The 72,089-nt window shown below is 44.7% G+C and overlaps 1 protein-coding gene across 1 annotated transcript; it reads right to left on the bottom strand.

Moving 5' to 3' along the window:
- Nucleotides 1-35,706: 35,706 nt before the first annotated feature.
- Nucleotides 35,707-71,731, bottom strand: manba (mannosidase, beta A, lysosomal). The gene is made up of 17 exons (XM_042330379.1): nt 71,283-71,731; nt 68,330-68,424; nt 67,922-68,027; nt 67,410-67,583; nt 65,215-65,338; nt 64,378-64,547; nt 62,442-62,555; nt 59,667-59,818; nt 58,653-58,770; nt 58,467-58,553; nt 57,543-57,710; nt 49,151-49,369; nt 48,895-49,059; nt 46,939-47,083; nt 42,156-42,298; nt 38,321-38,584; nt 35,707-37,050 (listed from the first exon to the last, which is right to left on the bottom strand). Exons 1-17 carry the CDS (start codon nt 71,496-71,498, stop codon nt 36,823-36,825), a joined length of 2,688 nt encoding a protein of 895 aa, XP_042186313.1. The 5' UTR covers nt 71,499-71,731; the 3' UTR covers nt 35,707-36,822.
- Nucleotides 71,732-72,089: the final 358 nt, after the last annotated feature.

Raw genomic sequence — 72,089 nt, 5'->3', positions numbered from 1 at the left:
TGACAGACCAGCTAGATCTACTGTCTCTATTATATTATGAGAGACCAGCTAGATCTACTGTCTCTACTATAATATGACAGACCAGCTAGATATACAGTCTCTATTATATTATGACAGACCAGCTAGATCTACTATCTCTCGTACATTATGACAGACCAGCTAGAACTACTGTCTCTATTATATTATGACAGACCAGCTACATCTACTGTCTCTATTATATTATGACAGACCAGCTAGATCTACTGTCTCTGTTATATTATGACAGACCAGCTAGATCTACTGTCTCTATTATATTAATGCAGACCAGCTAGATCTACTGTCTCTATTATGACAGACCAGCTAGATCTACTGTCTCTTTTATATTATGACAGACCAGCTAGATATACTGTCTCTATCATATAATGACAGACCAGCTAGATCTACTGTCTCTATTATATTATGACAGACCAGCTACATCTACTGTCTCTATTATATTATGATATACCAGCTAGATCTACTGTCTCTATCATGACAGACCAGCTAGATCTACTGTCTCTATTATATTATGACAGACCAGCTAGATCTACTGTCTCTATTATGACAGACCAGCTAGATCTACTGTCTCTATTATATTATGACAGACCAGCTAGATCTACTGTCTCTATTATGACAGACCAGCTAGATCTACTGTCTCTATTATATTATGACAGACCAGCTAGATCTACTGTCTCTTTTATATTATGACAGACCAGCTAGATCTACTGTCTCTATATAATATGACAGACCAGCTAGATCTACTGTCTCTATTATATTATGACAGACCAGCTAGATCTACTGTCTCTATTATATTATGACAGACCAGCTAGATCTACTGTCTCTATTATATTATGACAGACCAGCTAGATCTACTGTCTCTATTATATTATGACAGACCAGCTAGATCTACTGTCTCTATTATATTATGACAGACCAGCTAGATCTACTGTCTCTATTATATTATGACAGACCAGTTAGATCTACGGTCTCTGTTATATTATGACAGACCAGCTAGATCTACTGTCTCTATTATATTATGACAGACCAGCTAGATACACTGTCTCTATTATATTATGACAGATCAGCTAGATCTACTGTCTCTATTATATTATATTATGACAGACCAGCTAGATCTACTGTCTCTATTATGACAGACCAGCTAGATCTACTGTCTCTATTATATTATGACAGACCAGCTAGATCTACTGTCTCTACTATAATATGACAGACCAGCTAGATCTACTGTCTCTATTATATTATGAGAGACCAGCTAGATCTACTGTCTCTACTATAATATGACAGACCAGCTAGATATACAGTCTCTATTATATTATGACAGACCAGCTAGATCTACTATCTCTCGTACATTATGACAGACCAGCTAGAACTACTGTCTCTATTATATTATGACAGACCAGCTAGATCTACTGTCTCTGTTATATTATGACAGACCAGCTAGATCTACTGTCTCTATTATATTAGTGCAGACCAGCTAGATCTACTGTCTCTATTATGACAGACCAGCTAGATCTACTGTCTCTATTATATTATGACAGACCAGCTAGATCTACTGTCTCTACTATAATATGACAGACCAGCTAGATCTACTGTCTCTATTATGTTATGACAGACCAGCTAGATCTACTGTCTCTATTATATTATGACAGACCAGCTAGATCTACTGTCTCTATTATAATATGACAGACCAGCTAGATCTACTGTCTCTATTATGTTATATTATGACAGACCAGCTAGATCTACTGTCTCTCTATGACAGACCAGCTAGATCTACTGTCTCTATTATATTATGACAGACCAGCTAGATCTACTGTCTCTATTATATTATGACAGACCAGCTAGATCTACTGTCTCTATTATATTATGACAGACCAGCTAGATCTATGATGTACCAGCTAGATCTACTGTCTCTATTATATTATGACAGACCAGCTAGATCTACTGTCTCTATTATATTATGACAGACCAGCTAGATCTACTGTCTCTATTATATTATGACAGACCAGCTAGATCTACTGTCTCTATTATATTATGACAGACCAGCTAGATCTACTGTCTCTATTATATTATGACAGACCAGCTAGATCTACTGTCTCTATTATATTATGACAGACCAGCTAGATCTACTGTCTCTATTATATTATGACAGACCAGCTAGATCTACTGTCTCTATTATATTATGACAGACCAGCTAGATCTACTGTCTCTATTATATTATGACAGACCAGCTAGATCTACTGTCTCTATTATATTATGACAGACCAGCTAGATCTACTGTCTCTATTATATTATATTATGACAGACCAGCTAGATCTACTGTCTCTATTATATTATGACAGACCAGCTAGATCTACTGTCTCTATTATATTATGACAGACCAGCTAGATCTACTGTCTCTACTATAATATGACAGACCAGCTAGATCTACTGTCTCTATTATATTATGACAGACCAGCTAGATCTACTGTCTCTATTATATTATGACAGACCAGCTAGATATACAGTCTCTATTATATTATGACAGACCAGCTAGATCTACTGTCTCTATTATATTATGACAGACCAGCTAGATCTACTGTCTCTATTATATTATATTATGACAGACCAGCTAGATCTACTGTCTCTATTATATTATGAGAGACCAGCTAGATCTACTGTCTCTACTATAATATGACAGACCAGCTAGATATACAGTCTCTATTATATTATGACAGACCAGCTAGATCTACTATCTCTCGCATTATGACAGACCAGCTAGAACTACTGTCTCTATTATATTATGACAGACCAGCTACATCTACTGTCTCTATTATATTATGACAGACCAGCTAGATCTACTGTCTCTATTATATTATGACAGACCAGCTAGATCTACTGTCTCTATTATATTAATGACAGACCAGCTAGATCTACTGTCTCTATTATATTATGACAGACCAGCTAGATCTACTGTCTCTTTTATATTATGACAGACCAGCTAGATATACTGTCTCTATCATATAATGACAGACCAGCTAGATCTACTGTCTCTATTATATTATGACAGACCAGCTAGATCTACTGTCTCTCATTATATTATGATATACCAGCTAGATCTACTGTCTCTATCATGACAGACCAGCTAGATCTACTGTCTCTATTATATTATGACAGACCAGCTAGATCTACTGTCTCTATTATGACAGACCAGCTAGATCTACTGTCTCTATTATATTATGACAGACCAGCTAGATCTACTGTCTCTATTATATTATGACAGACCAGCTAGATCTACTGTCTCTATTATATTATGACAGACCAGCTAGATCTACTGTCTCTATTATATTATGACAGACCAGCTAGATCTACTGTCTCTATTATATTATGACAGACCAGCTAGATCTACTGTCTCTATTATAATATGACAGACCAGCTAGATCTACTGTCTCTATTATATTATGACAGACCAGCTAGATCTACTGTCTCTATTATATTATGACAGACCAGCTAGATCTACTGTCTCTATTATATTATGACAGACCAGCTAGATCTACTGTCTCTATTATATTATGACAGACCAGCTAGATCTACTGTCTCTATTATATTATGACAGACCAGCTAGATCTACTGTCTCTATTATATTATGACAGACCAGCTAGATCTACTGTCTCTATTATATTATGACAGACCAGCTAGATCTACTGTCTCTGTTATATTATGACAGACCAGCTAGATCTACTGTCTCTATTATATTATGACAGACCAGCTAGATCTACTGTCTCTATTATATTATGACAGACCAGCTAGATCTACTGTCTCTATTATATTATGTTATGACAGACCAGCTAGATCTACTGTCTCTATTATGACAGACCAGCTAGATCTACTGTCTCTATTATATTATGACAGACCAGCTAGATCTACTGTCTCTATTATATATGACAGACCAGCTAGATCTACTGTCTCTATTATATTATGACAGACCAGCTAGATCTACTGTCTCTATTATATTATGACAGACCAGCTAGATCTACTGTCTCTATTATATTATGACAGACCAGCTAGATCTACTGTCTCTATTATATTATGACAGACCAGCTAGATCTACTGTCTCTATTATATTATGACAGACCAGCTAGATCTACTGTCTCTATTATATTATGATAGACCAGCTAGATCTACTGTCTCTATTATATTATGACAGACCAGCTAGATCTACTGTCTCTATTATATTATGACAGACCAGCTAGATCTACTGTCTCTATTATATTATGACAGACCAGCTAGATCTACTGTCTCTATTATATTATGACAGACCAGCTAGATCTACTGTCTCTATTATGACAGACCAGCTAGATCTACTGTCTCTATTATATTATGACAGACCAGCTAGATCTACTGTCTCTATTATATATGACAGACCAGCTAGATCTACTGTCTCTATTATATTATGACAGACCTAGCTACATCTACTGTCTCTATTATATTATGACAGACCAGCTAGATCTACTGTCTCTATTATGACAGACCAGCTAGATCTACTGTCTCTATTATATTATGACAGACCAGCTAGATCTACTGTCTCTATTATGTTATATTATGACAGACCAGCTAGATCTACTGTCTCTATTATGACAGACCAGCTAGATCTACTGTCTCTATTGTATTATGACAGACCAGCTAGATCTACTGTCTCTACTATAATATGACAGACCAGCTAGATCTACTGTCTCTATTATATTATGACAGACCAGCTAGATCTACTGTCTCTATTATATTATGACAGACCAGCTAGATCTACTGTCTCTATTATATTATGACAGACCAGCTAGATCTACTGTCTCTATTATATTATGACAGACCAGCTAGATCTACTGTCTCTATTATATTATGACAGACCAGCTAGATCTACTGTCTCTATTATATTATGACAGACCAGCTAGATCTACTGTCTCTATTATATTATGACAGACCAGCTAGATCTACTGTCTCTATTATGACAGACCAGCTAGATCTACTGTCTCTTTTATATTATGACAGACCAGCTAGATCTACTGTCTCTATTATAATATGACAGACCAGCTAGATCTACTGTCTCTATTATATTATGACAGACCAGCTATACTAGCTTATGACAGACCAGCTAGATCTACTGTCTCTATTATGACAGACCAGCTAGATCTACTGTCTCTATTATATTATGACAGACCAGCTAGATCTACTGTCTCTATTATGACAGACCAGCTAGATCTACTGTCTCTATTATATTATGACAGACCAGCTAGATCTACTGTCTCTATTATTATGACAGACCAGCTAGATCTACCAGTCTCTATTATATTATGACAGACCAGCTAGATCTACTGTCTCTATTATATATGACAGACCAGCTAGATCTACTGTCTCTATTATATTATGACAGACCAGCTAGATCTACTGTCTCTATTATATTATGACAGACCAGCTAGATCTACTGTCTCTATTATGACAGACCAGCTAGATCTACTGTCTCTATTATATTATGACAGACCAGCTAGATCTACTGTCTCTATTATATTATGACAGACCAGCTAGATCTACTGTCTCTATTATATTATGACAGACCAGCTAGATCTACTGTCTCTATTATATTATGACAGACCAGCTAGATCTACTCTCTCTATTATATGACAGACCAGCTAGATCTATTGTCTCTATTATATTATGACAGACCAGCTAGATATACTGTCTCTATTATATTATGACAGACCAGCTAGATTTACTGTCTCTATTATATTATATTATGACAGACCAGCTAGATCTACTGTCTATATTATAGTATTACAGACTAGCTAGATATACTGTCTCTATTATATTATGACAGACCAGCTAGATCTACTGTCTCTACTATATTATGACAGACCAGCTAGATCTACTGTCTCTATTATATGATGACAGACCAGCTAGATCTACTGTCTCTATTATATTATGACAGACCAGCTAGATCTACTGTCTCTATTATAATATGACAGACCAGCTAGATACACTGTCTCTATTATATTATGACAGATCAGCTAGATCTACTGTCTCTATTATATTATATTATGACAGACCAGCTAGATCTACTGTCTCTATTATATATGACAGACCAGCTAGATCTACTGTCTCTATTATATTATGAGAGACCAGCTAGATCTACTGTCTCTACTATAATATGACAGACCAGCTAGATATACAGTCTCTATTATATTATGACAGACCAGCTAGATCTACTATCTCTCGTACATTATGACAGACCAGCTAGAACTACTGTCTCTATTATATTATGACAGACCAGCTACATCTACTGTCTCTATTATATTATGACAGACCAGCTAGATCTACTGTCTCTGTTATATTATGACAGACCAGCTAGATCTACTGTCTCTATTATATTAATGCAGACCAGCTAGATCTACTGTCTCTATTATGACAGACCAGCTAGATCTACTGTCTCTTTTATATTATGACAGACCAGCTAGATATACTGTCTCTATTATATTATGACAGACCAGCTAGATCTCCTGTCTCTATTATATTATGACAGACCAGCTAGATCTACTGTCTCTATTATATTATGATATACCAGCTAGATCTACTGTCTCTATCATGACAGACCAGCTAGATCTACTGTCTCTATTATATTATGACAGACCAGCTAGATCTACTGTCCTATTATATTATGACAGACCAGCTATTATGACAGACCAGCTAGATCTACTGTCTCTATTATATTATGACAGACCAGCTAGATCTACTGTCTCTATTATATTATGACAGACCAGCTAGATCTACTGTCTCTATTATATTATGACAGACCAGCTAGATCTACTGTCTCTATTATATTATGACAGACCAGCTAGATCTACTGTCTCTATTATATTATGACAGACCAGCTAGATCTACTGTCTCTATTATATTATGACAGACCAGCTAGATCTACTGTCTCTATTATATTATGACAGACCAGCTAGATCTACTGTCTCTATTATATTATGACAGACCAGCTAGATCTACTGTCTCTATTATATTATGACAGACCAGCTAGATCTACTGTCTCTATTATATTATGACAGACCAGCTAGATCTACTGTCTCTATTATATTATGACAGACCAGTTAGATCTACGGTCTCTGTTATATTATGACAGACCAGCTAGATCTACTGTCTCTATTATATTATGACAGACCAGCTAGATACACTGTCTCTATTATATTATGACAGATCAGCTAGATCTACTGTCTCTATTATATTATATTATGACAGACCAGCTAGATCTACTGTCTCTATTATATTATGACAGACCAGCTAGATCTACTGTCTCTATTATATTATGACAGACCAGCTAGATCTACTGTCTCTACTATAATATGACAGACCAGCTAGATCTACTGTCTCTATTATATTATGACAGACCAGCTAGATCTACTGTCTCTACTATAATATGACAGACCAGCTAGATCTACTGTCTCTATTATATTATGACAGACCAGCTAGATCTACTGTCTCTACTATATTATGACAGACCAGCTAGATCTACTGTCTCTATTATATTATGACAGACCAGCTAGATCTACTGACTCTATTATACTATGACAGACCAACTAGATCTACTGTCTCTATTATATTATGACAGACCAGCTAGATCTAATGTTGCTATTATATGACAGACCAGCTAGATCCACTGTCTCTATTATGTTATGACAGACCAGCTAGATCTCCTGTCTCTATTATAATATGACAGACCAGCTAGATATACTGTCTCTATTATATTATGACAGACCAGCTAGATCTACTGTCTCTATTATATTATGACAGACCAGCTAGATCTACTGTCTCTATTATATATATGACAGACCAGCTAGATCTACTGTCTCTATTATATTATGACAGACCAGCTAGATCTACTGTCTCTATATATATGACAGACCAGCTAGATCTACTGTCTCTATTATATTATGACAGACCAGCTAGATCTACTGTCTCTATTATATTATGACAGACCAGCTAGATCTACTGTCTCTATTATATTATGACAGACCAGCTAGATCTACTGTCTCTATTATATTATGACAGACCAGCTAGATCTACTGTCTCTATTATATTATGACAGACCAGCTAGATCTACTGTCTCTATTATATTATGACAGACCAGCTAGATCTACTGTCTCTATTATATTATGACAGACCAGCTAGATCTACTGTCTCTATTATATTATGACAGACCAGCTAGATCTACTGTCTCTATTATATTATGACAGACCAGCTAGATCTACTGTCTCTATTATATTATGACAGACCAGCTAGATATACTGTCTCTATTATATTATGACAGACCAGCTAGATCTACTGTCTCTATTATATTATGACAGACCAGCTAGATATACTGTCTCTATTATATTATGACAGACCAGCTAGATCTACTGTCTCTATTATATTATGACAGACCAGCTAGATCTACTGTCTCTATTATAATATGACAGACCAGCTAGATCTACTGTCTCTATTATATTATGACAGACCAGCTAGATCTACTGTCTCTATTATAATATGACAGACCAGCTAGATCTACTGTCTCTATTATATTATGACAGACCAGCTAGATCTACTGTCTCTATTATATTATGACAGACCAGCTAGATATACTGTCTCTATTATATTATGACAGACCAGCTAGATCTACTGTCTCTATTATAATATGACAGACCAGCTAGATCTACTGTCTCTATTATATTATGACAGACCAGCTAGATCTACTGTCTCTATTATATTATGACAGACCAGCTAGATCTACTGTCTCTATTATATTATGACAGACCAGCTAGATCTACTGTCTCTAATATAGTATTACAGGCCAGCTAGATCTACTGTCTCTATTATATTAAGAGAGACCAGCTAGATCTAATCTCTCTATTATAATATGACAGACCAGCTAGATCTACTGTCTCTATTATATTATGACAGACCAGCTAGATCTACTGTCTCTATTATATTATGACAGACCAGCTAGATCTACTGTCTCTATTATATTATGACAGACCAGCTAGATCTACTGTCTCTATTATATTATGACAGACCAGCTAGATCTACTGTCTCTATTATATTATGACAGACCAGCTAGATCTACTGTCTCTATTATATTATGACAGACCAGCTAGATCTACTGTCTCTATTATATTATGACAGACCAGCTAGATCTACTGTCTCTATTATATTATGACAGACCAGCTAGATCTACTGTCTCTATTATATTATGACAGACCAGCTAGATCTACTGTCTCTATTATATTATGACAGAGACCCAGCTAGATCTACTGTCTCTATTATATTATGACAGACCAGCTAGATCTACTGTCTCTATTATATTATGACAGACCAGCTAGATCTACTGTCTCTATTATATTATGACAGACCAGCTAGATCTACTGTCTCTATTATATTATGACAGACCAGCTAGATCTACTGTCTCTATTATAATATGACAGACCAGCTAGATCTACTGTCTCTATTATATTATGACAGACCAGCTAGATCTACTGTCTCTATTATATTATGACAGACCAGCTAGATCTACTGTCTCTATTATATTATGACAGACCAGCTAGATCTACTGTCTCTATTATATTATGACAGACCAGCTAGATCTACTGTCTCTATTATATTATGACAGACCAGCTAGATCTACTGTCTCTATTATATTATGACAGACCAGCTAGATCTACTGTCTCTATTATATTATGACAGACCAGCTAGATCTACTGTCTCTATTATATTATGACAGACCAGCTAGATCTACTGTCTCTATTATATTATGACAGACCAGCTAGATCTACTGTCTCTATTATATTATGACAGACCAGCTAGATCTACTGTCTCTATTATATTATGACAGACCAGCTAGATCTACTGTCTCTATTATATTATGACAGACCAGCTAGATCTACTGTCTCTATTATATTATGACAGACCAGCTAGATCTACTGTCTCTATTATATTATGACAGACCAGCTAGATCTACTGTCTCTGTTATATTATGACAGACCAGCTAGATCTACTGTCTCTATTATATTATATGACAGACCAGCTAGATCTACTGTCTCTATTATATTATGACAGACCAGCTAGATCTACTGTCTCTATTATATTATGACAGACCAGCTAGATCTACTGTCTCTATTATATTATGACAGACCAGCTAGATCTACTGTCTCTATTATATTATGACAGACCAGCTAGATCTACTGTCTCTATTATATTATGACAGACCAGCTAGATCTACTGTCTCTATTATATTATGACAGACCAGCTAGATCTACTGTCTCTATTATATTATGACAGACCAGCTAGATCTACTGTCTCTATTATATTATGACAGACCAGCTAGATCTACTGTCTCTATTATATTATGACAGACCAGCTAGATCTACTGTCTCTATTATATTATGACAGACCAGCTAGATCTACTGTCTCTATTATATTATGACAGACCAGCTAGATCTACTGTCTCTATTATATTATGACAGACCAGCTAGATCTACTGTCTCTATTATATTATGACAGACCAGCTAGATCTACTGTCTCTATTATATTATGACAGACCAGCTAGATCTACTGTCTCTATTATATTATGACAGACCAGCTAGATCTACTGTCTCTATTATATTATGACAGACCAGCTAGATCTACTGTCTCTATTATATTATGACAGACCAGCTAGATCTACTGTCTCTATTATATTATGACAGACCAGCTAGATCTACTGTCTCTATTATATTATGACAGACCAGCTAGATCTACTGTCTCTATTATATTATGACAGACCAGCTAGATCTACTGTCTCTATTATATTATGACAGACCAGCTAGATCTACTGTCTCTATTATATTATGACAGACCAGCTAGATCTACTGTCTCTATTATATTATGACATACCAGCTAGATCTACTGTTTCTATTATATTATGACCGACCAGCTAGATCTACTGTCTCTGTTATATTATGACAGACCAGCTAGATCTACTGTCTCTATTACATTATGACAGACCAGCTAGATCTACTGTCTCTATTATATTATGACAGACCAGCTAGATCTACTGTCTCTATTATATTATGACAGACCAGTTAGATCTACGGTCTCTGTTATATTATGACAGACCAGCTAGATCTACTGTCTCTATTATATTATGACAGACCAGCTAGATACACTGTCTCTATTATATTATGACAGATCAGCTAGATCTACTGTCTCTATTATATTATATTATGACAGACCAGCTAGATCTACTGTCTCTATTATGACAGACCAGCTAGATCTACTGTCTCTATTATATTATGAGAGACCAGCTAGATCTACTGTCTCTACTATAATATGACAGACCAGCTAGATATACAGTCTCTATTATATTATGACAGACCAGCTAGATCTACTATCTCTCGTACATTATGACAGACCAGCTAGATCTACTGTCTCTATTATATTAATGCAGACCAGCTAGATCTACTGTCTCTATTATGACAGACCAGCTAGATCTACTGTCTCTTTTATATTATGACAGACCAGCTAGATCTACTGTCTCTACTATAATATGACAGACCAGCTAGATCTACTGTCTCTATTATATTATGAGAGACCAGCTAGATCTACTGTCTCTAATATAATATGACAGACCAGCTAGATATACAGTCTCTATTATATTATGACAGACCAGCTAGATCTACTATCTCTCGTACATTATGACAGACCAGCTAGAACTACTGTCTCTATTATATTATGACAGACCAGCTAGATCTACTGTCTCTGTTATATTATGACAGACCAGTGAGATCAACTGTCTCTATTATAATATGACAGACCAGCTAGATCTACTGTCTCTATTATATTATGAGAGACCAGCTAGATCTACTGTCTCTACTATAATATGACAGACCAGCTAGATATACAGTCTCTATTATATTATGACAGACCAGCTAGATCTACTATCTCTCGTACATTATGACAGACCAGCTAGAACTACTGTCTCTATTATATTATGACAGACCAGCTAGATCTACTGTCTCTGTTATATTATGACAGACCAGCTAGATCTACTGTCTCTATTATATTATGACAGACCAGCTAGATCTACTGTCTCTATTATATTATGACAGACCAGCTAGATCTACTGTCTCTATTATAACATGACAGACCAGCTGGATCTACTGTCTCTATTATAATATGACAGACCAGCTATATCTACTGTCTCTATTATATTATGACAGACCAGCTAGATCTACTGTCTCTATTATATTATGACAGACCAGCTAGATCTACTGTCTCTGTTATGTTATGACAGACCAGCTAGATCTACTGTCTCTATTATAATATGACAGACCAGCTAGATCTACTGTCTCTATTATAATATGACAGACCAGCTAGATCTACTGTCTCTATTATAATATGACAGACCAGCTAGATCTACTGTCTCTATTCTATTATGACAGACCAGCTAGATATTCTGTCTCTATTATATTATGACAGACCAGCTAGATATGTCTCTATTATAATATGACAGACCAGCTAGATCTACTGTCTCTATTATATTAATGCAGACCAGCTAGATCTACTGTCTCTATTATGACAGACCAGCTAGATCTACTGTCTCTATTATATTATGACAGACCAGCTAGATCTACTGTCTCTACTATAATATGACAGACCAGCTCGATCTACTGTCTCTATTATATGATGAGAGACCAGCGAGATCTACTGTCTCTATTATAATATGACAGACCAGCGAGATCAACTGTCTCTATTATAATATGACAGACCAGCTAGATCTACTGTCTCTATTATGTTATGACAGACCAGCTAGATCTACTGTCTCTATTATATTATGACAGACCAGCTAGATCTACTGTCTCTATTATAATATGACAGACCAGCTAGATCTACTGTCTCTATTATATTATGACGGACCAGCTAGATATACTGTCTCTATTATATTATGCCAGACCAGCTAGATCTACTGTCTCTATTATAACAGACCAGCTAGATCTACTGTCTCTATTATATTATGACAGACCAGCTAGATCTACTGTCTCTACTATAATATGACAGACCAGCTCGATCTACTGTCTCTATTATATTATGAGAGACCAGCTAGATCTACTGTCTCTATTATATTATGACAGACCAGCTAGATGTACTGTCTCTATTATATTATGACAGACCAGCTAGATATACTGTCTCAATTATATTATGACAGACCAGCTAGATATACTGTCTCTATTATATTATGCCAGACCAGCTAGATCTACTGTCTCTATTATAACAGACCAGCTAGATCTACTGTCTCTATTATATTATGACAGACCAGCTAGATCTACTGTCTCTACTATAATATGACAGACCAGCTCGATCTACTGTCTCTATTATATTATGAGAGACCAGCTAGATCTACTGTCTCTATTATATTATGACAGACCAGCTAGATATACTGTCTCTATTATATTATGACAGACCAGCTAGATCTACTGTCTCTATTCTATTATGACGGACCAGCTAGATATACTGTCTCAATTATATTATGACAGACCAGCTAGATATACTGTCTCTATTATAATATGACAGACCAGCTAGATCTACTGTCTCTATTATATTATGACAGACCAGCTAGATCCACTGTCTATTTTATATTATGACAGACCAGCTAGATCTACTGTCTCTATTATATTATGACAGACCAGCTAGATCTACTGTCTCTATTATATTATGACAGACCAGCTAGATCTACTGTCTCTATTCTATTATGACAGACCAGCTAGATATTCTGTCTCTATTATATTATGACAGACCAGCTAGATATGTCTCTATTATAATATGACAGACCAGCTAGATCTACTGTCTCTATTATATTAATGCAGACCAGCTAGATCTACTGTCTCTATTATGACAGACCAGCTAGATCTACTGTCTCTATTATATTATGACAGACCAGCTAGATCTACTGTCTCTACTATAATATGACAGACCAGCTCGATCTACTGTCTCTATTATATGATGAGAGACCAGCGAGATCTACTGTCTCTATTATAATATGACAGACCAGCGAGATCAACTGTCTCTATTATAATATGACAGACCAGCTAGATCTACTGTCTCTATTATGTTATGACAGACCAGCTAGATCTACTGTCTCTATTATATTATGACAGACCAGCTAGATCTACTGTCTCTATTATAATATGACAGACCAGCTAGATCTACTGTCTCTATTATATTATGACGGACCAGCTAGATATACTGTCTCTATTATATTATGCCAGACCAGCTAGATCTACTGTCTCTATTATAACAGACCAGCTAGATCTACTGTCTCTATTATATTATGACAGACCAGCTAGATCTACTGTCTCTACTATAATATGACAGACCAGCTAGATCTACTGTCTCTATTATAACAGACCAGCTAGATCTACTGTCTCTATTATATTATGACAGACCAGCTAGATCTACTGTCTCTACTATAACATGACAGACCAGCTAGATCTACTGTCTCTATTCTATTATGACGGACCAGCTAGATATACTGTCTCAATTATATTATGGAAGACCAGCTAGATATACTGTCTCTATTATAATATGACAGACCAGATAGATCTACTGTCTCTATTATAATATGACAGACCAGCGAGATCAACTGTCTCTATTATAATATGACAGACCAGCTAGATCTACTGTCTCTATTATATTATGACAGACCAGCTAGATCTACTGTCTCTATTATAATATGACAGACCAGCTGGATCTACTGTCTCTATTATAATATGACAGACCAGCTAGATCTACTGTCTCTATTATATTATGACAGACCAGCTAGATCTACTGTCTCTGTTATGTTATGACAGACCAGCTAGATCTACTGTCTCTATTATATTATGACAGACCAGCTACATCTACTGTCTCTATTATATTATGACAGACCAGCTAGATCTACTGTCTCTATTATATTATGACAGACCAGCTAGATCTACTGTCTCTGTTATGTTATGACAGACCAGCTAGATCTACTGTCTCTGTTATGTTATGACAGACCAGCTAGATCTACTGTCTCTATTATAATATGACAGACCAGCTATATCTACTGTCTCTTTTATATTATGACAGACCAGCTAGATCTACTGTCTCTGTTATGTTATGACAGACCAGCTAGATCTACTGTCTCTATTATAATATGACAGACCAGCTATATCTACTGTCTCTATTATATTATGACAGACCAGCTAGATATTCTGTCTCTATTATATTATGACAGACCAGCTAGATATGTCTCTATTATAATATGACAGACCAGCTAGATCTACTGTCTCTATTATATTATGACAGACCAGCTAGATCTACTGTCTCTATTATGACAGACCAGCTAGATCTACTGTCTCTATTATATTATGACAGACCAGCTAGATCTACTGTCTCTACTATAATATGACAGACCAGCTCGATCTACTGTCTCTATTATATGATGAGAGACCAGCGAGATCTACTGTCTCTATTATAATATGACAGACCAGCGAGATCAACTGTCTCTATTATAATATGACAGACCAGCTAGATCTACTGTCTCTATTATATTATGACAGACCAGCTAGATCTACTGTCTCTATTATGTTATGACAGACCAGCTAGATCTACTGTCTCTATTATGTTATGACAGACCAGCTAGATCTACTGTCTCTATTATATTATGACAGACCAGCTAGATCTACTGTCTTTATTATAATATGACAGACCAGCTAGATCTACTGTCTCTATTATGTTATGACAGACCAGCTAGATCTACTGTCTCTATTATAATATGACAGACCAGCTAGATCTACTGTCTCTATTATATTATGACAGACCAGCTAGATCTACTGTCTCTATTATATAATGACAGACCAGCTAAATCTACTGTCTCTATTATATTATGACAGACCAGCTAGGTCTACTGTCTCTATTCTATTATGACGGACCAGCTAGATACAGTCTCTATTGTATTATGACTGACCAGCTAGATCTACTGTCTCTATTATAATATGACAGACCAGCTAGATCTACTGTCTCTATTATATTATGACAGACCAGCTAGATCTACTGTCTCTATTATATTATGACAGACCAGCTAGATCTACTGTCTCTATTATATTATGACAGACCAGCTAGATCCACTGTCTATTTTATATTATGACAGACCAGCTAGATCTACTGTCTCTATTATACAATGACAGACCAGCTAGATCTACTGTCTCTATTATATTATGACAGACCAGCTAGATCTACTGTCTATTTTATATTATGACAGACCAGCTAGGTATACTGTCTCTATTATACTATGACAGACCAGCTAGATCTACTGTCTCTGCTATTTGATGACATACCAGCTAGATCTACTGTCTCTATTATATTATGACAGACCAGCTAGATACACTGTCTATTTTATATTATGACAGACCAGCTAGATCTACTGTCTCTATTATATTATAGCAGACCAGCTAGATCTACTCTATTTATTATACTACGAAAGACCAGCTAGATTTACTGTCTCTATTATATTATGACAGACCAGCTAGATCTACTGTCTCTATTATATTATGACAGACCAGCTAGATCTACTGTCTCTATTATATTATGACAGACCAGCTAGATATACAGTCTCTATTATATTATGACAGCTACACACAGCTAGAGATAGCTACACACAGCTATACACAGCTACACACAGCTAGAGACAGCAATCTACAGCTATACACTGCTAGGGACAGCTACAAACAGCTACACACAGCTATAGATAGCTACACAGATCTAGAGACAGCTACAAACAGCTACACACAGCTATAGATAGCTACACACAGCTAGAGATATCTACAAACAGCTACACACAGCTAGAGACAGCTACACACAGCTAGAGACAGCTACACACAGCTATACACAGCTACACACAGCTAGAGATATCTACAAACAGCTACACACAGCTAGAGACAGCTACACACAGCTAGAGACAGCTACACACAGCTATACACAGCTACACACAGCTAGAGAAATCTACAAACAGCTACACACAGCTAGAAACAGCTACACACAGCTAGAAACAGCTACACACAGCTATACACAGCTACACACAGCTAGAGATATCTACAAACAGCTACACACAGCTAGAGACAGCTACACACAGCTAGAGACAGCTACACACAGCTAGAGACAGCTACACACAGCTATACACAGCTACACACAGCTAGAGATAGCTACACACAGCTATACACAGCTACACACAGCTAGAGATAGCTACACACAGCTAGAGACAGCTACACACAGCTAGAGATAGCTACACACAGCTATACACAGCTACACACAGCTAGAGATAGCTACACACAGCTATACACAGCTACACACAGCTAGAGACAGCAATATACAGCTATACACTGCTAGGGACAGCTACAAACAGCTACACACAGCTATAGATAGCTACACAGATCTAGAGACAGCTACAAACAGCTACACACAGCTATAGATAGCTACACACATCTAGAGACAGCTAGAAACAGCTAGAGACAGCTACACACAGCTAGAGACAGCTAGTGGCAGCTAGACACAGCTACACACAGATAGAGACAGCTACACACAGCTAGAGATAGCTACACACAGCTAGAGATATCTACAAACAGCTACACACAGCTAGAGACAGCTGCACACAGCTAGAGATAGCTACACACAGCTATACACAGCTACACACAGCAATATACATGTCACGCCCTGGTCAAAGTATTTTGTGTTTATCTTTATGTATTTGGTCAGGCCAGGGTGTGGCATGGGGTTTTTGTAATTGTGGTGTGTTTGTCTTGGGGTTTTGGTGGTGGTATTGGGATTGTAGCTTAGTGGGTTGTCTAGCAAGGTCTATGGCTGTCTGGAGTGGTTCTCAATCAGAGGCAGGTGCTTATCGTTGTCTCTGATTGGGAACCATATTTAGGCAGCCATATTCTTTGAGTTTGTCGTGGGTGATTGTCCTGAGTGTCTTGATGTCCTTGTTTGATGTTAGTTGACACAAGTATAGGCTGTTTTCGGTTTTCGTTTAGTTTATTGTTTGTAGTGTTCGTGTTTAGTCGTGTTTACGTTTGTTTAAATAAACATGGATCGCAATCGACACGCTGCAGTTTGGTCCGACTCTCCTTCACTATATGAAAACCGTTACAGAATCACCCACCACCAACGGACCAAGCGGCGTGTCAACAGGCAGGAGCAGCCGAAAGAGGAGAGGCAACAAAGGCAGCAACAGCGGCGCAATGAGGATTGGACATGGGACGATATATTGGATGGCAAGGGTTGCTACACATGGGAGGAGATCCTGGCGGGAAGGGATCGCCTTCCATGGGAACAGGTGGAGGCACTTAGGAGAGCAGAGGCAGCCGGAGAGAGGAGCCGGCGATACGAGGGAACACGGTTGGCAAGAAAGCCCGGGAGTCAGCCCCAAAAATTTCTTGGGGGGGGGCTTACAGGGAGTATGGCTATGCCAGGTAGGAGACCTGCGCAAACTCCCTGTGCTTACCGGGGGGCTGGAGAGACCGGGCAGGCACCGTGTTATGCTGTGGAGCGCATGGTGTCTCCAGTGCGGGTGCACAGCCCGGTTCGGTATATTCCAGCTCCTCGTATCGGCCGGGCTAGAGTGGGCATCGAGCCAGGTAGGTTGGGCAGGCTCTGTGCTCAAGAGCTCCAGTGCGCCTGCACGGTCCGGTCTATCCAGTACCACCTCCACACCCCAGCCCTCCGGTAGCAGCTCCCCGCACCAGGCTTCCTGTGCGTGTCCTCGGTCCAGTACCACCAGTACCAGCACCACGCATCAGGCCTACAGTGCGGCTCGCCTCTCCAGCGCTGTCGGAGCCTTTCTCCTCTCCTGCGCTGCCGGAGTCTCCCACCTATCTAGCGCTGTTAGAGCTTTCCTCATCTCCAGCGCTGCCGGAGTCTCCCGCCTATCTAGCGCTGTTAGAGCTTTCCTCATCTCCAGCGCTGCCGGAGTCTCCCGCCTGTTCAGCGCAGCCAGAGCCTTCCTCCGACACAGCGCTGCAGGGGTCTCCCGCCTGTTCAGCGCAGCCAGAGCTGCCAGTCTGCATGAAGCAGCCAGTCTACATGGAGCAGCCAGAGCTGTCAGTCCGTATGGAGCAGCCAGAGCTGTCAGTCTACATGAAGCAGCCCGAGCTGCCAGTCTGCATGAAGCAGCCAGTCTACATGGAGCAGCCAGAGCTGTCAGTCTGCATGAAGCAGCCAGAGCTGTCAGTCTGCATAGACAAGCCAGTCTGCATGGAGCTGCCAGTCTGCATGGAGCTGCCAGTCTGCAAGGAGCTGCCAGTCTGCAAGGAGCTGTCAGTCTGCACGGAGCTGTCAGTCTGCACGGAGCTGTCAGTCTGTAAGGAGCTGCCAGTCTGCAAGGAGCTGCCAGTCAGCACGGAGCCGCCAGAGCGGTCAGTCTGTAAGAAGCCGCCAGAGCTGTCAGCCTATATGGAGCAGCTAGTGCCGCCAGTCTGCCCAGCGCCGCCAGTGCCCCCAGTCTGCCCAGCGTCGCCAGTCTGCCCAGCGCCGTCAGTCTGCCCAGCATCGCCAGTCTGCCCAGCATCGCCAGTCTGCCCAGCACCGCCAGTCTGCCCAGCACCGCCAGTCTGCCCAGCGTCGTCAGTCTGCCCAGCGTCGTCAGTCTGCCCAGCGCCGCCAGTCTGCCCAGCGCCGCCAGTCTGCCCAGCGCCGCCAGTCTGCCCAGCGCCGCCAGTCTGCCCAGCGCCGCCAGTCTGCCCAGCGCCGCCAGTCTGCCCAGCGCCGCCAGTCTGCCCAGCGCCGCCAGATCTGCCAGTCAGCCAGACTCTTCCAGATCTGCCAGTCAGCCAGACTCTTCCAGATTTGCCAGTCAGCCAGACTCTTCCAGATCTGTCAGTCAACCAGACTCTTCCAGATCTGCCAGTCAACCAGACTCTTCCAGATCTGCCAGTCAACCAGACTCTTCCAGATCTGCCAGTCAACCAGACTCTTCCAGATCTGCCAGTCAACCAGACTCTTCCAGATCTGCCAGTCAACCAGACTCTTCCAGATCTGCCAGTCAGCCAGGATCTGCCAGTCAGCCAGGATCTGCTGAAACCACCAGCCAGCCAGGAGCTGGTAGATCTATCTACCTGCCTGAGCTTCCTCTCACTCCTGAGCTTCCTCTCACTCCTGAGCTTCCTCTCACTCCTGAGCTTCCTCTCACTCCAGAGCTTTCTCTCACTCCTGAGCTTTCTCTCACTCCCGAGCTTCACCTTAGTCCCGAGCTGCCTCGGTCCCGAGCTGTCCTTCAGTCCCGATCTGCTCCTCAGTCCAGTGGGGTTCTGGGTGAGGACTACTAGGCCATGGTCGGCGGCGAGGGTGGACTATCCAGGGACGAAGGGAGAGGGGACTAAGACATTAAAGGAGTGGGGTCCACGTCCCGCGCCGGAGCCGCCACCATGGACAGACGCCCACCCGGACCCTCCCTATTGTTTTGGAGTCCGGGAGTCCGCACCTTAGGGGGGGGGTTCTGTCACGCCCTGGTCAAAGTATTTTGTGTTTATCTTTATGTATTTGGTCAGGCCAGGGTGTGGCATGGGGTTTTTGTAATTGTGGTGTGTTTGTCTTGGGGTTTTGGTGGTGGTATTGGGATTGTAGCTTAGTGGGTTGTCTAGCAAGGTCTATGGCTGTCTGGAGTGGTTCTCAATCAGAGGCAGGTGCTTATCGTTGTCTCTGATTGGGAACCATATTTAGGCAGCCATATTCTTTGAGTTTGTCGTGGGTGATTGTCCTGAGTGTCTTGATGTCCTTGTTTGATGTTAGTTGACACAAGTATAGGCTGTTTTCGGTTTTCGTTTCGTTTATTGTTTGTAGTGTTCGTGTTTAGTCGTGTTTACGTTTGTTTAAATAAACATGGATCGCAATCGACACGCTGCAGTTTGGTCCGACTCTCCTTCACTATATGAAAACCGTTACAATACAGCTATACACTGCTAGTGACAGCTACAAACAGCTACACACAGCTATAGATAGCTACTTAAAAAAATATATATATTTCACCTTTATTTAATTAACCAGGTAGGCCAGTTGAGAACAAGTTCTCATTTACAACTGCGACCTGGCCAAGATAAAGCATAGCAGTGTGAGCAGACAACACAGAGTTACACATGGAATAAACAATTAACAAGTCAATAACACAGTAGAAAACAAAGGGGGGAGTCTATATACAATGTGTGCAAAAGGCATGAGGTAGGCGAATAATTACAATTTTGCAGATTAACACTGGAGTGATAAATGATCAGATGGTCATGTACAGGTAGAGATATTGGTGTGCAAAAGAGCAAGTAAATAAATAAAAACAGTATGGGGATGAGGTAGGTGAAAATGGGTGGGCTATTTACCAATAGACTATGTACAGCAGCAGCGATCGGTTAGCTGCTCAGATAGCTGATGTTTGAAGTTGGTGAGGGAGATAAAAGTCTCCAACTTCAGTGATTTTTGCAATTCGTTCCCAGTCACAGGCAGCAGAGTACTGGAACGAAAGGCGGCCAAATGAGGTGTTGGCTTTAGGGATGATCAGTGAGATACACCTGCTGGAGCGCGTGCTACGGATGGGTGTTGCCATCGTGACCAGTGAACTGAGATAAGGCAGAGCTTTACCTAGCATGGACTTGTAGATGACCTGGAGCCAGTGGGTCTGGCGACGAATATGTAACGAGGGCCAGCCGACTAGAGCATACAGGTCGCAGTGGTGGGTGGTATAAGGTGCTTTAGTGACAAAACGGATGGCACTGTGATAGACTGCATCCAGTTTGCTGAGTAGAGTGTTGGAAGCCATTTTGTAGATGACATTGCCGAAGTCGAGGATCGGAAGGATAGTCAGTTTTACTAGGGTAAGCTTGGCGGCGTGAGTGAAGGAGGCTTTGTTGCGGAATAGAAAGCCGACTCTTGATTTGATTTTCGATTGGAGATGTTTGATATGAGTCTGGAAGGAGAGTTTGCAGTCTAGCCAGACACCTAGGTACTTATAGATGTCCACATATTCAAGGTCGGAACCATCCAGGGTGGTGATGCTAGTCGGGCATGCGGGTGCAGGCAGCGATCGGTTGAAAAGCATGCATTTGGTTTTACTAGCGTTTAAGAGCAGTTGGAGGCCACGGAAGGAGTGTTGTATGGCATTGAAGCTTGTTTGGAGGTTAGATAGCACAGTGTCCAATGACGGGCCGAAAGTATATAGAATGGTGTCGTCTGCGTAGAGGTGGATCAGGGAATCGCCCGCAGCAAGAGCAACATCATTGATATATACAGAGAAAAGAGTCGGCCCGAGAATTGAACCCTGTGGCACCCCCATAGAGACTGCCAGAGGACCGGACAGCATGCCCTCCGATTTGACACACTGAACTCTGTCTGCAAAGTAATTGGTGAACCAGGCAAGGCAGTCATCCGAAAACCGAGGCTACTGAGTCTGCCGATAAGAATATGGTGATTGACAGAGTCGAAAGCCTTGGCAAGGTCAATGAAGACGGCTGCACAGTACTGTCTTTTATCGATGGCGGTTATGATATCGTTTAGTACCTTGAGTGTTGCTGAGGTGCACCCGTGACCGGCTCGGAAACCAGATTGCACAGCGGAGAAGGTACGGTGGGATTCGAGATGGTCAGTGACCTGTTTGTTGACTTGGCTTTCGAAGACCTTAGATAGGCAGGGCAGGATGGATATAGGTCTGTAACAGTTTGGGTCCAGGGTGTCTCTACAAACAGCTACACACAGCTATAGATAGCTACACACATCTAGAGACAGCTAGAAACAGCTAGAGACAGCTACACACAGCTAGAGACAGCTAGTGGCAGCTAGACACAGCTACACACAGATAGAGACAGCTACACACAGCTAGAGATAGCTACACACAGCTAGAGATATCTACAAACAGCTACACACAGCTAGAGACAGCTGCACACAGCTAGAGATAGCTACACACAGCTATACACAGCTACACACAGCAATATACATGTCACGCCCTGGTCAAAGTATTTTGTGTTTATCTTTATGTATTTGGTCAGGCCAGGGTGTGGCATGGGGTTTTTGTAATTGTGGTGTGTTTGTCTTGGGGTTTTGGTGGTGGTATTGGGATTGTAGCTTAGTGGGTTGTCTAGCAAGGTCTATGGCTGTCTGGAGTGGTTCTCAATCAGAGGCAGGTGCTTATCGTTGTCTCTGATTGGGAACCATATTTAGGCAGCCATATTCTTTGAGTTTGTCGTGGGTGATTGTCCTGAGTGTCTTGATGTCCTTGTTTGATGTTAGTTGACACAAGTATAGGCTGTTTTCGGTTTTCGTTTCGTTTATTGTTTGTAGTGTTCGTGTTTAGTCGTGTTTACGTTTGTTTAAATAAACATGGATCGCAATCGACACGCTGCAGTTTGGTCCGACTCTCCTTCACTATATGAAAACCGTTACAGAATCACCCACCACCAACGGACCAAGCGGCGTGTCAACAGGCAGGAGCAGCCGAAAGAGGAGAGGCAACAAAGGCAGCAACAGCGGCGCAATGAGGATTGGACATGGGACGATATATTGGATGGCAAGGGTTGCTACACATGGGAGGAGATCCTGGCGGGAAGGGATCGCCTTCCATGGGAACAGGTGGAGGCACTTAGGAGAGCAGAGGCAGCCGGAGAGAGGAGCCGGCGATACGAGGGAACACGGTTGGCAAGAAAGCCCGGGAGTCAGCCCCAAAAATTTCTTGGGGGGGGGCTTACAGGGAGTATGGCTATGCCAGGTAGGAGACCTGCGCAAACTCCCTGTGCTTACCGGGGGGCTGGAGAGACCGGGCAGGCACCGTGTTATGCTGTGGAGCGCATGGTGTCTCCAGTGCGGGTGCACAGCCCGGTTCGGTATATTCCAGCTCCTCGTATCGGCCGGGCTAGAGTGGGCATCGAGCCAGGTAAGGTTGGGCAGGCTCGGTGCTCAAGAGCTCCAGTGCGCCTGCACGGTCCGGTCTATCCAGTACCACCTCCACACCCCAGCCCTCCGGTAGCAGCTCCCCGCACCAGGCTTCCTGTGCGTGTCCTCGGTCCAGTACCACCAGTACCAGCACCACGCATCAGGCCTACAGTGCGGCTCGCTTCTCCAGCGCTGTCGGAGCCTTTCTCCTCTCCTGCGCTGCCGGAGTCTCCGCCTATCTAGCGCTGTTAGAGCTTTCCTCATCACCTGCGCTGCCGGAGTCTCCCGCCTATCTAGCGCTGTTAGAGCTTTCCTCATCTCCAGCGCTGCCGGAGTCTCCCGCCTGTTCAGCGCAGCCAGAGCCTTCCTCCGACACAGCGCTGCAGGGGTCTCCCGCCTGTTCAGCGCAGCCAGAGCTGCCAGTCTGCATGAAGCAGCCAGTCTACATGGAGCAGCCAGAGCTGTCAGTCCGTATGGAGCAGCCAGAGCTGTCAGTCTACATGAAGCAGCCCGAGCTGCCAGTCTGCATGAAGCAGCCAGTCTACATGGAGCAGCCAGAGCTGTCAGTCTGCATGAAGCAGCCAGAGCTGTCAGTCTGCATAGACAAGCCAGTCTGCATGGAGCTGCCAGTCTGCATGGAGCTGCCAGTCTGCAAGGAGCTGCCAGTCTGCAAGGAGCTGTCAGTCTGCACGGAGCTGTCAGTCTGCACGGAGCTGTCAGTCTGTAAGGAGCTGCCAGTCTGCAAGGAGCTGCCAGTCAGCACGGAGCCGCCAGAGCGGTCAGTCTGTAAGAAGCCGCCAGAGCTGTCAGCCTATATGGAGCAGCTAGTGCCGCCAGTCTGCCCAGCGCCGCCAGTGCCCCCAGTCTGCCCAGCGTCGCCAGTCTGCCCAGCGCCGCCAGTCTGCCCAGCATCGCCAGTCTGCCCAGCATCGCCAGTCTGCCCAGCACCGCCAGTCTGCCCAGCACCGCCAGTCTGCCCAGCGTCGTCAGTCTGCCCAGCGTCGTCAGTCTGCCCAGCGCCGCCAGTCTGCCCAGCGCCGCCAGTCTGCCCAGCACCGCCAGTCTGCCCAGCGCCGCCAGTCTGCCCAGCGCCGCCAGTCTGCCCAGCGCCGCCAGTCTGCCCAGCGCCGCCAGTCTGCCCAGCGCCGCCAGATCTGCCAGTCAGCCAGACTCTTCCAGATCTGCCAGTCAGCCAGACTCTTCCAGATTTGCCAGTCAGCCAGACTCTTCCAGATCTGCCAGTCAACCAGACTCTTCCAGATCTGCCAGTCAACCAGACTCTTCCAGATCTGCCAGTCAACCAGACTCTTCCAGATCTGCCAGTCAACCAGACTCTTCCAGATCTGCCAGTCAACCAGACTCTTCCAGATCTGCCAGTCAACCAGACTCTTCCAGATCTGCCAGTCAGCCAGGATCTGCCAGTCAGCCAGGATCTGCTGAAACCACCAGCCAGCCAGGAGCTGGTAGATCTATCTACCTGCCTGAGCTTCCTCTCACTCCTGAGCTTCCTCTCACTCCTGAGCTTCCTCTCACTCCTGAGCTTCCTCTCACTCCAGAGCTTTCTCTCACTCCTGAGCTTTCTCTCACTCCCGAGCTTCACCTTAGCCCCGAGCTGCCTCGGTCCCGAGCTGTCCTTCAGTCCCGATCTGCTCCTCAGTCCAGTGGGGTTCTGGGTGAGGACTACTAGGCCATGGTCGGCGGCGAGGGTGGACTATCCAGGGACGAAGGGAGAGGGGACTAAGACATTAAAGGAGTGGGGTCCACGTCCCGCGCCGGAGCCGCCACCATGGACAGACGCCCACCCGGACCCTCCCTATTGTTTTGGAGTCCGGGAGTCCGCACCTTAGGGGGGGGGTTCTGTCACGCCCTGGTCAAAGTATTTTGTGTTTATCTTTATGTATTTGGTCAGGCCAGGGTGTGGCATGGGGTTTTTGTAATTGTGGTGTGTTTGTCTTGGGGTTTTGGTGGTGGTATTGGGATTGTAGCTTAGTGGGTTGTCTAGCAAGGTCTATGGCTGTCTGGAGTGGTTCTCAATCAGAGGCAGGTGCTTATCGTTGTCTCTGATTGGGAACCATATTTAGGCAGCCATATTCTTTGAGTTTGTCGTGGGTGATTGTCCTGAGTGTCTTGATGTCCTTGTTTGATGTTAGTTGACACAAGTATAGGCTGTTTTCGGTTTTCGTTTCGTTTATTGTTTGTAGTGTTCGTGTTTAGTCGTGTTTACGTTTGTTTAAATAAACATGGATCGCAATCGACACGCTGCAGTTTGGTCCGACTCTCCTTCACTATATGAAAACCGTTACAATACAGCTATACACTGCTAGTGACAGCTACAAACAGCTACACACAGCTATAGATAGCTACTTAAAAAAATATATATATTTCACCTTTATTTAATTAACCAGGTAGGCCAGTTGAGAACAAGTTCTCATTTACAACTGCGACCTGGCCAAGATAAAGCATAGCAGTGTGAGCAGACAACACAGAGTTACACATGGAATAAACAATTAACAAGTCAATAACACAGTAGAAAACAAAGGGGGGAGTCTATATACAATGTGTGCAAAAGGCATGAGGTAGGCGAATAATTACAATTTTGCAGATTAACACTGGAGTGATAAATGATCAGATGGTCATGTACAGGTAGAGATATTGGTGTGCAAAAGAGCAAGTAAATAAATAAAAACAGTATGGGGATGAGGTAGGTGAAAATGGGTGGGCTATTTACCAATAGACTATGTACAGCAGCAGCGATCGGTTAGCTGCTCAGATAGCTGATGTTTGAAGTTGGTGAGGGAGATAAGTCTCCAACTTCAGTGATTTTGCAATTCGTTCCAGTCACAGGCAGCAGAGTACTGGAACGAAAGGCGGCCAAATGAGGTGTTGGCTTTAGGGATGATCAGTGAGATACACCTGCTGGAGCGCGTGCTACGGATGGGTGTTGCCATCGTGACCAGTGAACTGAGATAAGGCGGAGCTTTACCTAGCATGGACTTGTAGATGACCTGGAGCCAGTGGGTCTGGCGACGAATATGTAACGAGGGCCAGCCGACTAGAGCATACAGGTCGCAGTGGTGGGTGGTATAAGGTGCTTTAGTGACAAAACGGATGGCACTGTGATAGACTGCATCCAGTTTGCTGAGTAGAGTGTTGGAAGCCATTTTGTAGATGACATTGCCGAAGTCGAGGATCGGAAGGATAGTCAGTTTTACTAGGGTAAGCTTGGCGGCGTGAGTGAAGGAGGCTTTGTTGCGGAATAGAAAGCCGACTCTTGATTTGATTTTCGATTGGAGATGTTTGATATGAGTCTGGAAGGAGAGTTTGCAGTCTAGCCAGACACCTAGGTACTTATAGATGTCCACATATTCAAGGTCGGAACCATCCAGGGTGGTGATGCTAGTCGGGCATGCGGGTGCAGGCAGCGATCGGTTGAAAAGCATGCATTTGGTTTTACTAGCGTTTAAGAGCAGTTGGAGGCCACGGAAGGAGTGTTGTATGGCATTGAAGCTTGTTTGGAGGTTAGATAGCACAGTGTCCAATGACGGGCCGAAAGTATATAGAATGGTGTCGTCTGCGTAGAGGTGGATCAGGGAATCGCCCGCAGCAAGAGCAACATCATTGATATATACAGAGAAAAGAGTCGGCCCGAGAATTGAACCCTGTGGCACCCCCATAGAGACTGCCAGAGGACCGGACAGCATGCCCTCCGATTTGACACACTGAACTCTGTCTGCAAAGTAATTGGTGAACCAGGCAAGGCAGTCATCCGAAAACCGAGGCTACTGAGTCTGCCGATAAGAATATGGTGATTGACAGAGTCGAAAGCCTTGGCAAGGTCAATGAAGACGGCTGCACAGTACTGTCTTTTATCGATGGCGGTTATGATATCGTTTAGTACCTTGAGTGTTGCTGAGGTGCACCCGTGACCGGCTCGGAAACCAGATTGCACAGCGGAGAAGGTACGGTGGGATTCGAGATGGTCAGTGACCTGTTTGTTGACTTGGCTTTCGAAGACCTTAGATAGGCAGGGCAGGATGGATATAGGTCTGTAACAGTTTGGGTCCAGGGTGTCTCTACAAACAGCTACACACAGCTATAGATAGCTACACACAGCCACACACAGCTATACACAGCAAGATACACATCTATACACAGCTAGAGACAGCTAGAGAAGAGCTACACACCTCTAGAGATAGCTACACACAGCTAGAGAAAGCTACACACCTCTAGAGATAGCTACACACAGCTAGAGAAAGCTACACACAACTAGAGAAAGCTACACACAGCTAGACAGCTACACACAGCTAGAGACAGCAAGATACACATCTACACACAGCCAGATAGCTACATACAGCTAGAGACATCTACACACAGCTAGAGACAGCTATACACAGCTAGAGACAGCAATATACAGCTATACACAGCTTCACACAGCTAGAGACAGCTAGAGACAGCTACACACAGCTAGAGACAGCTACACACAGCTACACACAGCTAGAGACAGCTACACACAGCTAGAGAAATCTACAAACAGCTACACACAGCTAGAGACAGCTACACACAGCTAGAGACAGCTACACACAGCTAGAGACAGCTACACACAGCTAGAGACAGTTACACAACGCTACACACAGCTAGAGACAGCTATACACAGCTAGAGACAGCTACTCACAGCTAGAGACAGCTACACACAGCTAGAGACAGCTACACACAGCTAGAGACATCTAGAGACAGCTACACACAGCTAGAGACAGCTACACACAGCTAGAGACAGCTACAGACATCTAGAGGCAGCTACACACAGCTACAGACAGCTAGAAACAGCTACACACAGCTAGACAGCTAGAGACAGCTAGACAGCTACACACAGCTAGAGACAGCTAGACAGCTACACACAGCTAGAGACAGCAAGATACACATCATACACAGCTAGAGATAGCTAGAGACAGCTATACACAGCTAGAGACAGCTACACACAGCTAGACATCTACACACAGCTAGAGACAGCTACACACAGCTAGAGACATCTACACACAGCTAGAGACATCTACACACAGCTAGAGACAGCTACACACAGCTAGAGACATCTACACACAGCTAGAGACAGCTACACACAGCTAGACATCTACACACAGCTAGAGACAGCTACACACAGCTAGAGACATCTACACACAGCTAGAGACATCTACACACAGCTAGAGACAGCTACACACAGCTAGAGACAGCTAGAGACAGCTAGAGACAGCTACACACAGCTAGAGACAACTAGAGACAGCTACACACAGCTAGAGACAGCTAGAGATGGCTACACACAGCTAGAGACAGCTAGAGATAGCTACACACAGCTAGAGACAACTAGAGACAGCTACACACAGCTAGAGACAGCTAGAGATGGCTACACACAGCTAGAGACAGCAACAGACAGCTACACCCAGCTAGAGACAGCTAGAGATAGCCACACACAGCTAGAGACGACTAGAGACAGCTACACACAGCTAGAAACAGCTAGAGACATCTACAAAGTCGGAAGACTTCCAGTTTGGTGTGGCGCCATTTCCGTTCCAATTTTCTGTAAGCTTGATTCAGAGCTCGGGTATTTTCTGTATACCAGGGAGCTAGTTTCTTATGACAAATGCTTTTTGCTTTTAGGGGTGCGACTGCATCTAGGGTATTACGCAAGGATAATTTGAGTTCCTCAGTTAGGTGGTTAACTGATTGTTGTACTCCGACATCCTTGGGTAGATGAAGGGAGTCTGGAAGGGCATCTAGGAATCTTTGGGTTGTCTGAGAATTTTTAGCACAGCTTTTGATGTTCCTTGGTTGAAGTCTGAAGAGATTATTTGTTGCAATTGCAAACGTAATAAAATGGTGGTCCGATAGTCCAGGATTATGAGGAAAAACATTAAAATCCACAATATTTATTCCACGGGACAAAACTAGGTCCAGAGTATGACTGTGGCAGTGAGTAAGTCCAGAGACATGTTGGACAAAACCCACTGAGTCGATGATGGCTCCGAAAGCCTTTTGGAGTGGGTCTGTGGACTTCTCCATGTGAATATTAAAGTCACCAAAAATTTGAATATTATCTGCTATGACTACAAGGTCCGATATGAATTCAGGGAACTCAGTGAGGAATGCTGTATATGGCCCAGGAGGCCTGTAAACAGTAGCTATAAACAGTGATTGAGTAGGCTGCATAGATTACATGACTAGAAGCTCAAAATATGAAAATTGTTGATGTTCAAATACAGGAGGGCGAGACCAAATCATGGACGCTGGACAGAGTGGAATCAGATGTAGAAAAAGGCAGTTTATTTAAAGTCAGAGATATCTTGTCCTGCACCGTGCACGGACCTAAGCATTTTGCTCTGTGAGGAGTCAGAATAATTAGGCCCCTCAGCCAGAGTTTACAGCAGAATGTATACACAGAATAATGTAGGTGGAGTCTCGTCGTGTTGGTCTTCTGACTGGTCCTGAAGAGTTGGAGGCGGGCCTGCCATAGCCAGAGCAGGAGCCCCATTGGTGCACAGCAGAGTCCTCTGCTCTTGGCACCCGTCCAGTAGGGGGGGGTAGAGTGTGAGTGTACAGTGCTCATGAAATGTATGTGTGTCAAGGAAGTGTGGATTTAGGGACTGGTAATGTCTGCTTTAGGCTCAGGTGTTTCCTGTCTTTGCAGGAGTGCATGCAAGGGTCAATGTCAGTGAGATAGTTTGGCACTCTAAGCTCGTTAGTGTTGCAGGATGTTCTTTGTAGTTTACAGGGGAGTATATTTGCGTGATGGCAGCTGTGTGTCCTTCGGATAATCATGTTATTACACGTAGGCTCTAAACTTGACTGAGGACACGGCCCAGAGTTATCTGAGGACATCCGGTTTAACCAGAGCGTTGGCCTGCTAGTAATGCTCGATATTAGATTATTTATATAACAAAATGCAGTCGTTTTTTCGGGGGGGGTAATTGAAATGTTCTATCGTAAATGTTATCAACACCTCCGCCTTTGTAGGATGCGCAGGCGATATGGTTACTAATATAACCAGGAGGAGAAGCCTCATTTAACACAGTAATTTTCATCAGGCTTAAACTATGTTTCAGTCAGGCCAATCACATCAAGGTTTTGATCAGTGATTAGTTCATTGACTATAACTGCCTTGGAAGTGAGGGATCTAACATTAAGTAGCCTTATTTTGAGATGTGAGATATCACAATCTCTTTCAATAATGACAGGTGGAGGTCTTTATTCCAGAGAGATTGCTAAGGCGAACACCACCATGTTTAGTTTTTCCCAACCTAGATCGAGGCACAGACACGATCTCAATGGGGATAGCTGAGCTGACTACACTGACTGTGCTTGTGGCAGACTCCACTAAGCTGGCAGGCTGGCTAGCAGCTTGCTGCTTGGCCTGCACCCTATCTCATAGTGGAGCTAGGGTAGTTAGAGCCCCATCTATGTTCAGAAAACAGTTTTCAACCAGCGATTGAGTTGAGAGAGACTGCTGTAGAGCTCATCACTCCCCCTAACAGGGAGGGGGCCAGAGACAATTACTCGATGCCGACACATCTTTCTAGCTGATTTACACGCTGAAGCTATGTTGCGCTTGGTGACCTTTGACTGTTTCATCCTAACATTGTTGGTGATGACATGGATAACAATATCCCTACTCTCTACACTCGCCAGTTTAGCCTCAGCCAGCACCATCTTCAGATTAGCCTTAATGTCGGCAGCCCTGCCCCCTGGTAAACAGTGTATGATCGCTGGATGATTTGTTTTAAGTCTAATACTATGGGTCGCCAATGACTAGGGGTTTTCAATTTGTCAGAGCTAATGATGGGAGGCTTCAGCGTCTCAGACCCCGTAACGGGAGGAGGAGAGACCAGAGAAGGCTCGGCCTCTGACTCCGACCCGCAGCTTAAATGGGGAGAATCAGTTGAAAGTTTCTGTCGGCTGAATGAGTGTCACCGGTTGAGCATTCCTACAGCATTTCCTGCCAGAAGCCATGAGAAAATTGTCCGGCTGCGGGGACTGTGCGAGTGGATTTATATGGGGGCACTACGTCACAGCAAAATCTATGAGTAGAGCTTGAAAATTCACAGGTGCTGCCATAGATTTACATTAGAAGTGCCCATCCAAGAAATCTCAAGGTCATTGGCCACAGATAAAATTACGTCAAAAACACTGCTCAAAAAAATAAAGCAACACTGATTGACAATAAATTTCACATGCTGTTGTGCAAATGGTATAGACAACAGGTGGAAATTATAGGCAATTAGCAAGACACCCCCCAATAAAGGAGTGGTTCTGCAGGTGGTGACCACAGACCACTTCTCAGTTCCTATGCTTCCTGGCTGATGTTTTGGTCACTTTTGAATGCTGGCGGTGCTTTCACTCTAGTGGTAGCATGAGACGGAGTCTACAACCCACAAGTGACTCAGGTAGTGCAGCTCATCCAGGATGGTACATCGATGCGAGCTGTGACAAGAAGGTTTGCTGTGTCTGTCAGCGTAGTGTCCAGAACATGGAGGCGCTACCAGGAGACAGGTCAGTACATCAGGAGACGTGGAGAAGGACGTAGGAGGGCAACAACCCAGCAGCAGGACCGCTACCTCCACTTTGTGCAAGGAGGAGCAGGAGGAGCACTGCCAGAGCCCTGCAAAATGACCTCCAGCAGGCCACAAATGTGCATGTGTCTGCTCAAACGGTCAGAAACAGACTCCATGAGGGTGGTATGAGGGCCCGACGTCCACAGGTGGGGGTTGTGCTTACAGCCCAACACCATGCAAGACGTTTGGCATTTGCCAGAAAACACCAAGATTAGCAAATTCGCCACTGGCGCCCTGTGCTCTTCACAGATGAAAGCAGGTTCACACTGAGCACGTGACAGACGTGACAGAGTCTGGAGACGCCGTGGAGAACGTTCTGCTGCCTGCAACATCCTCCAGCCTGACCGGTTTGGCGGTGGGTCAGTCATAGTGTGGGGTGGCATTTCTTTGGGGAGCCACACAGCCATACATGCGCTCGCCAGAGGTAGCCTGACTGCCATTAGGTACTGAGATCCTCAGACCCCTTGTGAGACCATATGCTGGTGCGGTTGGCCCTGGGTTCCTCCTAATGCAAGACAATGCTAGACCTCATGTGGCTGGAGTGTGTCAGCAGTTCCTGCAAGAGGAAGGCATTGATGCTATGGACTGGCCCGCCCGTTCCCCAGACCTGAATTAAATTGAGCACATCTGGGACATCATGTCTCGCTCCATCCACCAACGCCACGTTGCACCACAGACTGTCCAGGAGTTGGCGGATGCTTTAGTCCAGGTCTGGGAGGAGATCCCTCAGGAGACCATCCGCCACCTCATCAGGAGCATGCCCAGGCATTGTAGGGAGGTCATACAGGCACGTGGAGGACACACACACACACACTACTGAGCCTCATTTTGACTTGTTTTAAGGACATTACATCAAAGTTGGATCAGCCTGTAGTGTGGTTTTCCACTTTAATTTTGAGTGTGACTCCAAATCCAGACCTCCATGGGTTGATACATTTGATTTCCATTGATCATTTTTGTGTGATTTTGTTGTCAGCACATTCAACTATGTAAAGAAAAAAGTAAAAAAGAATATTTCATTCATTCAGATCTAGGATGTGTTATTTTAGTGTTCCCTTTATTTTTTTGAGCAGTGTATATCTACCGTAGCTTTGATTAAACTGAACATCATACTTTCACAATCTTAGCTAGCAAGCTAGCAGTCATCATCATGAATCAAGTCGACAATCTACTGGCAAATCCTTTTCCGTCATATGAAGAGATGACGAGAAAATACGTTTTGAACAGTCAACCCAACTCAGAACTCTCTGAGTTCCCTGTTGTCTTGAAAGCATCATATATCCAGAGAATGCCAGACTTTAATGACAAAGTTTGCCGATGAAGGACCGCCGCGCCACCTTCCTGTTCAAGTCAGCACAGCGCTGCATAAATGATGTAATATGCCAGGGAGATATGTATACTGTAGCTAAGTGTATGTTGTGTGGTAAGCTGTTAGTAGCCCATGTGCCTCACCCTAATAATTTGGTCCCTTTTCCCCTCAAAATGTAAGACTACTGTTCTGACTTGGTGGTGCAGGTGAACACTGCTCGTCTCATTGGTGCGTAATGATGACTGACCTTCATGGGCTACTTGACGTGTTGTGTTGCCAATATGTAATATAGAATGATGAAGCACGTTTGGTTGCCTTCTAGAGTGGCTTAGGATTGCACAGAAACCGAACTTGACCGGGTTAAGAAAAATTATAATTCCAGATTAGATTTTGTTTCAAGTTGAAAGAGTCGGAATTCATGCAAAACACTGTATACTACATGGATCATGTTTGAATATAAACATGTATTTTATCAAACAAAACTATGCAACATTTTATCTCTGGGACCCTCAGGGTGACAAATCAGAGCAAGATCACTGAATGTAGTCAGTCAGAAGTGACTGTAAATTGTAGTTGCCTTGATAGAAGTGTTTTGCTGTTGTACACTCTCCTCAAACAATAGCATGGTATTTTCTTCACTGTAACAGCTACTGTAAATTGGACACTTCAGTTAAATGATTGTTAATCTAAGTTTACTGACGATATAAAACATGTCTATGTCCCGGAAAGTTGGCTGTTTACAACGCCATTCTCGTCACATTACGCATATTGAGGAGCAACTGTCCCTATTTCGAGAAAATGATCCTATAGAGGTTACTTCGTCGTCCTGTGATGTTCACTGAATCAACACTAGTCGGGCTATCCTATCCTGTCCTGTACTATCCTGTCCTATTCTATCCTATCCTGTACTATCCTATCCTGTACTATCCTATCCTGTACCATCCTGTCCTATTCTATCCTGTACTATCCTATCCTGTCCTATTCTATCCTGTCCTATTCTATCCTGTCCTATTCTATCCTGTACTATCCTATCCTGTCCTATTCTATCCTGTCCTATTCTATCCTGTCCTATTCTATCCTGTCCTATTCTATCCTATCCTGTCCTATTCTATCCTGTACTATCCTGTACTATTCTATCCTGTACTATTCTATCCTGTCCTATTCTATCCTGTCCTATCCTATCCTGTACTATCCTATCCTGTCCTATTCTATCCTGTCCTATTCTATCCTGTCCTATTCTATCCTGTACTATCCTATCCTGTACTATCCTATCCTGTCCTATTCTATCCTGTCCTATCCTATCCTATACTATTCTATCCTGTACTATCCTCTCAGTAGTTGCAGTGATCAGAAAACACTGTAGCAGTTCAAAGCTCACAGACATGGAGCTGACCACCCACACACTGCCTGATCAATTGTGAGCTGGGAATTCTGTTTTATTTAAGACCAGAACTTTACAACCTCTGGGTATCAGACAGATAAAGATCATTGGAATTTATGAACATTGATTACAACATTACTTAACACTCCTAGACCCAATGACCTACAGTAGTCCTATTTCCTGTAGGCTCCTAGACCCAATGATCTACAGTAGTGCTATTTACTATAGGCTCCTAGACCCAACGACCTACAGTAGTGCTATTTACTATAGGCTCCTAGACCCAATGACCTACAGTAGTCCTATTTACTGTAGGCTCCTAGACCCAATGACCTACATTAGTTAGTGTATGTAAAGCCTTACCCACAACATTGGACTTTCCTTGTAGTCTGAAATAGACAAATCTAAATTATAGCAAAATAAAACCGTACAAAATATATCTCCATTTACTTTATTAATGCAAATTCCTTCACTTGTATCTTATTTACAACAAATCCCACACACAACATTGTCGAATCCAACTGACAGAGAGTTTTGGGGTTTCTCATGTCTCAGTACTCATCTCTGAGAGGTTAGGAAGAGGGTCTCAGTACTCATCTCAGAGAGAAGGTCTCAGTACTCATCTCTGAGAGGTTAGGGAGAGGGTCTCAGTACTCATCTCAGAGAGGTTAGGGAGAGGGTCTCAGTACTCATCTCAGAGAGAAGGTCTCAGTACTCATCTCAGAGAGGTTAGGGAGAGGGTCTCAGTACTCATCTCTGAGAGGTTAGGGAGAGGGTCTCAGTACTCATCTCAGAGAGGTTAGGGAGAGGGTCTCAGTACTCATCTCAGAGAGAAGGTCTCAGTACTCATCTCAGAGAGGTTAGGGAGAGGGTCTCAGTACTCATCTCTGAGAGGTTAGGGAGAGGGTCTCAGTACTCATCTCAGAGAGAAGGTCTCAGTACTCATCTCAGAGAGGTTAGGGAGAGGGTCTCAGTACTCATCTCTGAGAGGTTAGGGAGATGGTCTCAGTCAGGGCTTTACATTTATTTTTTTAGTAATCATTTATTAATCACTCCCTACTTTAAACAATTAGGAGCACCACATGAAATTTAGGTGCACCAGAAAATGTGCTTTTTGTAAAATTGATTGAGTTGCAGGCGAAGCGTGGCTAAATGTGACCACACCTCCGTGTAGGGTACAGATGTAAGGTACTCCCGTTACTCCCATGTAGTTAGTTGGTATCCTCAGTAATTAGCCTGACTTCTGGAGGTATCCTCAGTAATTAGCCTGACGTCTGGAGGTATCCTCAGTAATTAGCCTGACGTCTGGCGGTATCCTCAGTAATTAGCCTAACTTCAGGATGTATACTGATCTCAGAGAGAGGTTAGGGAGAAGGTCACGGTACTCATCTCAGAGAGGTTAGGGAGAGGGTTTTGGGTTAACTCCTGGGTACTGGTTCAGTAAGTACGTCCAAAATGGCACCCTATTCCTTATATAGTGGACAACCCATAGAGCTCTGGTCCAAAGTTGTGCACTATGTAGGGTATAGGATGCCATTTGATACGCAAGATAGTCAGTACACATCTCTCAATGACGTAACAGTCAGTGCCTGGGCTAGCTGCTGGGTACTGGTGGGACCCCAGGGGTTAAAGGTGACTGTTCTGTTCCTGGTGACCATGAGGAATCCGTTGGTGCCGAATCGTCCTGGGACGTCCCCCACATCCAGCCATACGAAAGCTGCTACGGCAGAGGACTGCAGGGTCATGGTGTATCCGCCCATCTCGTCCTGCTGCACCTCGGCCTGAGAGGAGAGAGAGGTCACTATGGAAGTCATACTGACCATCCAGAGAGGTCACTATGGAAGTCATACTGACCACCCAGAGAGGTCACTATGGAAGTCATACTGACCATCCAGAGAGGTCACTATGGAAGTCATACTGACCATCCAGAGAGGTCACTATGGAAGTCATACTGACCACCCAGAGAGGTCACTATGGAAGTCATACTGACCACCCAGAGAGAGAGAGAGAGGTCACTACGGAAGTCATACTGACCAGAGAGAGAGAGAGGTCACTATGGAAGTCATACTGACCAGAGAGAGAGAGAGAGGTCACTATGGAAGTCATACTGACCAGAGAGAGAGAGAGAGGTCACTATGGAAGTCATACTGACCAGAGAGAGAGGTCGCTATGGAAGTCATACTGACCAGAGAGAGAGGTCGCTATGGAAGTCATACTGACCATTCAGAGAGAAAGGTCACTATGGAAGTCATACTGACCAGAGAGAAAGGTCGCTATGGAAGTCATACTGACCAGAGAGAGAGGTCGCTATGGAAGTCATAATGACCAGAGAGAGAGGTCGCTATGGAAGTCATACTGACCAGAGAGAGAGGTCGCTATGGAAGTCATACTGACCATTCAGAGAGAGGTCGCTATGGAAGTCATACTGACCATTCAGAGAGAGGTCGCTATGGAAGTCATACTGACCATTCAGAGAGAGGTCGCTATGGAAGTCATACTGACCATTCAGAGACAGGGGGCTGAAAATAGAGCATTCCTGGTCCATTACTAATAATACCCTATTCATAATGTGTTATAAACACATATAACACCGTGTGAACTATGCGTAATGCATTATAAATGCACAACCAATAACAATCTGTATATTAACCCAGACTACCCTAAGAGCATATACATTAGTCCTCCTGCCATCCCAGAGAGACCGGGAGGGTAACAATCTGTATATTAACCCAGACTACCCTAACAGCATATACATTAGTCCTCCTGCCATCCCAGAGAGACCGGGAGGGTAACAATCTGTATATTAACCCAGACTACCCTAACAGCATATACATTAGTCCTCCTGCCATCCCAGAGAGACAGGGAGGGTGAAACATAGCACTCCTTATCTATTCAATAACAAGCTGTATATGAACCCAGACTACCCTGTAGGAGATCCAGCGGACAAATCTGATTGATATGACAGAATTAGAAGCAGAACTCATGATGATGCGGACAGGTCAGTTGTGGTGATGTCATTGTCACTAGTTGTGTCCAGTCAGTCCATCTTACTGTGATGTTTGGTCTCAGCATCCGCTGGGCATTTTTGGGTGAGCTGAGGAAGAGGTGGTTAATGGGACCTTGCTGGCTGTTGACGTCCTCAAGGTGAAAGGTAAGGAGACAGGTGAGGCGGGTACAGCTCCCGCGCCCACACCCCGCCAGCAGGGCTGAGATTGGCTGTTTGTGGATGACCTCAGCACTTCCTCCTTCCACAAGCACCAATCCGGAAGCCACAGTGCACACAGGATCCAGACTGCTCCACTCATAGACTGAAACCTGACGACAAGATACATCAGTCTACAATCAGTACTCTGTCACTGATGGTGTTGGAACACAGGTATCCACCTGCCAGAGGAACACAGTTATCCACCTGCCAGAGGAACACAGAGGAACACAGTTATCCACCTGCCAGAGGAACACAGAGGAACACAGTTATCCACCTGCCAGGAGACTACAGAGGAACACAGTTATCCACCTGCCAGAGGAACACAGTTATCCACCTGCCAGAGGAACACAGTTATCCACCTGCCTGGAGACTACAGAGGAACACAGTTATCCACCTGCCAGGAGACTACAGAGGAACACAGTTATCCACCTGCCAGGAGACTACAGAGGAACACAGTTATCCACCTGCCAGAGGACTACAGAGGAACACAGTTATCCACCTGCCAGAGGACTACAGAGGAACACAGTTCAAATCAAATCACATTTTATTTGTCACATACACACGGTTAGCAGATGTTAATGCGAGTGTAGCGAAATGCTTGTGCTTCTAGTTCCGACAATGCAGTAAAAACCAACAAGTAATCTAACTAACAATTCCAAAACTACTGTCTTATACACAGTGTAAGGGGATAAAGAATATGTACATAAGGATATATGAATGAGTGATGGTACAGAGCAGCATATCAAGATACAGTAGATGGTATCGAGTACAGTATATACATATGAGATGTATGTAAACAAAGTGGCATAGTTAAAGTGGCTAGTGATACATGTATTACATAAGGATGCAGTCGATGATATAGAGTACAGTATATACGTATGCATATGAGATGAATAATGTAGGGTAAGTAACATTATATAAGGTAGCATTGTTTAAAGTGGCTAGTGATATATTTACATCATTTTCCATCAATTCCCATTATTAAAGTGGCTGGAGTTGAGTCAGTGTCAGTGTCAGTGTGTTGGCAGCAGCCACTCAATGTTAGTGGTGGCTGTTTAACAGTCTGATGGCCTTGAGATAGAAGCTGTTTTTCAGTCTCTCGGTCCCAGCTTTGATGCACCTGTACTGACCTCGCCTTCTGGATGATAGCGGGGTGAACAGGCAGTGGCTCGGGTGGTTGATGTCCTTGATGATCTTTATGGCCTTCCTGTAACATCAGGTGGTGTAGGTGTCCTGGAGGGCAGGTAGTTTGCCCCCGGTGATGCGTTGTGCAGACCTCACTACCCTCTGGAGAGCCTTACGGTTGAGGGCGGAGCAGTTGCCGTACCAGGCGGTGATACAGCCCGCCAGGATGCTCTCGATTGTGCATCTGTAGAAGTTTGTGAGTGCTTTTGGTGACAAGCCGAATTTCTTCAGCCTCCTGAGGTTGAAGAGGCGCTGCTGCGCCTTCTTCATGATGCTGTCTGTGTGAGTGGACCAATTCAGTTTGTCTGTGATGTGTATGCCGAGGAACTTAAAACTTGCTACCCTCTCCACTACTGTTCCATCGATGTGGATGGGGGGGGTGTTCCCTCTGCTGTTTCCTGAAGTCCACAATCATCTCCTTAGTTTTGTTGACGTTGACACTCCGAGGGCCCTCACCTCCACACTCCGAGGGCCCTCACCTCCTCCCTGTAGGCCATCTCGTCGTTGTTGGTAATCAAGGCTACCACTGTTGTGTCGTCCGCAAACTTGATGATTGAGTTGGAGGCGTGCGTGGCCACGCAGTCGTGGGTGAACAGGGAGTACAGGAGAGGGCTCAGAACGCACCCTTGTGGGGCCCCAGTGTTGAGGATCAGCGGGGAGGAGATATGGTTGCCTACCCTCACCACCTGGGGGCGGCCCGTCAGGAAGTCCAGTACCCAGTTGCACAGGGCGGGGTCGAGACCCAGGGTCTCGAGCTTGATGACGAGCTTGGAGGGTACTATGGTGTTGAATGCCGAGCTGTAGTCAGTTATCCACCTGCCAGAGGACTACGGAGGAACACAGTTATCCACCTGCCAGAGGACTACAGAGGAACACAGTTATCCACCTGCCAGAGGACTACGGAGGAACACAGTTATCCACCTGCCAGAGGACTACAGAGGAACACAGTTATCCACCTGCCAGAGGACTACGGAGGAACACAGTTATCCACCTGCCAGAGGACTACAGAGGAACACAGTTATCCACCTGCCAGAGGACTACGGAGGAACACAGTTATCCACCTGCCAGAGGACTACAGAGGAAGACAGTTATCCACCTGCCAGAGGACTACAGAGGAACACAGTTATCCACCTGCCAGAGGACTACAGAGGAACACAGTTATCCACCTGCCAGAGGACTACGGAGGAACACAGTTATCCACCTGCCAGAGGACTACAGAGGAACACAGTTATCCACTTAGCCTGACCGGGGACTCCAAGCGGGCTTTCATGTGCTTTTTACTTAGTAGTGGCTTCCGTCTGGCCACTCTACCATAAAGACATGGTTGGTGGAGTGCTGCAGAGATGGTTGTCCTTCTGGAAGGTTTTCCCATCTCCACAGAGTAACCATCCCTGACCAAGGAAGGCCCTTCTCCCCCGATTGCTCAGTTTGGCCAGGCGGCCAGTTCTAGGAAGAGTCTTGGTGGTTCCAAACTTCTTCCATTTAAGAATGATTGAGGCCACGGTGTTATTCGGGATCGACATTTTTTGGTACCCTTCCCCAGATCTGTGCCTTGAGACAATCATGTCTCAGACCTCTACGGACAATTCCTTCGACCTCATGGCTTGGTTTTTGCTCAGACATGCAGTGTCAACTGTGGGACCTTATATAAACAGGTGTGTGCCTTTCCAAATCATGTCCAATCAAATTAATTTACCACAGGTGGACTCCAATCAAGTTGTAGAAACATCGAGGATGATCAATGGAAACTCAATGGAGCTCAATTTCGAGTCTCATAGCAAAGGGTCTGAATACTTATGTAAATAAGGTATCTATTTTTCAAATTAGCAAATATTTTTAAAACTGTTTTTGCTTTGTCATTATGGGGTATTGTGATGTCGTTACGGGGTATTGTGATGTCGTTACGGGGTATTGTGATGTCGTTACGGGGTATTGTGATGTCGTTATGGGGTATTGTGATGTCGTTACGGGGTATTGTGATGTCGTTATGGGGTATTGTGATGTCGTTATGGGGTATTGTGATGTCGTTATGGGGTATTGTGATGTCGTTATGGGGTATTGTGATGTCGTTATGGGGTATTGTGATGTCATTGTGGGGTATTGTGATGTCATTATGGGGTATTGTGATGTCATTATGGGGTATTGTGATGTCATTATAGGGTATTGTGTGTAGATTGATGAGGAAGAAAATCCATGTAATCCATTGTAGAATAAGGCTGGAATGTAACAAAATGTGGAAAAAGTCAAGGAGTCTGAATACTTTCCGAATGCACTGTAGATCAATATTTGAATGATTACACAATATTTGAATGATTATACAACATTTTTTGCTAATCTTTATCAAGGCTGCCAATAATTATGGATCTGACTATACATGCATAAATAGGTTATTAAACAGGCATGTTTCTGTGTATTGTGTTTTTAATGTGTGGACTCAATGTGGTATTGAGAAACAGTTATTTGATGTGTTGAAAATGACGAGAGGGGTCAACGCACCACAGTCCTGAGGTGAAGGTCGTGGCTCAGGTCAGACACAGCATAGACCACCAGACTACCCTGGTCCTCAAAGCCCACCGGAAGCACAGGGGAGAAGAAGTCCTTGGCAAAGTAATGGAGCATCTTCCACTTCCCACCAAACTCTGCAGACGAAGAAGAAGAACAGATGTGAAACCTGGTCTCCCATGGGAGAAAACAACGTCTTGACAGTGAGACCAAGAGGCAATTTCCCCATCCGCGGAGAAATTTCCCCTTCGCCGAGGGTGACTGAGTATTTGCTACTCCTCTACAAAAATAAAAATATTGGTTGGCAACAAGCCTATCTACCAAACAATCAACCAATCGACTAATTGGAGTAAGCCCTAAATGGTATGAGGGTAGATAGCTTGATATTTAAACTATTTCCACTCGTCACCCATATTTATGAGCCGGTATGCTGTTTAATTATCAACTATAGGAGATATGTCATTCGTTGAAGGAGGTTATTTAGCAGGAGGTTATCTATAGCAGGAGGATTATCTAGCAGGAGGATTATCTAGCAGGAGGTTTATCTAGCAGGAGGTTTATCTAGCAGGAGGTTTATCTAGCAGGAGGTTTATCTAGCAGGAGGTTTATCTAGCAGGAGGATTATCTAGCAGGAGGATTATCTAGCAGGAGGATATCTAGCAAGGTAAGCAACTTTGGTAATTTGACCTTTGTTTGACTGTCGATACAAAGTTGGTATGATTTGACAAAGCTGTAGCCTACTCGGAGTGCACTCTGCGCGTCCTGAGCGTGCTCTGTGGCGATATAGTCTACTGCTGAATGCCCTTAATTATTTGAGGAACGTCATGCTCAGAACTCATGAACGGCATGTTACGCATTTCACATCAACGCCATTGGCGAAGTTACATCAATGCCATTGGCGAAGTTACATCAATGCCATTGGCGAAGTTACATCAATGCCATTGGCGAAGTTACATCAATGCCATTGGCGAAGTTACATCAATGCCATTGGCGAAGTTACATCAATGCCATTGGCGAAGTTACTATCGTTACTAAATATCAGTTTCATTTGCTGTGAAATCTTTACATAGTGGCGCAGCCAAGCCAACAAGGTGGCACAGCACCCCTCTTATTTGGGGAGAACCCTGGCATAGTGACCAGATCTGGGGGAGAAACCTGGCATAGTGACCAGATCTGGGGGAGAACCCTGGCATAGTGACCAGATCTGGGGGAGAACCCTGGCATAGTGACCAGATCTGGGGGAGAACCCTGGCATAGTGACCAGATCTGGGGGAGAACCCTTCTCTGTAAACATCAATGATGTCGTGCTTGCTGCTGGTGAGTCTCTGATCCACCTCTACGCAGACGACACAATTCTGTATACTTCTGGACCTTCTTTGGACACTGTGTTAACAACCCTCCAGGCGAACTTCAATGCCATACAACTCTCCTTCCGTGGCCTCCAATTGCTCTTAAATACAAGTAAAACTAAATGCATGCTATTCAATCGATCGCTGCCTGCACCCGCCCGCCTGTCCAACATCACTACTCTGGACGGCTCTGACTTAGAATATGGACAACTAAAAATACCTAGGTGTCTGGTTAGACTGTAAACTCTCCTTCCACACTCACATCAAACATCTCCAATCCAAAATTAAATCTAGAATTGGCTTCCTATTTCGCAACAAAGCATCCTTCACTCATGCTGCCAAGCATACCCTCGTAAAACTGACCATCCTACCAATCCTTGACTTCGGCGATGTCATTTACAAAATAGCCTTCAATACCCTACTCAATAAATTGGATGCAGTCTATCACAGTGCCATCCGTTTTGTCACCAAAGCCCCATATACTACCCACCACTGCGACCTGTACGCTCTCGCTTCAAACTCGTCGCCAAACCCACTGGCTCCAGGTCATCTACAAGACCCTGCTAGGTAAAGCCCCGCCTTATCTCAACTCACTGATCACCATAGCAGCACCCACTCGTAGCACGCGCTCCAGCAGGTCACCCCCAAAACCAATTCTTCCTTTGGCCGCCTATCCTTCCAGTTCTCTGCTGCCAATGACTGGAACGAACTACAAAAATCTCTGAAACTGAAAACACTTATCTCCCTCACTAGCTTTAAGCACCAACTGTCAGAACAGCTCACAGATTACTGCACCTGTGCATAGCCTATCTATAATTTAGCCCAAACAACTACCTCTTTCCCTACTGTATTTATTTATTTTGCTCATTTGCACCCCATTATTTCTCTCTATGTTGCACATTCTTCCACTGCAAATCTACCATTCCAGTGTTTTACTTGCTATATTGTATTTACTTTGCCACCATGGCCTTTTTTGCCTTTACCTTCCAGTATTTATGCTGCAGTAGTTTATGTGTCGGGGGGCTGGGGTCAGTTTGTTATATCTGGAGTACTTCTCCTGTCCTATTCGGTGTCCTGTGTGAATCTAAGTGTGCGTTCTCTAATTCTCTCCTTCTCTCTTTCTTTCTCTCTCTCGGAGGACCTGAGCCCTAGGACCTGAGCTCCAGGACTACCTGACATGATGACTCCTTGCTGTCCCCAGTCCACCTGGCCATGCTGCTGTTCCAGTTTCAACTGACCTGAGCCCTAGGACCATGCTCCAGGACTACCTGACATGATGACTCCTTGCTGTCCCCAGTCCACCTGGCCATGCTGCTGCTCCAGTTTCAACTTCCACCTGACTGTGCTGCTGCTCCAGTTTCAACTGTTCTGCCTTATTATTATTCGACCATGCTGGTCATTTATGAACATTTGAACATCTTGGCCATGTTCTGTTATAATCTCCACCCGGCACAGCCAGAAGAGGACTGGCCACCCCACATAGCCTGGTTCCTCTCTAGGTTTCTTCCTAGGTTTTGGCCTTTCTAGGGAGTTTTTCCTAGCCACCGTGCTTCTACACCTGCATTGCTTGCTGTTTGGGGTTTTAGGCTGGGTTTCTGTACAGCACTTTGAGATATCAGCTGATGTACGAAGGGCTATATAAATAAATTTGATTTGATTTACCTCCCTTATCTCACCTCATTTGCTCACATTGTATATAGACTTATTTTTCTACTGTATTATTGACTGTATGTTTGTTTTACTCCATGTGTAACTCTGTGTTGTTGTCTGTGTCGAACTGCTTTATCTTGGCCAGGTCGCAATTGTAAATGAGAACTTGTTCTCAACTTGCCTACCTGGTTAAATAAAGGTGAAATAAAAATAAATAAAATAAGTGACCAGCTCTGGGGGAGAACCCTGGCATAGTGACCAGCTCTGGGGGAGAACCCTGGCATAGTGACCAGCTCTGGGGGAGAACCCTGGCATAGTGACCAGCTCTGGGGGAGAACCCTGGCATAGTGACCAGCTCTGGGGGAGAACCCTGGCATAGTGACCAGCTCTGGGGGAGAACCCTGGCATAGTGACTAGATCTTGGGGAGAACCCTGGCTAGTGGCCAGAACCCTGGCTAGTGGCCACTTTAAAAATGGTCACTTCCAATTTATGCGGTATTTCCCAGGACTCTCGGGATAAATACGATTTACAATGAAATCGGAAAGTATTCAGACCCCTTGACTTATTCCACATTTTATTATGTTACAGCCTTATTCTAAAACTGATTAAATTGTTTTTTCCCTCATCAATCTACACACAATACCTCAATGGTTTTCGGAATTTTGAGCAAATTTATAACTAAAAACAGAAATACTTAATTTACATAAGTATTCAGACCCTTTGCTATGAGACTCGAAATTGAGCTGGTAGACTGCAGGACCGGGACATCCTGTAACAGCACCTACCTAGAGAGGACCGGGACCTACCCATAGAGGACCAGGACATCCTGTAACAGCACCTAACTATAGAGGACCAGGACCTACCTAGAGAGGAACAGGACATCCTGTAACAGGACCTACCTAGAGAGGACCAGGACATCCTGTAACAGCACCTACCTATAGAGGACCGGGACATCCTCTAACAGGACCTACCTAGAGAGGACCAGGACATCCTGTAACAGCACCTACCTATAGAGGACCAGGACATCCTGTAACAGCACCTACCTATAGAGGACCAGGACCTACCTAGAGAGGACCGGGACATCCTGTAACAGCACCTACCTATAGAGGACCAGGACCTACCTAGAGAGGACCAGGACATCCTGTAACAGGACCTACCTAGAGAGGACCAGGACCTACCTAGAGAGGACCAGGACATTCTGTAACAGGACCTACCTATAGAGGACCGGGACATCCTGCAACAGCACCTATCTATAGAGGAACAGGACATCCTGTAACAGCACCTACCTATAGAGGACCGGGACATTCCTGTAACAGGACCTACCTATAGAGGACGGGGACATCCTGTAACAGGACCTACCTAGAGAGGACCAGGACATCCTGTAACAGCACTTACCTATAGAGGACCGGGACATCCTGTAACAGCACCTACCTATAGAGGACTGGGACATCCTGCAACAGCACCTATCTATAGAGCAACAGGACATCCTGTAACAGCACCTACCTATAGAGGACCAGGACCTACCTATAGAGGACGGGGACATCCTGTAACAGGACCTACCTATAGAGGACCGGGACATCCTGTAACAGGACCTACCTATAGAGGACCAGGACATCCTGTAACAGCACCTACCTATAGAGGACCGGGACATCCTGCAACAGCACCTATCTATAGAGGAACAGGACATCCTGTAACAGGACCTACCTATAGAGGACCGGGACATTCCTGTAACAGGACCTACCTAGAGAGGACCAGGACATCCTGTAACAGCACCTACCTATAGAGGACCAGGAAGGGCCCTGCCAGATATCATTGAGTTGCCAGTAGAGAGCTCCCATGGTGTGACCTTTGCCCTCGATGACCTCACTCTGGCTGCGGCGGTAGAACTCTGTCTGGACCTTAACACACTGGGCCTGCATGACCTGGAGGAAGACCACTCATCGTGACCTGGAGGAAGACCACTCATGTGGTATGTGGTATGTAGTGTCTGGCGCACCTGTGTGATGTAGTGTCTGGCGCACCTGTGTGATGTAGTGTCTGGCGCACCTGTGTGATGTAGTGTCTGGCGCACCTGTGTGATGTAGTGTCTGGCGCACCTGTGTGATGTAGTGTCTGGCGCACCTGTGTGATGTAGTGTCTGGCGCACCTGTCTGGTGTACCTGTGTGATGTAGTGTCTGGCGCACCTGTCTGGTGTACCTGTCTGATGTAGTGTCTGGCGCACCTGTCTGGTGTACCTGTGTGATGTAGTGTCTGGTGTACCTGTCTGGTGTACCTGTGTGATGTAGTGTCTGGTGTACCTGTCTGGTGTACCTGTGTGATGTAGTGTCTGGCGTACCTGTCTGGTGTACCTGTGTGATGTAGTGTCTGGCGTACCTGTCTGATGTAGTGTCTGGCGTACCTGTCTGGTGTACCTGTGTGATGTAGTGTCTGGCGTACCTGTCTGGTGTACCTGTCTGGCGTACCTGTGTGATGTAGTGTCTGGTGTACCTTTCTGGTGTACCTGTGTGATGTAGTGTCTGGCGTACCTGTCTGGTGTACCTGTCTGGTGTACCTGTGTGATGTAGTGTCTGGTGTACCTGTGTGATGTAGTGTCTGGCGTACCTGTGTGATGTAGTGTCTGGCGTACCTGTGTGATGTAGTGTCTGGCGTACCTGTGTGATGTAGTGTCTGGCGTACCTGTGTGATGTAGTGTCTGGCGTACCTGTGTGATGTAGTGTCTGGCGTACCTGTCTGGCGTACCTGTCTGGCGTACCTGTGTGATGTAGTGTCTGGCGTACCTGTGTGATGTAGTGTCTGGCGTACCTGTGTGATGTAGTGTCTGGCGTACCTGTCTGGCGTTCCTGTGTGATGTAGTGTCTGGCGTACCTGTCTGGTGTACCTGTCTGGCGTACCTGTGTGATGTAGTGTCTGGCGTACCTGTCTGGTGTACCTGTGTGATGTAGTGTCTGGTGTACCTGTCTGGTGTACCTGTCTGGTGTACCTGTCTGGCGTACCTGTGTGATGTAGTGTCTGGTGTACCTGTCTGGCGTTCCTGTGTGATGTAGTGTCTGGCGTACCTGTCTGGTGTACCTGTCTGGCATACCTGTGTGATGTAGTGTCTGGCGTACCTGTCTGGTGTACCTGTCTGGCGTACCTGTGTGATGTACCTGTCTGGCGTACCTGTCTGGTGTACCTGTCTGGTGTACCTGTCTGGTGTACCTGTCTGGTGTACCTGTGTGATGTAGTGTCTGGCGTACCTGTCTGGTGTAGTGTCTGGTGTACCTGTCTGGTGTACCTGTGTGATGTAGTGTCTGGTGTACCTGTCTGGCTTTCCTGTGTGATCTAGTGTCTGGCGTACCTGTCTGGTGTACCTGTGTGATGTAGTGTCTGGCGTACCTGTGTGATGTAGTGTCTGGCGTACCTGTCTGGTGTACCTGTCTGGCGTACCTGTGTGATGTAGTGTCTGGCGTACCTGTCTGGTGTACCTGTCTGGTATACCTGTCTGGTGTACCTGTCTGGTGTACCTGTCTGGTGTAGGGTCTGGCGTACCTGTCTGGCGTACCTGTCTGGTGTAGTGTCTGGTGTACCTGTCTGGTGTACCTGTGTGATGTAGTGTCTGGCGTACCCGTCTGGTGTAGTGTCTGGCGTACCTGTCTGGTGTACCTGTCTGGCGTACCTGTCTGGTGTACCTGTCTGGTGTACCTGTCTGGTGTACCTGTGTGATGTAGTGTCTGGTGTACCTGTCTGACGTACCTGTGTGATGTACAGTGTGTCCCTGTATCTCTTCAGTGGATCTGCTGAGGCTGGGAGATGGTAGTGTAGTCCAGCCTGTTGCAGCATCTGCTGGTTGCCAGTCTGGTGGTGCTGACGGTGAGACGAGAAGTTACTCGCATAACTCCAGTCTTCTGACACAGACACCTGAGAGCAGAGAACATCAAATCACTGGATGGCCTGAAGGCAGTACAATACAGGAATGTACATGTCGTCCTCCCCAACCAGGGTACAGTACCTTCTGCAAGGTGGAGAAGGAGGGCCAGGACTGGAAGCCGTACTCGGAGGCGAAGCGTGTGCGTGGCAGGGCCGTCCAGTCCCAGCAGTCATGGCTGTAGCTATAGTAGTGTGTGTCTCCATAGTGTAGGTCGTAGGGGTCGTGGGCCACCCAGCCCTCCTGCTGAGACTCTACTCCGTTAGTGGGACTGGAGACTAGGAACGGGCGGCTACCGTCTTCCTGAGGTGGAGATAGGAACCTGGTTAAATTAGGCTAGGGTTGTCACAATACCAGTATGGCGATACCCTGAAGGAGCGTTTCCCAAACTAGGGGCCTGAGAGAAACAGAACCAGAGTTACGTCAATAACCTCCAGTAACCTCCAGTAGTCTCTAGACGATCTTCTGTTTCCCATCTACAATGCCCACAAGCCACACAGGACTCATTAGAACAGAGTGGACAACACCAGGCAATAAACCAAAAGGCACTAAATCAGACAATGTTGGTGAGGGCAGGGTTCTACCAGGCTAGGGTTCAGTCTGGTTCTACCAGGCTAGGGAGAGATAGGGTCCAGTCTGGTTCTACCAGGCAAGGGAGAGATAGGGTTCAGTTCAGTCTGGTTCTACCTGGCTAGGGGGAGATAGGGTTCAGTCTGGTTCTACCTGGCTAGGGGGAGAGAGGGTTCAATCCAGTCTGGTTCTACCAGGCTAGGGGGAGAGAGGGTTCAGTCCAGTCTGGTTCTACCAGGCTAGGGGAGAGAGGGTTCAATCCAGTCTGGTTCTACCAGGCTAGGGGGAGAGGGTTGGGTTCAGTCTGGTTCTACCAGGCTAGGGGAGAGAGGGTTCAGTCTGGTTCTACCAGGCTAGGGGAGAGAGGGTTCAGTCTGGTTCTACCAGGCTAGGGGAGAGAGGGTTCAGTCTGGTTCTACCAGGCTAGGGGAGAGAGGGTTCAGTCTGGTTCTACCAGGCTAGGGGGAGAGAGGGTTCAGTCTGGTTCTACCAGGCTAGGGGAGAGAGGGTTCAGTCTGGTTTTACCAGGCTAGGGGAGAGATAGGGTTCAGTCTGGTTCTACCAGGCTAGGGGAGAGATAGGGTTCAGTCTGGTTCTACCAGGCTAGGGGAGAGATAGGGTTCAGTCTGGTTCTACCAGGCTAGGGGGAGAGATAGGGTTCAGTCTGGTTCTACCAGGCTAGGGAGAGATAGGGTTCAGTCTGGTTCTACCAGGCTAGGGAGAGATAGGGTTCAGTCTGGTTCTACCAGGCTAGGGAGAGAGAGGGTTCAGTCTGGTTCTACCAGGCTAGGGAGAGAGGGGTTCAGTCTGGTTCTACCAGGCTAGGGAGAGAGAGGGTTCAGTCTGGTTCTACCAGGCTAGGGAGAGAGAGGGTTCAGTCTGGTTCTACCAGGCTAGGGAGAGAGAGGGTTCAGTCTGGTTCTACCAGGCTAGGGGGAGAGATAGGGTTCAGTCTGGTTCTACCAGGCTAGGGAGAGAGAGGGTTCAGTCTGGTTCTACCAGGCTAGGGGGAGAGGGTTCAGTCAGTCTGTAGGGAATAGGGCCCTGGTCTAAAGTAGTACACTATATAGGGAATAGGGCTCTGGTCTAAAGTAGTGCACCATATAGGGAATAGGGCTCTGGTCTAAAGTAGTGCACTATAAAGGGAATAGGGCTCTGGTCTAAAGTAGTGCACTATAAAGGGAATAGGGCTCTGGTCTAAAGTAGTGCACTATAAAGGGAATAGGGCTCTGGTCTAAAGTAGTGCACTATATAGGTTATAGGGCTCTGGTCTAAAGTAGTGCACTATATAGGTGATTCTACAGAGGTGGTGCAAATTGCAGTCTCATCTTCCAAAAACGATTTTAAAAAACAGTTAAGTCTGCAAAGATTTGTCATGGGTCCTCAGATCCTCATTAAGGTTTTACAGCTGCACCATCGAGAGCATCCTGTCGTGTTGCATCACTGCCTGGTATGGCAACTGCTCGGCTCCGACTGTAAGCCACTACAGAGGGTAGTGTGTACGGCCCAGTACACCACTGGAGCCAAGCTTTCTGCCATCCAGGACCTCTATACCTGGCGGTGTCAGAGGAAGGCCCTACAGAGGGTGGTATGTACGGTCCAGTACATCACTGGGGCCAATGCACTACAGAGGGTAGTGTGTACGGCCCAGTACATCACTGGGGCCAAGCTTCCTGCCATCCAGGACCTCTATACCAGGCGGTGTCAGAGGAAGGCCCTAGAAATTGTCAAAGACTCCAGCCACCACAGTCATAGACTGTTCTACCGCACGGCAAGCGGTACCGGAGTGCCAAGTCTAGGTCCAAGATGCTTCTAAACAGCCTCTGCCCCCAAGCCATAAGACTCCTGAACAGCTATTCAAATGGCTACCCAGACTATTTGCATTGCAGCCCTCCCCCCCAAGCTGCTGATACTCCCTGTTATTATCTATGCATAGCCACTTTAATAACGCTACCTACATGTCCATAATTACTTCGACACCGGTGCCCCCGCATTCTTTGTCCTCCAAACACGACGAGTTTAGTTTTTACCAAAATGTTATATTTTGGTTTCATCTGACCATATGACATTCTCCCAATCTTCTTCTGGATCATCCAAATGCTCTCTAGCAAACTTCAGACGGGCCTGGACATGTACTGGCTTAAGGAGGGGGACACGTCTGGCACTGCAGGATTTGAGTCCCTGGCGGCGTAGTGTGTTACTGATGGTAGGCTTTGTTACTTTGGTCCCAGCTCTCTGCAGGTCATTCACTAGGTTCCCCCGTGCGGTTCTGGGATTTTTGCTCACCGTTCTTGTGATAATTTTGACCCCATGGGTGAGATCAAAAAGAGAAGTAGAAAAGTAAATAAATATAAACAGTATGGGGATGAGGTAGGTAAAATTGGGTGGGCTATTTACTGATAGACTATGTACAGCTGCAGCGATCGGTTAGCTGCTCAGATAGCAGATGTTTGAAGTTGGTGAGGGAGATAAAAGTCTCCAACTTCAGCGATTTTTGCAATTCGTTCCAGTCACAGGCAGCAGAGAACTGGAACGAAAGGCGGCCAAATTAGGTGTTGGCTTTAGGGATGATCAGTGAGATACACCTTCTGGAGCGCGTGCTACGGGTGGGTGTTGCCATCGTGACCAGTGAACTGAGATAAGGCGGAGCTTTACCTAGCATGGACTTGTAGATGACCTGGAGCCAGTGGGTCTGGCGACGAATATGTAGCGAGGGCCAGCCGATTAGAGCATACAGGTCGCAGTGGTGGGTGGTATAAGGTGCTTTAGTAACAAAACGGATGGCACTGTGATAAACTGCATCCAGTTTGCTGAGTAGAGTGTTGGAAGCTATTTTGTAGATGACGTCGCCGAAGTCGAGGATTGGTAGGATAGTCAGCTTTACTAGGGTAAGTTTGGCGGCGTGAGTGAAGGAGGCTTTGTTGCGGAATAGAAAGCCGACTCTAGATTTGATTTTAGATTGGAGATGTTTGATATGAGTCTGGAAGGAGAGTTTACAGTCTAGCCAGACACCTAGGTACTTATAGATGTCCACATATTCTAGGTATAAGGTTAGTATACTGTATATAAGGTTAGTGTACTGTATACAAGGTTAGTATACTATATATTCTGTATATAAGGTTAGTGTACTGTATATCACTTCAGCAGTGATAAATAATTCATGAACTTCTTTGAGGAAAAGATGATGATTATTAGAAAGCAAATTACGGACTCCTCTTTAAATCTGCGTATTCCTTCAAAGCTCAGTTGTCCTGAGTCTGCACAACTCTCCCAGGACCTAGGATTAAGAGAGACCCTCAAGTGTTTTAGTACTATATCTCTTGACACAATGATGAAAATAATCATGGCCTCTAAACCTTCAAGCTGCATACTGGACCCTATTCCAACTAAACTACTGAAAGAGCTGCTTCCTGTGCTTGGCCCTCCTATGTTGAACATAATAAACGGCTCTCTATCCACCGGATGTGTACCAAACTCACTAAAAGTGGCAGTAATAAAGCCTCTCTTGAAAAAGCCAAACCTTGACCCAGAAAATATAAAAAACTATAGGCCTATATCGAATCTTCCATTCCTCTCAAAAAAAATTTGAAAAGGCTGTTGCGCAGCAACTTACTGCCTTCCTGAAGACAATGTATTCGAAATGCTTCAGTCTGGTTTTAGACCCCATCATAGCACTGAGACGGCACTTGTGAAGGTGGTAAATGACATTTTAATGGCATTAGACCGAGGCTCTGCATCTGTCCTCGTGCTCCTAGACCTTAGTGCTGCTTTTGATACCATCGATCACCACATTCTTTTGGGGAGATTGGAAACCCAAATTGGTCTACACGGACAAGTTCTGGCCTGGTTTAGATCTTATCTGTCGGAAAGATATCAGTTTGTCTCTGTGAATGGTTTGTCCTCTGACAAATCAACTGTAAATGTCAGTGTTCCTCAAGGTTCCGTTTTAGGACCACTATTGTTTTCACTATATATTTTACCTCTTGGGGATGTTATTCGAAAACATAATGTTAACTTTCACTGCTATGCGGATGACACACAGCTGTACATTTCAATGAAACATGGTGAAGCCCCAAAATTGCCCTCGCTAGAAGCATGTGTTTCAGACATAAGGAAGTGGATGGCTGCAAACTTTTTACTTTTAACTCGGACAAAACAGATATGCTTGTTCTAGGTCCCAAGAAACAAAGAGATCTTCTGTTGAATCTGACAATTAATCTTAATGGTTGTACAGTCGTCTCAAATAAAACTGTGAAGGACCTCGGCGTTACTCTGGACCCTGATCTCTCTTTTGAAGAACATATCAAGACTGTTTCAAGGACAGCTTTTTTCCATCTACGTAACATTGCAAAAATCAGAAACTTTCAGTCCAAAAATGATGCAGAAAAATGTATCCATGCTTTTGTCACTTCTAGATTAGACTACTGCAATGCTCTACTTTCCGGCTACCCGGATAAAGCACTAAATAAACTTCAGTTAGTGCCAAATACGGCTGCTAGAATCCTGACTAGAACCAAAAAATGTGATCATATTACTCCAGTGCTAGCCTCCCTACACTGGCTTCCTGTTAAGGCAAGGGCTGAGTTCAAGGTTTTACTGCTAACCAACAAAGCATTACATGGGCTTGCTCCTACCTATCTCTCTGATTTGGTCCTACTGTACATACCTACACGTACGCTACGGTCACAAGACGCAGGCCTCCTAATTGTCCCTAGAATTTCTAAGCAAACAGCTGGAGGCAGGGTTTTTTCCTATAGAGCTCCATTTTTATGGAACGGTCTGCCTACCCATGTGAGAGACGCAAACTCGGTCTCAACCTTTAAGTCTTTACTGAAGACTCATCTCTTCAGTGGGTCATATGATTGAGTGTAGTCTGGCCCAGGAGTGTGAAGGTGAACGGAAAGGCTCTGGAGCAACGAACCGCCCTTGCTGTCTCTGCCTGGCCGGTTCCCCTCTTTCCACTGGGATTCTGTGCCTCTAACCCTATTACAGGGGCTGAGTCACTGGCTTACTCGGGCTCTTTCATACCGTCCCTAGGAGGGGTGCGTCACTTGAGTGGGTTGAGTCACTGATGTGATCTTCCTGTCTGGGTTGGCACCCCCCTTGGGTTGTGCCGTGGCGGAGAACTTTGTGGGCTATACTCGGTCTTGTCTCAGGATGGTAAGTTGGTGGTTGAAGTTATCCCTCTAGTGGTGTGGGGGCTGTGCTTTGGCAAAGTGGGTGGGGTTATATCCTTCCTGTTTGGCCCTGTCCAGGGGTGTCCTCTGATGGAGCCACAGTGTCTCCTGACCCCCCCCTGTCTCAGCCTCCAGCATTTATGCTGCAGTAGTTTGTGTCGGGGGCTAGGGTCAGTTTGTTATATCTGGAGTACTTCTCCTGTCCTATCCGGTGTCCTGTGTGAATTTAAGTATGCTCTCTCTAATTCTCTCCCTCTCGGAGGACCTGAGACCTAGGACCATGCCTCAGGACTACCTGACATGATGACTCCTTGCTGTGCCCAGTCCACCTGGCCGTGCTGCTGCTCCAGTTTCAACTGTTCTGCCTGTGATTATTATTATTTGACCATGCTGGTCATTTATGAACATTTGAACATCTTGGCCATGTTCTGTTATAATCTCCTCCCAGCACAGCCAGAAGAGGACTGGCCACCCCACATGTGCTCTCTCTAATTCTCTCTTTCTCTCTCTCAGAGGACCTGAGCCCTAGGACCATGCCCCAGGACTACCTGACATGATGACTCCTTGCTGTCCCCAGTCCACCTGGCCATGCTGCTGCTCCAGTTTCAACTTCCACCTGACTGTGCTGCTGCTCCAGTTTCAACTGTTCTGCCTTATTATTATTCGACCATGCTGGTCATTTATGAACATTTGAACATCTTGGCCATGTTCTGTTATAATCTCCACCCGGCACAGCCAGAAGAGGACTGGCCACCCCACATAGCCTGGTTCCTCTCTAGGTTTCTTCCTAGGTTTTGGCCTTTCTAGGGAGTTTTTCCTAGCCACCGTGCTTCTACACCTGCATTGCTTGCTGTTTGGTTTTAGGCTGGGTTTCTGTACAGCACTTTGAGATATCAGCTGATGTACGAAGGGCTATATAAATTAATTTGATTTGATATATAAGGTTAGTATACTATATATATATATATATATATATATATATATATATATATATATATATATATATATATATATATATATATATATATATATATATATATATATATATATATATATATATATAGGTTAGTATACTGTATATAAGGTTAGTATACTATGTATACTGTATATAAGGTTAGTGTACTGTACATAAGGTTAGTATACTATATATAAGGTTAGTATACTGTATAATGTTAGTATACTATATATACTGTAAATAAGGTTAGTGTACTGTATATAAGGTTAGTGTACTGTATATTCTGTATATAACGTTAGTGTACTGTATATAAGGTTAGTGTACTGTATATTCTGTATATAACGTTAGTGTACTGTATATAAGGTTAATATACTGTATATTCTGTATATAAGGTTAGGGTGATGTTTATACTGTATAAGGTTAGTGTACTGTATATTCTGTATATAACGTTAGTGTACTGTATATAAGGTTAATATACTGTATATTCTGTATATAAGGTTAGTATACTGTATATAAGGTTAGTGTACTGTATATACATTATATAAGGTTGGTGTACTGTATATAAGGTTAGTGTACTGTATATAAGGTTAGTGTACTGTATATTCTGTATATAAGGTTAATATACTGTATATTCTGTATATAACGTTGGTGTACTGTATATAAGGTTAGTGTACTGTATATAAGGTTAATATACTGTATATTCTGTATATAAGGTTAATATACTGTATATTCTGTATATAAGGTTAATATACTGTATATAAGGTTAATATACTGTATCAGGTTAATATACTGTATATAAGGTGAATATACTGTATATTCTGTATATAAGGTTAGTGTACTGTATATAAGGTTAATACTGTATATACTGTATATAAGGTTAATATACTGTATATAAGGTGAATATACTGTATATTCTGTATATAAGGTTAATATACTGTATATAAGGTTGGTGTACTCTATATTCTGTATATAAGGTTAGTGTACTGTATATAAGGTTAATATACTGTATATTCTGTATATAAGGTTAGGGTGATGTTTATACTGTATATAAGGTTAGTGTACTGTATATTCTGTATATAACGTTAGTGTACTGTATATAAGGTTAATACTGTATATACTGTATATAAGGTTAATATACTGTATATTCTGTATATAAGGTTAGTGTACTGTATATACTGTATATAAGGTTAATATACTGTATCAGGTTAATATACTGTATATTCTGTATATAAGGTTAATATACTGTATATTCTGTATATAAGGTTAGTGTACTGTATATTCTGTATATAAGGTTAGTGTACTGTATATAAGGTTAATATACTGTATATTCTGTATATAAGGTTAATATACTCTATATTCTGTATATAAGGTTAATATACTGTATATAAGGTTAATATACTCTATATTCTGTATATAAGGTTAATATACTGTATATAAGGTTAATATACTGTATATTCTGTATATAAGGTTAATATACTGTATATAAGGTTAATATACTGTATATTCTGTATATAAGGTTAGTGTACTGTATATACTGTATATAAGGTTAATATACTGTATATTCTGTATATAAGGTTAGTGTACTGTATATACTGTAAATGTCTACTGAAAGTTTGGGGGAAATGAAAATAAGATTCAAATTAGAAGAAAAACAATCAATCCCCAATTTAGACTTCTGTATAATGACCCACATAGGTAATAGGGTTTAGGGTGGCATTAGACACAGATCATGACTCAGTATTTCTTAGTTCAATGTCTCAGATATGTCTCTCACCTTCTGAACAATAGCCCTGATGTTGTCCACATACAGAGTCACATAGTCTCTATGGTACCGGGGTTGCTGGGCAACGGGGATGCCGAACCAGTTAGTGGCCAGGGCCGCCTCATTCTCGTTGTTCCCACTCCACACGATGACCGAGGGGTGGGACTTTAAGCGCCTCACCTGATTGGGGTGAGGAAACAGGAAGGAACACGTGTTATTACATGCTATAACCAGGAAATGAGTCATCCTTATCAATATTAACATACATCAAGGCCTTGTCCAGGGGATGCTGCATCAAGCTGCCTCACGCTACAGAAACAGGAGATTTGCAGAGTGCTCTACGGGCCGTCGAGGTCTGGACAAAGATACTAACATCAACCCTGTAGTGTGCTCTACGGGCCGTCGAGGTCTGGACAAAGATACTAACATCAACCCTGTAGTGTGCTCTACGGGCCGTCGAGGCCTGGACAAAGATACTAACATCAACCCTGTAGTGTGCTCTACGGGCCGTCGAGGTCTGGACAAAGATACTAACATCAACCCTGTAGTGTGCTCTACGGGCCGTCGAGGTCTGGACAAAGATACTAACATCAACCCTGTAGTGTGCTCTACGGGCCGTCGAGGTCTGGACAAAGATACTAAAGTCAACCCTGTAGTGTGCTCTACGGGCCGTCGAGGCCTGGACAAAGATACTAACATCAACCCTGTAGTGTGCTCTACGGGCCGTCGAGGCCTGGACAAAGATACTAAAGTCAACCCTGTAGTGTGCTCTAAGGCCGTCGAGGTCTGGACAAAGATACTAAAGTCAACCCTGTAGTGTGCTCTACGGGCCGTCGAGGCCTGGACAAAGATACTAACATCAACCCTGTAGTGTGCTCTACGGGCCATCGAGGTCTGGACAAAGATCCTAAAGTCAACCCTGTTGGTGTAGCTCACCTGTTGGACAACCTCCTCTCTAACCGTCTCTATGAAGTCAGGCTCAGTGGGGTACATGGCACAGGCAAACATGAAGTCCTGCCAGATCTAAGGACAGACAAGGTATTGGTCAAAAGTACAGCAGTATAAAGGGAATGGGGAGTTTGTGACGAAGACAACGAGAAAGAGTACTAGTCAGTCAGTTACCATGATCCCCATCTCATCACAGAGAGAGTAGAACATGTCCTGCTCATAGACTCCTCCCCCCCAGACCCTGAGAGTGTTCATATTAGCGCTTACGGACGACTGTAGAAGGTTCCTCACACTGAAACAGAACACAACTGTTGTCAATGGTTAGGCAAAGACCGAACAAGACAGTAACGACTAACTAGTGTCTGTTCAAATCTATCAGGTTCCAGTGAGAGTTTTAACTCCAGTCTAAGACGTTAGGGGGGAGGGGGTGGTTGCTAAGCTGACATATTGGTTTAAGATGGTCATAACATGGATCATTTTGATAATTTGATTTAGAATTTTACGAACTCTTTAGGAATAAAATATAAATATTTTAAAATATATATATATAATATGTATGGGCTACCTTCAGACTAAGGTTTAATATCTAATGTTTCACAGTGGGCTCCCAAACGGTTCAGACGCTACAGACGTTTACATGACAAGACTGATTTTCGGGACGTCTCCTGGTCTGATAAACACCACTCTGTCACCACAGATGGGATGTCTCCTGGTCTGATAAATACCACTCTGTCACCACAGATGGGATGTCTCCTGGTCTGATAAACACCACTGTCACCACAGATGGGATGTCTCCTGGTCTGATAAACACCACTCTGTCACCACAGATGGGATGTCTCCTGGTCTGATCAACACCTCTCTAGCTCTGTCACCTTTCACCTCAGATGGGATGTCTCACTGGCAGATGCGGTGGATTGAGACTCATCCAATGCAAAAAAACACATCTCTTGTTTAAACTGACAGATTTTGATGGGGATTTGTTGTGTGAAGTAACTTACACTGACGCACCGGTGTGTTCAATCAGAACACTAGTCTTGTTTGAATCATAATGTAAACATAATGACATTGTAATGTGGCCGTTTCAAATATACAAAACACATCCCATCTTAGAAGTATTTAATGAGTGAAAGGTTGATATCATGATTAAGACCAAAGACACGAGTGTGTGTGTGTGTGTGTGTGTCTCACTCAGCAGGGCTGACCAGGTCCTGAAGGGCGTGAGCTGGGATCCAGTTTGACCCCTTCAGGAAGATGGGCTTCTTGTTGACCCGGAAGTAGAAACTCAGCCCAGGGGAACCAGCGATTGGCTCCTGGACCAGCTCTACTGTACGGAAATACACCTTGGGATTAACACAGAGAGGCTGTTAACTACACCTGGAGACAGAGAGGCTGTTAACTACACCTGGAGACAGAGAGGCTGTTAACTACACCTGGAGACAGAGAGGCTGTTAACTACACCTGGAGACAGAGAGGCTGTTAACTACACCTGGAGACAGAGAGGCTGTTAAATACACCTGGAGACAGAGAGGCTGTTAAATACACCTGGAGACAGAGAGGCTGTTAAATACACCTGGAGACAGAGAGGCTGTTAAATACACCTGGAGACAGAGAGGCTGTTAAATACACCTGGAGACAGAGAGGCTGTTAAATACACCTGGAGACAGAGAGGCTGTTAAATACACCTGGAGACAGAGAGGCTGTTAAATACACCTGGAGACAGAGAGGCTGTTAAATACACCTGGAGACAGAGAGGCTGTTAACTACACCTGGAGACAGAGAGGCTGTTAACTACACCTGGAGACAGAGAGGCTGTTAAATACACCTGGAGACAGAGAGGCTATTAAATGCACCTGGAGACAGAGAGGCTGTTAACTACACCTGGAGACAGAGAGGCTGTTAACTACACCTGGAGACAGAGAGGCTGTTAACTACACCTGGAGACAGAGAGGCACAACCCACCTTGGGTTGTGCCGTGGTGGAGATCTTCGTGGGCTATACTCGGCCTTGTCTCAGGACGGTAAGTTGGTGGTTGAAGATATCCCTCTAGTGGTGTGGGGGCTGTGCTTTGGCAAAGTGGGTGGGGTTATATCCTGCCTGTTTGGCCCTGTCCGAGGGTATCGTCGGATGGGGCCACAGTGTCTCCTGACCCCTCCTGTCTCAGCCTCCAGTATTTATGCTGCAGTAGTTTGTGTGTCGGGGGGCTAGGGTCAGTTTGTTATATCTGGAGTACTTCTCCTGTCTTATCCGGTGTCCTGTGTGAATTTAAGTATGCCCTCTCTAATTCTCTCTTTCTTGGAGGACCTGAGCCCTAGGACCATGCCTCAGGACCACCTGACATGATGACTCCTTGCTGTCCCCAGTCCACCTGGCCATGCTGCTGCTCCAGTTTCAACTGTTCTGCCTGTGATTATTATTATTTGACCATGGTGGTCATTTATGAACATTTGAACATCTTGGCCATGTTCTGTTATAATCTCCACCCGGCACAGCCAGAAGAGGACTGGAGACAGAGAGAAGACTGGAGACAGAGAGAAGACAGAAGACTGGAGACAGAGAGAAGACAGAAGACTGGAGACAGAGAGAAGACAGAAGACTGGAGACAGAGAGAAGACAGAAGACTGGAGACAGTGTGAAGACAGAAGACAGAAGACTGGGGACAGTGAGAAGACAGAAGACTGGGGACAGTGAGAAGACAGAAGACTGGGGACAGTGAGAAGACAGAAGACTGGAGACAGAGAAGACAGAAGACTGGAGACAGAGAGAAGACAGAAGAATGGGGACAGTGAGAAGACAGAAGAATGGGGACAGTGAGAAGACAGAAGACTGGAGACAGTGAGAAGACAGAAGACTGGAGACAGAGAAGACAGAAGACTGGAGACAGAGAGAAGACAGAAGACAGAGAGAAGACAGAAGACAGAGAGAAGACAGAAGACTGGGGACAGTGAGAAGACAGAAGAATGGGGACAGTGAGAAGACAGAAGACTGGAGACAGAGAAGACAGAAGACTGGAGACAGAGAGAAGACAGAAGACAGAGAGAAGACAGAAGACTGAGGACAGTGAGAAGACAGAAGACTGAGGACAGTGAGAAGACAGAAGACTGAGGACAGTGAGAAGACAGAAGACTGGGGACAGTGAGAAGACAGAAGACAGTGAGAAGACAGAAGACTGGAGACAGTGAGAAGACAGGAGACAGTGAGAAGACAGAAGACTGGAGACAGTGAGAAGACTGGAGACAGTGAGAAGACAGAAGACTGGAGACAGTGAGAAGACAGAAGACTGGAGACCGAGAGAAGACAGAAGACCGGAGACCGAGAGAAGACAGAAGACCGAGAGAAGACAGAAGACTGAGGACAGTGAGAAGACAGAAGACTGAGGACAGTGAGAAGACAGAAGACTGAGGACAGTGAGAAGACAGAAGACTGGGGACAGTGAGAAGACAGAAGACTGGGGACAGTGAGAAGACAGAAGACTGGAGACAGTGAGAAGACAGGAGACAGTGAGAAGACTGGAGACAGTGAGAAGACTGGAGACAGTGAGAAGACAGAAGACTGGAGACAGTGAGAAGACAGAAGACTGGAGACAGTGAGAAGACAGAAGACAGAGAGAAGACAGAAGACCGGAGACCGAGAGAAGACAGAAGACCGAGAGAAGACAGAAGACTGGAGACCGAGAGAAGACAGAAGACTGGAGACAGAGAGAAGACAGAAGACTGGAGACAGAGAGAAGACAGAAGACTGGAGACAGAGAGAAGACAGAAGACTGGAGACAGTGTGAAGACAGAAGACAGTGAGAAGACTGGAGACAGAAGGAAGACAGAAGACTGGAGACAGAAGGAAGACTGGAGACAGAAGGAAGACTGGAGACAGTGAGAAGACAGAGGACTGGAGACCGTAAGAAGAGAGAGGACTGGAGACAGTGAGAAAAGAGGGGATAGTGGAGGAGTACAGATGTTGAGGTCTGACCTGTGTGTCTGTCCTGAGTATGGCAGTTCCCTCCAGCATGGTTCCTCTCACACTGAGATGATAGGAGTGCTGCTCACCATGGCCACTGGGCCACCACAGCTTCACCTGGTTACTCTACAACACACACACACTAAACATTTACCTCAGCACGATGAAAAATAAAGACATGCTAAAACCCGGACATTCAGAGGTCTTTCCAGTAGAGATAAAATGTGTCCCAAATGGCATCCTATTACCTTTATAACCCCAAGGGCCCTTCTCAACAGTAGGGCACTATACTGTATAGGACTCTGGTCAACAGTAGGGCACTATACTGTATAGGACTGGTCAACAGTAGGGCACTATACTGTATAGGACTCTGGTCAACAGTAGGGCACTATACTGTATAGGACTCTGGTCAACAGTAGGGCACTATACTGTATAGGACTCTGGTCAACAGTAGGGCACTATACTGTAGAGGACTCTGGTCAACAGTAGGGCACTATACTGTATAGGACTCTGGTCAACAGTAGGGCACTATACTGTATAGGACTCTGGTCAACAGTAGGGCACTATACTGTATAGGACTCTGGTCAACAGTAGGGCACTATACTGTATAGGACTCTGGTCAACAGTAGGGCACTATACTGTATAGGACTCTGGTCAACAGTAGGGCACTATACTGTAGAGGACTCTGGTCAACAGTAGGGCACTATACTGTAGAGGACTCTGGTCAACAGTAGGGCACTATACTGTAAAGGACTCTGGTCAACAGTAGGGCACTATACTGTATTGGACTCTGGTCAACAGTAGGGCACTATACTGTATTGGACTCTGGTCAACAGTACGGCACTATACTGTAAAGGACTGGTCAACAGTAGGGCACTATACTGTAGAGGACTCTGGTCAACAGTAGGGCACTATACTGTAAAGGACTCTGGTCAACAGTAGGGCACTATACTGTAGAGGACTGGTCAACAGTAGGGCACTATACTGTAGAGGACTGGTCAACAGTAGGGCACTATACTGTATAGGACTCTGGTCAACAGTAGGGCACTATACTGTAGAGGACTCTGGTCAACAGTAGGGCACTATACTGTAGAGGACTCTGGTCAACAGTAGGGCACTATACTGTATATGACTGGTCAACAGTAGGGCACTATACTGTATATGACTGGTCAACAGTAGGGCACTATACTGTAGAGGACTGGTCAACAGTAGGGCACTATACTGTAGAGGACTCTGGTCAACAGTAGGGCACTATACTGTATATGACTGGTCAACAGTAGGGCACTATACTGTAGAGGACTGGTCAACAGTAGGGCACTATACTGTAGAGGACTCTGGTCAACAGTAGGGCACTATACTGTAGAGGACTGGTCAACAGTAGGGCACTATACTGTAGAGGACTGGTCAACAGTAGGGCACTATACTGTATAGGACTCTGGTCAACAGTAGGGCACTATACTGTAGAGGACTGGTCAACAGTAGGGCACTATACTGTAGAGGACTGGTCAACAGTAGGGCACTATACTGTAGAGGACTGGTCAACAGTAGGGCACTATACTGTATAGGACTGGTCAACAGTAGGGCACTATACTGTAGAGGACTGGTCAACAGTAGGGCACTATACTGTAGAGGACTGGTCAACAGTAGGGCACTATACTGTAGAGGACTGGTCAACAGTAGGGCACTATAATGTAGAGGACTGGTCAACAGTAGGGCACTATACTGTAGAGGACTCTGGTCAACAGTAGGGCACTATACTGTATAGGACTCTGGTCAACAGTAGGGCACTATACTGTATAGGACTCTGGTCAACAGTAGGGCACTATACTGTAGAGGACTCTGGTCAACAGTAGGGCACTATACTGTAGAGGACTCTGGTCAACAGTAGGGCACAATAAAGGGAACAGGGAACCATAAGTCACCTTCCCACCCAACAGCCCATACTAACTGTGTTGACATGGAGGCTCAAGGTGTTCTTGCTCTGCCCAGATGGAAACACCACCATGAAGGTTTGTTCTGTAGACAGCTCCATCAGAGAGAGGTTGACCTGGACTTTAGTCTCCTCCACAGCATCAACCAACACTTCCACCTTTACCACCCACTGAGACAGAGAGGAGTCTGGGAGACAGGAAGAAGAAGAGGGCTTTCCATGACTAGCGGTGAATCCCAAACCACCCCCCCGCCCCTATCAACTAGCACGGAGGGCCCTCTGTTATCACGTGTTGCTGATGAAACTCAGAAGGAGATAAATAAAATAAACCCCTCACCTTCTGGAAAAACTCCTGCCTTTAATGACGCATGAACCATTTAAATAATAAAACAAATTGACAAACAACTGAGAAAATTCTCCCCGTCGTCTCACAATAAATATACCTCAGTAACAGTTCAACAGTTCATTCGGAAAGTATTTAACATGTCACATGTGTCATGGATCCTAAATTAGGCCCGCGGTGCACTATTATGGGATACTACTTCACTGTCAAGCCAGCAGCGAAGCAAGACTCGGTCAAAGTGGCTATAAGAGTTGCTATAAAAGTCTGAAAAGTCAAAGTGGCTATAAGAGTCTGATGCACAAGTGTCCCAAATCTGGTGTATATGGCGAAGGCTGAACGCACAAATGGAGGCAAGAGGAGCAAGGGGATGATTTGGGATTCAGCCTAGGAGAGTTCACAGAGTAGCTGTATAGATAAGTTCAGAATAGTGAGATACCCATGCAGAGAGAGAGAGAGAGAGAGAGAGAGACAAACAGAGAGTCAGACAGAGAGACAGAGAGAGAGAGACATACTATAGACTGGTACAGTAGAGAGATGGATTAGGCGCAGCACATCAAAGGCCTCCAGATGAACACCCTTCCACAGCCCCAGGGTTGGGAATGACGGTCCCCAGTCCCAGCTGAAGGAACTCTGAGCCTGGTAAAAGACCATCAGACAGGAGAGTTATCCAACGGGTGAATGGTGAAAACAAATATAATTGACTGTTATTTTCTAGGACACACAATAATGACTCCAACGTCATAAGCATCTGTGTGTTGGATGGTGATTTGAAACCTTAACCACAGTGCTAAACTTATCCCTAACCTGAAATGAAAACCACAAAGCGAATTTTAGTTTTCATGAATGTCTACAATGTAGACGATCGTCTTTGTGGCTGTGGTAACTAGTGGAAACAGTTGTGCCTGTTGTTCACAGTGAGATCTGCCGTCTGATTGGCTAGAATGGTTCAACTTGATTTTTGCCTCCTCCGAAATGCCTTCTATTTCTGAAGACGTTTATTTTGGTTGTGAGAGCGGCAGCTACATTATCTGGATAATGTGATGGATAATGTCATAGATAATGTGTCCGTCATGATAAATGGAGCCGGAAGAAGATCATCAACACCACTAGAAACCAGTGGACATGTGTTTTTAGTTCAATTTTTATTTTACCATTATTTAACCAGGTAGGCTAGTTGAGAACACCTTTATTTAACCAGGTAGGCTAGTTGAGAACACCTTTATTTAACCAGGTAGGCTAGTTGAGAACACCTTTATTTAACCAGGTAGGCTAGTTGAGAACACCTTTATTTAACCAGGTAGACTAGTTGAGAACACCTTTATTTAACCAGGTAGGCTAGTTGAGAACACCTTTATTTAACCAGGTAGGCTAGTTGAGAACACCTTTATTTAACCAGGTAGACTAGTTGAGAACACCTTTATTTAACCAGGTAGGCTAGTTGAGAACACCTTTATTTAACCAGGTAGGCTAGTTGAGAACACCTTTATTTAACCAGGTAGGCTCGTTGAGAACAAGTTCTCATTTACAACTGCGACCTGGCCAAGATAAAGCAAAGCAGTTCGACACATACAACAACACAGAGTTACACATGGAATAAACAAAACATACAGTCAATAATACAGTAGAACAAAAGAAAACAAAAAGTCTATATACAGTGAGTGCAAATGAGGTAAGTTATGGAAATAAATAGGCCATGGTGGCGAAGTAATTACAATGTAGCAATTAAACACTGGAATGGTAGATCGGCAGAAGATGAATGTGCAACTAGAGATACTGGGGTGCAAAGGAGCAAGATAAATAAATAAATACAGTATGGGGATGAGGTAGGTAGATAGATGGGCTATTTACAGATGGGCTATGTACAGGTGCAGTGATCTGTGAGCTGCTCTCACAGATGGTGCTTAAAGTTAGTGAGGGAGATATGAGTCTCCAGCTTCAGTGATTTTTGCCGTTTGTTCCAGTCATTGGCAGCAGAGAACTGGAAGGAAAGGCGACCAAAGGAGGAATTGGCTTTGAGGGTGACCTGCTGGAGCGTGTGCTACGAGGGGGTGCTGCTATGGTGATCAGTGAGCTGAGATAAGGCGGGGCTTTACCTAGCAGAGACTTGGCAGCATGAGTGAAGGATTCTTTTTTGCGATATAGGAAGCTGATTCTAGATTTAATTTTGGATTGGAGATGCTTAATGTGAGTCTGGAAGGAGAGTTTAGTCTAACCAGACACCCAGGTATTTGTAGTTGTCCACATATTCTAAGTCAGAACCGCCCAGAATAGTGATGCTGGATGGGCAGGCAGGTGCGGGCAGTGATCGGTTAAAGAGCATGCATTTAGTTTGACTTGTATTTAAGAGCAGTTGGAGGCCACGGAAGGAGAGTTGTATGGCATTGAAGCTCGTCTGGAGGTTAGTTAACAGTGTCCAAAGAGGGGCCAGAGGTATACAGAATGGTGTCGTCTGTGTAGAGGTGGATCAGAGAATCACCAGCAGCGAGAGCGACCTCATTGATGTATACAGAGAAGAGAGTCGGTCCAAGAATTGAACCCTGTGGCACCCCCATAGAGACTGCTAGGTCTACTAGACAAGATAGCTAGCACAAACAATGTTAGCTAGAAAATTAGCTTAACGTTACTAAGCTAATATTGTTAAAAAATGTAATATTTTCTGTCAACACACAATAAGTACTATTAACTGAAAAGATGAAAAGCCACTCACCTTTCTGATAAAGTTGACGTGACATTCTCCCTTCTGGACGGGTGGAGGACAGTCAGGGGGCACGCTGTAGGAGGAGTGAGCCTGACTCCTCTCTGAGGCGTACACGACAGGGGAGAGGAGGCTCACCTTCACAACGTTCTCCCCTTCCCTCAACAACTGGTCTACGCTAAAGTCCTGAACATCAGGGAATCATGTTATCAAGTGGCCCAGCTTCAGTTGGTAAAGCATAGTGCTTGCAATGCCGGGATTCAGGGTTCGATGCCCTCTGGGTAAAATGTGTGCACGCTCTGGAGGATGTCTCTTTGGATAAAGGTGTCTGCTAAATGGCTTATGTTCATTATGTTTGGGCCAGATCAAACATAATCACTATACATACAGACTACGTAAATGATAAAACAGATTTGACAATTTAACTAAACTATCATACATGATTAGACACACCTTGAATTATATGCTACAAAATGTGCAATATAAACAACATTTATGTGGTAAATAATATACGTTTTTCATACATATCTGCGGAACATGTTGTCTGTCTTTCCCACAACAACTCCATTCAGAGAGATGGACGCTACAGTGTCCACTCCTTCAAAAACCAGCTGGACTCTTTGTTTAGCCCTGGAGCAGAGGACAGGAAGGTCTATCTTAGTAAAACTGAGGGGTGGCTCCCCGGACACAAATTAAGCCTAGTTCTAGACTAAAAAGACAGCTCAATGGAGAATCTCTATCGAAATGTATTTTTAGTCCAAGACTAGGCTTGTCCAGTGTCCGGGGAACCGGCCCTGAAAGACAAGGCTTGTTCTGAGTCCGGGGAACCGACCCTGAAAGACGAGGCTTGTTCTGAGTCCGGGGAACCGGCCCTGGGAGTAGTGAATACAGTGACACCATGGGGCTGGAATTGTAAGCTGTGTAAACAGTACCTTAGCTCTGTTGAGGCAGAAAATGTAGTCGTGTATGTCCAGTTGTCAAGAGCGATCCACCTGTATGCTACATCATTGAACCTGAAGTAGAGATCCTGAAAGACAGAGAGAGAGCGAGCGAGACAGGAGAGAGAGAGAGCGAGACAGGAGAGAGAGAGAGAGAGAGAGAGCGAGACAGGAGAGAGCGAGACAGGAGAGAGAGAGAGAGCGAGACAGGAGAGAGAGAGAGAGCGAGACAGGAGAGAGAGAGAGAGCGAGACAGGAGAGAGAGAGAGAGAGCGAGACAGGAGAGAGAGAGAGAGCGAGACAGGAGAGAGAGAGAGAGCGAGACAGGAGAGAGAGAGAGAGCGAGACAGGAGAGAGAGAGAGAGAGCGAGACAGGAGAGAGAGCGAGACAGGAGAGAGAGCGAGACAGGAGAGAGAGCGAGACAGGAGAGAGAGCGAGACAGGAGAGAGAGCGAGACAGGAGAGAGAGAGAGAGCGAGACAGGAGAGAGAGAGAGAGCGAGACAGGAGAGAGAGAGAGAGAGAGCGAGACAGGAGAGAGAGAGAGAGCGAGACAGGAGAGAAACAGGAGAGAGAGGCAAAAGAGAGACAGGAGAGAGAGGCAAAAGAGAGACAGGAGAGAGAGGGAGAGAGAGGCAAAAGAGAGAGAGCCAGGCATTTTCATGTAAAAAATTAGGTAATTGGTCAGTCAGCTGATCTCAAGTATGGGTAGCTGTAGCCCAATATGGTGACTGGAGTATGGGTAGCTGCAGGCCAATATGGTGACTGGAGTATGGGTAGCTGCAGGCCAATATGGTGACTGGAGTATGGGTAGCTGTCCCCCAATATGGTGACTGGAGTATAGGTAGCTGTCCCCCAGTATGGTGACTGGAGTATGGGTAGCTGCAGGCCAATATGGTGACTGGAGTATGGGTAGCTGTCCCCCAATATGGTGACTGGAGTATGGGTAGCTGTCCCCCAATATGGTGACTGGAGTATGGGTAGCTGCAGGCCAATATGGTGACTGGAGTATGGATAGCTGTAGCCCAATATGGTGACTGGAGTATGGATAGCTGTAGCCCAATATGGTGACTGGAGTATGGGTTGCGCAGGCCAATATGGTGACTGGAGTATGGGTAGCTGCAGGCCAATATGGTGACTGGAGTATGGGTAGCTGTCCCCCAATATGGTGACTTGAGTATAGGTAGCTGTTCCCCAGTATGGTGACTGAAGTATGGGTAGCTGCAGGCCAATATGGTGACTGGAGTATGGGTAGCTGCAGGCCAATATGGTGACTGGAGTATGGGTAGCTGTCCCCCAATATGGTGACTGGAGTATGGGTAGCTGCAGGCCAATATGGTGACTGGAGTATGGATAGCTGTAGCCCAATATTGTGACTGGAGTATGGATAGCTGTAGCCCAATATGGTGACTGGAGTATGGGTAGCTGCAGGCCAATATGGTGACTGGTGTATGGGTAGCTGTCCCCCAATATGGTGACTGGAGTATGGGTAGCTGTCCCCCAGTATGGTGACTGGAGTATGGGTAGCTGTCCCCCAATATGGTGACTGGAACACGGGTAGCTGCCGCCCAATATGGTGACTGGAGTATGGGTAGCTGCAGCCCAATATGGTGACTGGAGTATGGGTAGCTTTCCCCCAGTATGGTGACTGGAGTATGGGTAGCTTTCCCCCAGTATGGTGACTGGAGTATGGGTAGCTTTCCCCCAGTATGGTGACTGGAGTATGGGTAGCTTTCCCCCAGTATGGTGACTGGAGTATGGGTAGCTTTCCCCCAGTATGGTGACTGGAGTATGGGTAGCTTTCCCCCAGTATGGTGACTGGAGTATGGGTAGCTGCAGCCCAATATGGTGACTGGAGTATGGGTAGCTGTCCCCCAGTATGGTGACTGGAGTATGGGTAGCTGCAGCCCAATATGGTGACTGGAGTATGGGTAGCTGTCCCCCAGTATGGTGACTGGAGTATGGGTAGCTTTCCCCCAGTATGGTGACTGGAGTATGGGTAGCTTTCCCCCAGTATGGTGACTGGAGTATGGGTAGCTGCAGCCCAATATGGTGACTGGAGTATGGGTAGCTTTCCCCCAGTATGGTGACTGGAGTATGGGTAGCTTTCCCCCAGTATGGTGACTGGAGTATGGGTAGCTTTCCCCCAGTATGGTGACTGGAGTATGGGTAGCTGCAGCCCAATATGGTGACTGGAGTATGGGTAGCTGTCCCCCAGTATGGTGACTGGAGTATGGGTAGCTGCAGCCCAATATGGTGACTGGAGTATGGGTAGCTTTCCCCCAGTATGGTGACTGGAGTATGGGTAGCTTTCCCCCAGTATGGTGACTGGAGTATGGGTAGCTTTCCCCCAGTATGGTGACTGGAGTATGGGGTAGCTGTAGCCCAATAGTACAATAAGAGAAACAGATAATTTTGCAGTGGTCTCCTATTTTTTTCCAGAGCTGTATGTGCTGCCACCCTAGGGTCACCCACCACTCATTCAGTACATCTCGAAATTTGTATTGTTCAGAAAGATAAAATACTGTGACATTTGAAAAATAAGACATATATGATATTTTGGACATAAATTCAATAATTATATTTGATAACCGAGATGCAGAAGGAGTAAAGGAGAATAAGAAGTGAAGTGTCGCTTCAAAGTTGTAGTAAATACATTATTTAAGGAACCTGACTTCTGTGTTTCATGATGATTATACCAGACAACAGTTTGGCCAAACATAAACCGGCTAATAGAAGGCGACCATATTGGTTTTAGTGAGGGACCACTTGTTGTGATTGCTGTAGGTACACTGGCCAGTAGATGGCGATAGTATTGTTTAAGTGAGGGATGACTGCTTTCCTTTCGACCACCACTCGCGTATACTCCGTTCGCCATGCAGCTACCCCCTTCTCGCTCACCTGGCTAATCTTTTAAAAAAGACAGAAAACATCACAGCTCTTCTCACCTTGATAAAGCCCTGTTTCAGGAGAGCAGAGTGTACACACCCCGGTACCTCTGCAGGAAGCGACAGAGACCCATTTGAGTTCTGTATGGTCCATTTCCTGTTCAGGCTGAGATCGTGCTGCTCTTCTCTGGATACATTGTATCCGAAAAGGACGTGAAAACTCCCGACGTAACAAAGGACAACAAGAACGCTTCCTCTTTTTCTAAACGCGCTCATTGTTGTGGCTTCTGTGGGAATTATTGCCAGATAAAAGTATCTAGTCAGGTTCCGAACATTTACTAACAACCAAATGATCTATTAACACGTAATACTGCATTCAAGACAAGGAACACTTAAAAGAAGAATAAAGAACGTTAATCATAATAATCACTGATTATAAACGTTGTAAAAAAAAAAACGCTGTATGTTCTTCGGTTCAAACGGCTTCTTCCTTGTTGTTAAGGATCACGTGACCATATATCAGCTGATCCAGTGCACATCACGTGGCAACATCTTCTTCTATTGGAGATCGCACAATTAAATGTGCATTCTGCCACCTGCTGTGCGGGATGGAAACAGGATTCCCAAAATGGAACAAAATACCCACAAAAAAAACACCAAACTACCAAAAATACATATATAAACTTTATCAAACAATGTTTCTGTTTTTAAAAAAATGATAAAACAGATATGATCCCAACATAGGCTCAAGGGGAACCTGGGAGGACTGGTCTTCTGGTGCCAGTACCCCTTGCAAGTCTTTAAGATGTAAAATCCTTTAGCCACCAAAACGTTTCTGCTGCAGCCACAATAATACCCAGTTTCTTT

This window comes from Oncorhynchus tshawytscha, linkage group LG11, assembly GCF_018296145.1.
Source record: "Oncorhynchus tshawytscha isolate Ot180627B linkage group LG11, Otsh_v2.0, whole genome shotgun sequence".
NCBI lineage: Eukaryota > Metazoa > Chordata > Actinopteri > Salmoniformes > Salmonidae > Oncorhynchus > Oncorhynchus tshawytscha.
This window is presented reverse-complemented; position numbering and strand designations above follow the sequence as displayed.

Coding starts and splice junctions, on each gene's coding strand:
- manba (XM_042330379.1), bottom strand. CDS start 71,498: ATGAGCGCGTTTAGAAAAAGAGGAAGCGTTCTTGTTGTCCTTTGTTAC. Junction 58,771..59,666: donor GACCTGGTCAGCCCTGCTGA/GTGAGACACACA, acceptor GTTCTGTTTCAG/TGTGAGGAACCTTCTACAGT. Junction 38,585..42,155: donor ACCTTCACCTCAGGACTGTG/GTGCGTTGACCC, acceptor TCTTGTCGTCAG/GTTTCAGTCTATGAGTGGAG.